Source organism: Poecilia reticulata, linkage group LG22, assembly GCF_000633615.1.
Source record: "Poecilia reticulata strain Guanapo linkage group LG22, Guppy_female_1.0+MT, whole genome shotgun sequence".
NCBI lineage: Eukaryota > Metazoa > Chordata > Actinopteri > Cyprinodontiformes > Poeciliidae > Poecilia > Poecilia reticulata.
In genome coordinates, this window is record NC_024352.1 from 19,926,096 (window position 1) to 19,998,184 (window position 72,089).

Sequence of the window (72,089 nt, forward strand, 5' to 3'; positions counted from 1 at the left end):
CAGTCCAAGATGGATGGATGACTTTAAATGTTTACGTTTCTAACTTTTGGTGCCTTTAGGCCTTGATCAGTGCTGACAAATCTCTGCAGATCATATTAACGTGATTATTCCTTTTTGAGCTCAAAATTCAGACAAGAGTATAAAGGTGAAGCCTTCAGCATAAAGTTTGCATCCACTGGTGAATCCGTCATTACTGGACTCAAAATTAGTGTGAGACCAAAAGAGCAATTCATTTAAAGTAGATACATATAGATTTATTTTAAAATAGGGTTTAATTAGTAAAACTTTGGGTGCTTCTAAAAGCTTGAACATGTTTTCTGTGAAGGCTTTCTTACTGGTTTTACATGACAATCAAATGCACAGTCAATTTTAAGAATAAAAAAAAGAACATTATTTAGTATTGTGTTCTTGAGCTTTCGAGTAAGACATCAAAGATATGTTTGCAATGTATTTTTTGGCTAGGGAAATTAAAAATTAAATAAGAAGTTAATCATTTACCTCAGATGCAGCAGTTTGATGCCTCTCCTCCCATTTGAATGCTAATTCTTGTAGCTGTGTCTCATAGCAGCCAAGGCTGTTCTCTGCAGTGAAGATGTGAATCAGATAAATCAAGTGAATGATTGTGATAATAACCATTATTTCATTTCTCCAGATCTAAAATTTTCCCAACTATTAACCACTTTTTTAGTTTGACCAGCAATTGTATTTGCTTATCCAAGATCAGGTTAAAGTAGTTCAAGAGGGAAACCAAACAGCCCTCCTCATCTCAAACTGGGAGGTCCCAATGTATTGCTAGGCCAGAATGCAAATATATTATCTCAAGCAGGTTCCGGGTCTTTCCTGGAGTCTCTTCACAGAAGGAAGTACCCAACAATCCTCCTAAAGGAGGTTCCCAGATTTTAAACCACCTCAACTGAGGACCAGCAACTCTACTCTGATCACCCTTCCAGTACATGAAAATCCCCTCGAAGGCTGACATCCACCATTCTCTGCAGAGTTTTAATTTTAGGTATTTGTGTCTGGGATCTTGTTCTTTCAATCTTCCTTAAAGTCCCATGGCTATAGAAGTGGGTCAGAATGTACACAGACTGATGCATCGGATCCCATAAGCTGCCTACCCACCTTGCACTCCCTCCTACAATCACTCAAACAATAGATCAAGCTACTTGAACTCCTTTGCCTTAGGCATAGCTCGACCCCAACAGGGAGGGGCCAGTCCATCAACCATTGTCTCAGACTTTGAGGAGCTGACTCTATAAACTGCAGACTACAAAAAAGCTGAAATAGTGGAAAGAAATTGCATGCGTGTTCCTCTGCAGAGCAGAATATCTATCGATCCATTATGTTGAGAAGCAGTGTCTCTACTCCGAGTCCTTTCTAAATGACCAAGCATCTCACCATATATCTAAGGGAGAGCCCAGACACCCTGTGAAGGAAACTAATATTGGCCACTTGTTCCTACTAATATTTCAGTGACTCCTTAAAGCTCTTGACCAGAGATAAGGGTAAGGATATAGACCAGTTGGTAAATCAAGAGCTTTCTCTTCACCATGAGCATCTCTGCCTGTTGATCTCTGCCTACTTTAGCTTTGTTTTAGAAGAGCATGAAAGTAAGCAAGCTTAACCACTATAAAGAACATTCATGAATAGCTAAACCTCATGGACAACATATTACCTTGGGAGACTTTGCTGAGGTCTGTAATACAGAGTTAGTCTCAAAAGTTACATTCTCAAAAGCCTTTTCAAACTTTATGGTGCAAAAATAAAACCTTTTATTACCAGTATGAGGAGTTGTTAACCAGTTCTCTGGGCTGGGAGGCATTTTATTCGGATCATCACACAGTAGAAATGGTTGGTCAGAACAGCATCTATTTTAGATGAAATGAAGCAAGTAAGAAACACATAATATAGCCTCTTCTCAGAAACGAGTTTCAAATCCAAAGTTTGTGGTAGCATGAGATACCAGTATGCTTGGCAGCGCTAAACATACTGCCTTAGGGACCAAATCTTTGTGTAGACGATTGTCTCATACTATTGGTTTCCACGAGACATGTTTGTGAGGAGAATGGGACAAAAAGCACATCTAGACTTCTCAATGCTGGAATGAGCTGAAATGATTATCTGGAATAAATCCAAACAGCTTTCCTGAGAGGTAGAAATAGTCATAATGATTAATTGTACTGTAAATCTGAAATCAAACTGAATCGCATCCATCACGTTGGAGGTGGAGAGCAGCAAAAGGCATATTGGATTTTTAATCAGAAGAAAATGTCAACCTCAGTCTAAATAAGAAGACATTACGACAGCAGGCCCGAGTGAGTGAACTCACTGTCAGGAGAATAAAAAGGCAGGACAGAAGGAGGGATGTATTGGAGAATTGAAACACTTACTGTTTACTTACCTCAACGGCCACTGTGTTGTGAACAGCGTGGGCCAATTCCCAGTGACACCTCATTTATTACGCTGAACACACTGGAACAGAGGTGCAATGACACTGCTGCCACCCACACTGAACAGAAGGGCAGCAGCATGTTTCTTCAACTCAAATGACAAAACCAGATTCACCTAACCTAACTCGGGGTCTAGGATTAGGGCTCAAACATTGTTTTGTACGGTAGCCTTTGGCTCAGTGGACTTCAGCTTATGACATCTTTGTTTCCAGAAAAAGCTGATGGAAAAAAAAAATGCTGAAAATGATGATGAATTTGACATCATCATCCACTTGATATTGGTTGGGTTTCATTCCAGAGATGATGTCCTCTAAAAAGATGTGGCTGATTGATGTAGACTGAGCCCTTTGTCTACTCTGAATGCAAGAAGTGAGCCACTATGAAATTGGATGGTTCAGATATATCTGAAGTTATAATTGTATATTTTGTATTTGACTGTTCTGTACGATTACTCTGTAAACCACAGGAATAATAATAATAAAAAATAGTGTGGGAATGGCTGTCGGACAGGTGGCAAGACTGTAGCTTCTTTGGACAAGTCTTTGTGAATAGTGAATTTGAGTAAACAATATTTTGGCGGTATTGGAACTCTTTGTACCTTTTGTTGTGAGGATCCAGCATTTTTTGCTTCTTTTTATTCAGCCCTATTCTCATAAAACTGTCTCAAAAGATGTTTGTTGGTATAAGCTCATGTTTGTGTAACTTGCACATTAAGTGAGCCAACCCTACATGCCAGTAGTGTTTTCGTGTACAATACGGTAGTTAAATAAAAAAAAAAAAAAAGAACATCCACAGAATTTGTCACCATCACAATTTTAAATGCGTATCTGATCATTTTGTGACCTTCTGTACCACTCCAGGTCTGTTCCATAGAGGGAGGAAAGAGAGAACTGCCCTTATTAACAGTGGCAGGCCTGGGTGGCTCTGGATGATAAAGATGGATGATCCAACTCTCAAATACACACACACACACACACACACAGAGCGATACATCTACTGCAGCTATAGCACTCCAGCAAACAGTGGAAGCTAATGAAGAGGAAAATGTGTGGTTTTTGTGTGCATATTACCTCCTTTATGAATTCAATAGCAGCAGAAAAGCTGTTTCTGATATGGAGGCCATAAGAACAGTCCCCAAGCTCATTTTAATTCCTGAAACTTCAAAAATAAGCACATCCAGCATGCTGTTATAGCAACATTTACACTGGATTAGATGTCCAAAGTGCTACAGAGAAATTATTTTCCCCTTTTGGACATTTTTTTGCAATTATGCATTTTTGCTGATGAACTGGAGAGAGAAGCAAATTATCAGCCGACTTGGTGAGTGTGTCTCCAAGATTGGCTGCTGGAGGGATTATGGAAATGGAAATGAGAAGTTGATATTCTGAGTCCAGGCTGAATCTCGGGACAAAATGAAAGCTGTTCATTTTTGTCCAGACGGTTGGTGTTTGCAGCATTGGGTTGTCCCCGAGGTTCTTTTGTTGTAGACACGCTACCCTCACTGTGAGCTGATAAACTCTGTTTATTCCTTTCATTTTTAAGCTTTTTATCATCATTTAGATTAAATAAATCCAGTTTGACTTCAGCCTTAAAAATAACATCCACTTGAGAAAACCTCTTACCTGCTGTACAGAAGAATGTTACAGCCATTCTGTGTATTGTGACATGCCTGCTGACATTAGCTTTCAACTCGAAACCCTGCTGTGCTTAAGTATTTTCCTCACAGCGTGGTTGTACTCTTAATCTGGATTTTCTGAGGTAATTACGGCTTTCCAGCGGTGGATAAATGTACAACCTTAGATATTCGTCAGGACAACAGTACAGTCGGTGTTCTGGAGCTGCTGTGACTTTTCCAATAACTTTCCACTGTGACTGATGTCAGCAATATGAAGAAAAAAACATTTTTTTTGTGCGTCTCAGATACTCAAAGATTATATGAGGAATGGTTTGAAAAATGCCATAAATTCCTGCATCTTTTATCAGACATTCAAGGTGTACTCTTTGCATTCTGTCAGAAACTTGAAGTCACTATTCTGAACTGGAACGATCTGCGTCAGTGGGTGAGGGCATTACTCTCATGTGTCAAAGGGAATAAGGAATTGAGCTGAAAGATACTATCAATATACTATCTCCCAAACCTCACCTATGGCCATGAATGGGGTAGGAAATTATATGATTTTGCTACTTTGAAAACCAAATTGTGATAATAAATAGTCACGGTGGTAGCAAACAAACTAACTGAAACTGAAAGTATAACTGGGATTATTACTTTAACTAAACTCTTTTTTCCCCCACTGTACCTTGAAACGAGTACAAGCTGCATTTGCATCTCAAAGTATGATTCAGTGTTTGCCGTTTTCTAGTTGCTCTACCGAATACAAGAGTTGTGGTAAAATATCCATTTGGACGATTAGCAAAGTTACTTTAAAGTTGTACTTCTCTTTGTGAGGCTCTGAATGCATGTAGTGAGAGACTAACATTAAATAAAAATAAAGGTGTTTAGTTTGTGAATACATTTTATAGTTCATCTATAGTCATGATGTATAGATTATGACTGGAAAAGCGAGATCTGGCATACAGTGAGATGGAATGAGTTTCCTATGCGAGGCGGCCAGACTCCACTTTAAATATAAGGTCAGGATGTCTGCTACCTGGGGAATGGTTGGGACAGAGTCATTGCTGAGGTGGTTCATCAGATCAGGACAATTCGCAGGTTTCCAAAACCCCTCCTACTGCATAGAAACTGTTACAGACTCAAAACTGTCTTTATATCCGATCCAGCCTGAGAACACCTTGACCCAACTCTGAATTGATGGATGAATAGATCTGAGATGGCACTGCATCAAGACTACTGAGTGAAAAAGAACCAAACCAGGTTTTTATCCTCGAGAAGAAAGAAAGCAGAAATAAGTGGTCACTGTTGATTTATGCTTCATTTTAATTAATCTTCTCCCTAAAGTTGCAGGGTCAACCAATAAGGCTCAAACAACTGAACTTAGATCTGTCATCAGATGACAGAGATAAAATAAAAGAGAATAAAAAAGTTGCAACTAAATGAAATGAAATAAACTATCACATTTTAAAAGTTCATATGGCAAATGAAATTAAGAAACACCACAAAATTCTTGACCTTCAACTGTAGAGATTACTTTTATTTTACCTCTTTGAGATTAACTAGTGGTTTTCTCCCTCAAATGTGACGTGGAACAACAGGTTAGTTACTTCTTCTGAAAGCACCATAAAATAACATTAAAGGATGTGTATTATGGTTCTGATGGCAAATACGGAGTGAATTCAAATGGAAAAAGGAACATTTTTCACATGTTTTGGTTGTAGTTATGGCACATAAGCACTTCCTCACAAAACATTTGGTTTCTTCTTTTTGCCTTTGTGATGAGGTGATTCCAGTAAGTTTAATACAATTAACACAAACTTTGATACTAATGTTTTCCATATGTTTGAAAAACATTGAATTGGAGCTTTAAATGTTTTTTTTTTGTTTGTTTGTTTTTTTTCCAGAAGTGAAAAGTAACCTTCACAAGGTCCAACAAAAAGTCAAAGAAACGTTCTGGAAATAAAAAGGCAACAATCTGTAGACGTTCACAGCTGTCCCAGTCATTCCCACGTTGACAGACTGAAAATCATCCGACGTGACGTTGATGTCGAGTCCGGGGAGAAATGTAAACTCTTGGTGCAAGGATGAACAAATAGGATGTGACCAAAAAACAGCAGTAAACATAATCTGTCGGTCTGTAGAAGTCAGGTGGAAAACTGAGATGTGACGGATTTTTTGAGGTATTCTGTTGAGTAGCAGGAATGGAGCACGCAAGCAGGGAACCACACAGATTCAAGATAAAACACCAAACATCAAGTCAGCAGCGGCTCATGTCCCACACCTCGGTGGAATTTGAAGATGGGATTGATGACTCTCTCTTTTTCCAACACTTTGATGGTGTTTCAGCTGCCTGTCCGCCATTCAGGTTAAGACAATTTTCTGTTTTCATTCGGTCAGTCGTAACCTGACGAGCAACGACTTACAACTACATTATTTTTGATAATGTGATACCTCATATGATAGTTTAAAATAATTAAAATTAAACTAGTTTTCACCTTATCACATGAGAATCGTACATTTTTTTTCCAATGTTGCGGTGTGATAAAAGTAAAAAGCACGGTTATGTTTCAGTACGAAAAGTTATGCATCAAACATGCTTCGTCGGACATATCGGCCAGAATGTTTCAGTGTCTCTACCCGAAGATGACAACGATGTCCCCATTTCAGATTTTCCTCAGTGCAGAAACACCAGCAAAGCAGAGAGCCAGCGGGTCATTATAGATCCTTTGACCCACAGCAGAAGTTCATACACTGAGAGTTTCCACAGACTCAAAGACTCAGCCAGCGTAATCTGCAGACGCAGTCTCCTGGACTGAGTCTTGCTCCTCTTGTGCCTGTTAGAGCAACAGAGGAAGAGGAGGTGAAGAGTCACATTTCAGGGTTTACTTACATCTAACTAAAGGAATCAGATGGGGAAGCAGCGAATGGAAAAAAAAAAAAAAGGCAATCCTTACTGCTTGCACAGACTTACACACTCAGGTTCATATTAACAACTCCAGGATGGATGGACATAATGAGTCTTTCTACAGTGAAATTCCCAATGTGTAAAACAACTAGGACATTTCTCGATCTTTACATGAATATTTACCACTTAGAAGTAGCACAAACAACTCTGACTGGTCTGATTATCTGGTCTTGGTTTGCAACCAGAAGAACTAAGTACCATGCATTTACCACAGGTCTACCACAAGCTTCTTTGTTTGATAACTTTGTATGTCAAAGTTATCAAATTTTTTTCTGGTTCAAAACAACAGAATCAAGGAACTCACCTGGCAACAGCACGTACGCAACAGCGGGACATGTTGATGAAGGAGGACGACGAGGCTCTTGTTTGTAACGTGGTCTCGATGCCCCTCAGCAGGTCGTTGGTCTTCAGCAGTAACAGCATCTGTCGGGGCACTCGGTTCAGCAGGTCGCTGATCTGAGGCAGGTAGAGAGCGGCGTTGGTCCGAATTTCTACGTCCTGCAGAAAGACGAAGAACACGGATCACCTCTAGGTGAGCCTATTGGTAAAAACCAACAGCTGTGCACCGAAACGTGGACTGACCCCATATCTCCAAAACTGGAGATATGGGCTATTTTTTTTCACACTTTAGTTCTAAAAGTAGCATTTGTTGGTCCATTTATTAACAGACAATAAATGGACTGAACACTCCTTCATCTGAGTGTTCAGTGAGATGAAGGAAACAAGGTTTTCACACGACTGCAACTACAGACTTCCACAAAAATCCAACCTGGAGGATAAGGGCGTGGAAACAAGAACAAAAGAGCAGAGGACGTATAAAAGATGCAGGAAGAAAGAAAGCAACGTTTACCTCTATGGAAACCATTTGTTCTCTTTGATGTTGCTGCTTGAGCACCACTGTCTTCCTCTACTCCACTTCAAAGGTTCTGCCTGCTGCACATCAGCCGGCCTAAATTACACTATTAGTCATGGAGGAGAGTGGACTGCAGGCTTACAATCCTTTAGACACTCAGCAGTCTTTAGGCAGAGAGGAAAACCAGGACATGAGCAATCTGCACGAGGACGTGACGTTTCAACAAGAAGCTCAACTGCTGTGAAATTAGGAGCTGATTGAACAGACAATTCTAATTCTAAGCACAAAGAACTGAGTTTATTTGATGTGTTTTATTAACCTGTGTCTGCACACACTTAAACTGCAATGAGGAGACGCAGCTCAGTTATTTTCTACAGCTAATCGCTGAAGATGAAGAAAACATTTACACCAGTAAGTTTCTGTGTGAACATCCTGTTATTTAGGTGTAACTTGGCATAAAAGAAGCATAAAACAAAAATACGTTTTTCAGCCGTGTTCAATGTGTTTGAAAGAAACAAAACAAAAACTGATAGTTCTGACCTTTAGGTGTGCTTCAACACTTATTTTTTTCCTCTTTGTGAAGTATTTCCTGAATGTCTGACATGGTAATAAATAATGTCTTTTAGAGACGGAGTTGGTCTGTGAATTATAGTCACCAACTCTCAAATCTTCTCACTACAGTTTACAAATTTCAATACTGTAATTAATTTTTTTTTTTTTTTAAATGATTCAATTTGTTTTTCAAGTAGACTGAAAAACAACCATTTGGAATGAATGAATGAATGAATGAATGAATGAATGAATGAATGAATGAATGAGTTAGCAGAACAGAAGAAGAGCATTTGAACAGAATAACATTAGCAGTGAAGCTCTGGGTTTGCTGTGATCTGAAACACCAATGGTTTCTTGAATGGCGGAAACATCCACCCATGGCGTTTTCATGGTGTTGGAAGACATGGTTCCCATCTTCAGCAGCCATTGGGTGCAAGGCGGGGAACACCTCGGGCAGATCGCCAGTCCAACAGACACTAAAGACAAACTGTTTCCACTGAATCTTCCATGTTTTCTTTATTTTCTTTATTTTTTTAAAGATTTACAGATTATAAATTTTAAATATTTCTAGATTTCTAAACTAAACAAAATCAGGCAACTACATTTAGAAAATCTTTGATTTTGTCTCGTCTTATGAGAAATTGTTCACATCATGTACGCCGACGGAACAATCACAACAAGCGGAGTTGAGTAAATTCTCCTATCGATACCAATCCAAACAATAATTCTTGAGTGCGCACTACATTATGAAATCACTGGAATTACCAGGACTTTTTTTAAAATGAAAAACAGACAAAAAATAGTGTTATTTTCAGAACAGTTCCACACAGAATTCTTAATCTAAACTTTTAAAAGAGACAAACTTCGTCAGATCAATTGCCACCTCCGCTTACTTTTATTCACTGTATTTTCCTTTCTTGCAGCAAATACACTTCAGGGTCCAGATCTGTGTAAGCATAAGTGTAACATCATGATTGTCAGAGCTGTCGGACTAGATAAAGAGAGATTTGAGACGCACAGAGGGAGACGGACAGCCAGTCAACAATATGACATGGATAAACCCTGCGTCTGTCTCTGATGCCCACAGGAAGTGCTGAGAAGTGACAACCTCCGTGCAGCAAACATGCACAGTTGTTCCATAATATCCTGCACACATATAACAGAGCATGAGCGGCTTGGCAGAGTAATGTTAAACAGGATGTGTTATCATCATGACATTAAGCATGTTTCCTCACAGAATTATGTCACTCGTTACCTTTAGAGTTAAAAAAAAAGGAAACTGCCTCTGTGAACACAGAACGCCTCGCTCATTTCCCCTAAAACTTGCCCAGTTTATTTGTCCAAACGACTTAAGTTAAATTCTACGCAACACAAGCGGTCAAACCAAAGTAAAAACCACATAACACGTTGCACCTGGCAGTGTCACTCTGCTTCACAGGAACAGGGCCATATTTAGATGGAAGGTTGGGTGTTTAAACAGGGTTTTAAAAAATATAAACCACCCAACAGAACAAGGTGAGTAAATACTGAAAAAAAATAAACTGTGATGTGTAACAATAACTAGAGACAACATCATGAGTGATTTATGCTCTGCGGTCGACTTGATCCAAATATCTGTGACACATAAATGAAAATAATCCGTTCTGTACAGAATCAGAGGCAAATCCGATAAGGTTTTAGGTTTCTTTTCGAGATGGTTTTCACATTTTAAGCTGGATTTGCTGCACAACATTTTTTATAGCTATAGAAAGGATGAACTGTTTCTAGAAAATACACTTGCATTCAGATCAGCTTGATTTATAATCAGGATTAGATAAAGAAATGGTAAGTGAATTATATATTAACTTCACACTGTTATAGTGTAGAAACAAATGGACAAATGTGTTCTCGTGTGGGTTTATCATTCCAACCTTTTGGTCTGGTTATCTAAACTCCCTTTTATTCTGGCTCAAAATATGCAAAATACATGCGTTGAGCTGAAGGACCATTATATACATACATACAAAAAAAAAGAAATCCTTAAATATTGTAAATAACTGGCATCTATATGAGATGCCAGTATTTCAGATGCCGTATCTTCACAGTCCTCTTGCTAGTGACTATTGATCTTTTTCAAACTATCTGGACTCTGTGGTTGCAGGTTTCTTTAAAGTATTCAGTTTTAACAATGAATCCCTCTCCGACTCGTTTTCCTTGAAGCACTGTGACCCATCCCCTTTACTGTCTCAACCGTCACCTCTTCATTTCCTCTACTTACATGACAATCTAAACCCAGAATTACCAAGCTGAAGACATCGACATTCAACACAAACCGGGGCCTCGCCCCCCCTCCAGCCGAAATAACAGGGTCTTCAGGAGTGCTCCGCTAAATCCTGCCTTGGGAATAACAATTAGTAGCAATTATCGGAGGCTGGGAGGCCGGCCTCACAGCTGCCAGCAGGACACAGAGAAGGTGACGGCGCTCTCATTTGCATCTGAATGCTTCAATAAGGACATATTGTATTGCGAGTGGCGCAATAATGGGCTGTGCAAAAGGCAAAGGAAATTCATTTGGGAAAGGGAGGGGATCAGGCTGGTGATTTTTCTTTTTCTACAGCATATTCAGAGTCAGAAGGCAGACAGTAGGATATAATACTCAAGACATGCGGGCAGAAATAGATGATCAGGACTGTGTTACTTGCTTTTATTAAAGCGTTCTTTTTTTAATAACTAGGAATGTAAAATGCAGCTAATGCAGTAAAAGGGGTGCTGTAAGACAAATGAATTCACATTCTGGTGTCTAGAATGATGTAATACACAACGATTCCATTTCTCATCGTCTCAGGTCACAATAAAGACTCACCAGATCCTCAACTAAAATAAAAAGTTCACAGCGCCTGCAAACAACTGGTTAATTTAAATAGAAGCTTTAGTTTATTTCCTTGATTAGGCCAAAAAAAAAAGCCTGTTATCATATCCAAGATGCATCACTAATCTCTTAAATCATTTCCAATAAATACACAAACAGAGGGCGCCTGTCCAACCCATCTTCCTGTTTTGTTGACTGGAAGAATGCTTATGAATATGTACTTTACTATGCTTTGTGAAGACACCTTGAATGTTGGAAGTTTGACTGAGTGCGACTAGACAGAGAGAGCAGAATGTATGTATATATGGAAGTCATGCAGATATTTGCTATGTCTTGATAACTTGAATGAAAACAAATCCAAAAGTCAGTTATTTACGTGAAGGAGTAAACCTGCTCATGCAAAATGTATTAGGATTTTTTATTTTTGTATTTTTTGATAAACTCAGAGGGGAAAAAAAATCTACATAAAAAAACAATTTGTAACTCGGAGAAAAAGCCTTTTTTTCTGTCACAAATTGCAAAGCGGTTTATGGTGACTCAGCCTCGTCACAAACATCATAATCCTATCAGCACAATAACAATAAACTCCAGTCAGACTAATATTCACACACAGTTCAGCCTCTGCGCCACAAAACTCCACCATTTCTCAAGATGAAAAATACTTTAAATTAAGAGCCATGTCGCTTTAAATGTAATTTAAAAAAGCATATGCATGAATTAGTGCATGAATTAGAAAATAGAAAAATGTGACCAAAGTATTGACACTGAACTGCTCCACACGCCCAGAAACAGCAGCACAATAAAAGACGCAGCAGAATATGCTTGGCTCGTTTCAACCGTTTTGTTTTGGCTGCGTTTGGTAGAGACACATTCATTAAGGAGGTAAAATATTCCTGCCTGTGAAAGAAAAGGCAGCAAAAAGCCACAGCTCTAAAAGCACTCAACACTCCCTGCGTGCACGTGATTGCATTAACACTAATGGAATGCATCATCGGCTGTTAGGAACAGAGCGTCAAAATGATCCATGAACAAGAGAGGTTTGGGAGAGAAAAAAAAAACAAAAAAAAACGGTATAAATGGAAGAGGAAAGGACAGTAAAAATTGAAGGGAACCAAAAACGAGACAATGCAAGTGAGTGGATGTGAACAGGGCAACGACTTCACATTTAAAATCTAGAATAAATATGGTGTCAGAGTAACACCACAGAGTAAAAAGCAGCAGGTGAGCCGCATGTTACAGACTGGCAAGAGACAAAAGGGATGGAGATGCAGGCACAACAGATAATATGTGGAAAAACAAATAAAAGTTCCTGCACATCAAAAACAGTAAATCAACTGGTACAATGTGGATATTACAGAACTAAAATGGTTCAGAAAAATAAAAACAGAATTTAAGGTAAAAATAAATACTATTAGAAATCATTCTTCTACACATACTTTCCATTTACTTTATGATTTTTTTTTTCTTATCCTCGAGAACGTTTATTATTGAAAGCATGAAGGCCGACACTTGACAATTATATTTGTATTTTAGGTGTGTAAAAAGAAGCATAAATAGGATTTTAAACAATGATGTCCAGACTAAGAATCTGGCAAATACTAGCAAGACATAAAAAAATGACTTTTTTTAGATTTTGCTTTTGTGTTACAGATGCCTAAAAGTGGGATGGTGTGAGGTTCAAATCCCATCCCCTCCCAGTGACCATCTTGAAGTTTACATACTTTACAGGTATACAAAAAAATAACTGAGCATTACTTCAAAAAGGTAAAATCCCTTGTTTGCTCATGCAAAATTGTGATTCCTGTCCTAATGAACAAGTCTATGAAAAGTTTAAATAATTATTTTTGCTTTTATGCCTCACCCATGCTACATATCTGGTTAATAAGCACAAAGATTTCCTTTTTCCCCTCAGAGTTATTTATGTTATGGCCCCACCATGTGTGAGGGGGTGGCACACTGTAGCAGACCGTTGTGCCGCACTTCTGCCAGCTTCAACGCATTGCATAAGAGAGGTATAAATAACCTCTCTTGAGGACAGATGGTGTTGTAGAACACCTGAGGGTTTGATGAGACCTGGTCCAGAATGGAGTCTGAAACTCATCGTAAGAAAAAAAAAAACAAAAAAAAAAAACTTTGTGACAATTAAATCACTCTGAATCCACAAGGTTTCAGCACCAAATCCCCCTGTTAGATGGTTAAACCACCCCTAAATGACTGTGTGTGGAAATAAGCTGCCAACAGGGAGGAGCTGTGATTATGGAAGCTCAAACTGTACAACTGCAGGTAGCGGAGGATCAGAACAATGAGTGAAATGTATCCCAACCTTCCTGCTGGAGCTTTACGGGCTAAAATATTCATTTTTACACTCCTCTCTTCATCCATGTTGATGTTAAACTAGCTCAGTGTGCATATTCCTGTTGTTCTGGGCGATTTTCTTCTGCTCAGTCTTTTGAACAAATGTAATTTGGATCTCCAACTGTTTAAACCACTGTTTGTAATATATAGAAGATAATCCACCAGCTGTAGTCCATTATTATCCAGAAGTTAATAGACTGTGACCATTTCTAGTAAAAAAAAAACAACAAAAAAAAAAAACAACAACAAAAAAAAAACTATAGGACCTTCAGAAGCACTTCAAAAATATTGAGGTGAATGTGGGTATGTATTTGAGACCAAGTATAATTTCAGCCCCATGTGGGTCAGAAAAATATAAATAAAATCCAATTAAAATAAGTGTAAGCTAATAAAAAAAAAAGTCACTTCAGATGTATAGCTTGTGCATTTTTCACCATGGAAAAACAATGTTCAAACAAATCACAAAACCTGCCAAACTAATATGACATTTATTCCTATGAATTTGAAATATATTACTTGTTATGTCAACCAGATTTGGCCACAATCTTCCTAATGATGCAGAAACCAAAGACGGCTTTTCCACGCCTCGCTTTTTACAGAAATTCCTGCCAGCTTTCTCAACTCACATTGGTGCTGTCTCGGTACTGTCTACTTTTTTGTTGGCTTCTGTGTGTGTGTGTGCACAACCATAAAAACAGCAAAATAATCCTATTAACAATAATCACTTTACTACTATTAAAACACATGCAAGCAAAGCTGCACCGTTTAAAAACAAGAACTTTGCAGGTGGAAAAAAGGAACATTTAAATATAAATATTCTATCTAAACCTCAAAATTGGTTTGGTTGATTTTTCTCCATTATCATTGAAAATGCTATGCCAATTTTTGTATCATACAAGGTATATTTGTATGATATTTAAACTTCCTTGGTGACCTGAAATTAATAAAAAACTAAGGGGGCAAATATTTTACTTGACACTACATGTATCTGTATGAGTGAACAGCAGGATGCCATACCTCTGCTTGTGTCACAGGAACAGAACTGATTCCAGCAGTGACGGCATTCCAGGAGCGAGCAGTAAGCACACAAGCAAAGAGGGGGTAGAGATCTCCAGCTCCCAGTCTGCGGCTGTAACGCTCCACTCCGGACAAATCGCCTTTAATGAGAGACATCCACAGTCGACAGTAGTCCATCCTGAAATCTGGCTGCAAAACCTGAAACAGGACGTTAGTACAAAGCTGTGTTAATGTTTTTGTTATTTATTTCTGTTTAACAAATCAAGGTCAACCTGAAATAAGAGATGCTTTCAGTCTTTAAGATGCAAGCACATGGCAGGTTATCCTTCTCATATGAAATCACAACAAGCTGTGGAGTCATGTCGCATTTCTTGACTCTCTGCCACAAGCATTCCTTCATCTGCAGCGTTGGTCTGGTCTGGTCTGTCCTGGTGCAGATCAGAAAGGTCAAACTCTGGATTTACTGGTACATCCATAGTCCTGCCTAACCAGTGGTCATGAAAAATGGATCAGGATTACACATATAGCACCTGTACACAAGTGTCTAAAATGAGTTAGCTTGGTTTGGTGGTTGGGATCTGCCTTAGGTATAAAGTGTAAAAGTCCATCACCCATTAGGAAAACAATGCAGGGAGACTTCTTCTTATTAGGAGTGTTTCTGAGATGGCTAATGCTACCCATGAAACTTCATCACTTCCCTTTGGATGTTTTTGAGTGAAATCCCACCAGAAGGAGATCATAGAAAAATGGGAGAACACAGTGGGACTTTTTGGAGTTATTGACAAAATGTGTTTTATGACACGTGTATGTCTACTGATCCACCAGAAGGAGCTAAAGAGGGATGTCTGGGTTTCCTTCCTGGACCTAGTAAGGCCCTCATTTAAAAATGAATTGTGGAAATTGATTTCCACAATTCATTTTGAATCTGTGACAGTACGATTCTTGAAAAGGAATTGATTGCTGACCAATCACATGGACAGTCAGACAAATGGATGTGTAAAGGTGTCACATAATTCAGGTAAATATTTTGTCGGGATCTTTACTTATAGACAATTATTGATACTGTCTGCTGATTGGGAAAAGCTTGAGGTTGATGTCTCACACTGAAAACCAGGTGAGATTTTTCTTATCTTTAATCTGTCTGGTGAAATCCAAGTAATTCCCAACCAGAAAAACCCTAACCCCTAACTGAAGAAAACAGGCCCTGTGTACAATTCTGGGCTGTTTCCTGTAATTTTCTGATTATTTATGCAACATGATAAAATAAATAATGTTTGTTTATGCAGAAAGATCCGGCTAAATTTTTAACAAATTCAAGTCTCTCAATCTATACCAGCAAAAAGACATACATCAAGCTTTATCCTACTGATTATGACAGTGAAAATGCCATGTTTCTTTTTTCTTCTGCGTGCGTGCATGTTTGCTTGTGTGTTTGTGTGAGAACACTGGATTAATATTCTATTCCAAAATGACATCTAAAATCACAAGTCATTAGGAATAAATTGGACCCATTATGGTCCAAGGCAAGCAAGTGCGTTCATGTGTGTGCGTGTCTGGTTTGTATAAGAGTGTGTGTGTGTGGCACATTTTGTTCCAGATGATGTAGTTGCATATGTATGATTAAAGTCTCCCATGAATATGGCAACAAGCAGCAAACAAAGTCATGTCAGAGCTCTGTACATCAGCCTGTGGGTGTTTGTAGGCGCAACTGTGTGTATGTGTGTGAGGGTGTGTGTGTGTGTGTGTGTGTGTGTGTCGACACGAGCGTGCGTGCGCCCCTGTGTGATTAGGCTGCAGTGCATTCAAACCCAGCACACGGCACTCTGCTAAGAACAACATCAAATGAGTTGTTTATCAAAAAGCTTTTATCCTGCTGTACTCTAATAAAAGTGTGTCTGTCTCTGAGAGTGTGCGTCATCCCTGTGTTTGCGTGTTTGCTGCTCCACCAATTTAGCCAAAGCCTCGGTCGGCAGCATGAAAAATGGGTTGCAATATTACAGCAAACGGCGTTTTGTTTGTGTGCAGGCAGCCTGCAGATTTCCTACCTGATACAGGCCGTGATCGAGCAGAACGATCTCCGTCTTTTGGCTCCGGGGACACTTGCGAACCAAAACATTCCCTGGGTGGGGATCGCAGTGGACGAAGCCGTGGACGAAGATCATTTCGCTGTACATTTTACCCAGGTTTTCTGAGATCTGATGGAAACATGAACGAGGAATGTGAAAAATTAAGAAGAAAAAAAACAACAACAAAAGATTGCCTCTATTTGATCAAATCGAACAGGAAACTTCAGTAGAAATTCCATTTGGTTCTTCATAAATCATATGACCTAATAATGCAATCCATCCAAGAAGCGTCAGTGAAGTATTCTCTTTATTACCCATTACGTATATGTTCTTTATAACCTCTGTTTAATGGATGGTACATGTTTTCTTTGGATTTTGGATTTTCCTACACAAAATGCTCCTGTCCTTCAACCATTAAGGTATTCATCAACAAGTTGTCAAACAGCATATTCAGTCATTCATTTATTTATCATATCAAATATCCATCCACTAGGAATTGATTCATCTATCCAGACATCCATTATGCATTCATCAGTCCAACAGTTCATATCAATGCATTGGTGGATGCATCCAAGTAATCAGGTATTTTTCCACTGAGGCATCTGCCAGTGTTAATTATTTATCATCCATCCATTCATTTATTTATCCACCCATCCTTCTTTCCATGTACACATTCTGTACACTTGCAGAAACCAGGTTCTCTCTGTAGTTGCACAGGGGTAAATGAACCTCAGATAAGGGTCTAAAGTACCCACATAAGATCAAGACAGAAAAAGTCACGAGTCTTCTCCAAATAAAAAAAAAAATAAAACAAATGAAAACTGCTTCAGCAAACACCATTGTTTCCTTCAAAATACTTTATAGGAAATAGTTGTGCCATTGTTACACAACTAGGAGAAAACTTTTAAAATCAAGCAGACTTGTAAACTTGACAAGTTAAATTTTTAATCGGTTAAGTCTATAAACCCTTTATTACCTATGAAGCCAAATTAGTCAGTAAGACTGCAACCGTAGTTTTTCTGGCCCAAAGCTGCTGCTTTTTTATTTTAAAAAAGAAAAAGAAAAAAATGACCAGTTCTGGGTTTTGCTTCAAGCACGTGTTTGATGGTGTCTAAAGTTACAAAATTCTGACTTTTAACCATTATCCACAGAATCAGGACCTCATTGACGTTGATGCAATGTTTCTTCATGTATTCTCTGTCGTTGACTTGTCCTCCTTCTAAAAACTCCATTGTCAGGATTCTCTTTGTGGACAAATCCCAATAAATCATGGGAACCTAAAAAAAAAAAAGCAAAACATGGGAAATGAGATGTGATGATACACTTCTTTGACACCAGAAAAGTCAGACATAGCTTTCAATAATGCATCGTTTCCAGCGATGTCCATGAAAAACTTTCCAGACGGTGGAAAACCATATTCTACATAAATGGAAATTGTTTGACTGATTATGGGTGTAATCACACCAGGAATGTCCTGTAATATTGAATTCACACCATGGTTTGCTCGAGTGTGTTCACACCTGCACAAAACGTCTGGACCAAAGGAGGAAACAAACTCCGGTATGTTTAAAGCAAACCAACAGTGATGTGTGTGAATACATCCTAAGAAGACAGTATAGGATTGACTTGCCTACAATTTAGAAAAATGTAGAAACTTTTCTAGATCATAAATGGGATGATGACAGCCTTGTTATTTTAGAAACCTTAAGACATGTTTGCAGGAGGAATCCTCCAAGAAACTCTTCATAGCTTAATATGATCCATATCAGAGCCCCTCAGTGCGAGCAGAAGGTCTGGGAACATTACAATGTATAAAACCTCTCTCACTGAACAAACTGTTCTGGAATTTGATGCAACTTGAAAAAAAACTTGCTCAATAATTACAGATTCCTTTCAACAGTTATTCCAGTCTTATTTATAGACAGACGCACACAATTACGTTTCATTCTTCAAGGGTAATGTCTTTATCAAAGGCCAAGTCATACAATTGAAACCTGCAGAATAAGAATCACTAACTGGCCAAAAATAGACGTTTTAATATTTTGAATAATAACAACAAAAAATAAAAACACAAAAACCCAGCAGAGCATGAAGAACTTAATTCACATTCAGAAAGCTAATAAAAATTCTCAAACAAACATATTAAAAGAAAAAGGACACCAGGAAATTAAACGATAATGACATGAAGTCCAACTCTATCTAGTAATGAAAATATGATTCTTCAAATGCAGCTTTGCTTGAAGGTAGAGGAGCTGACGGGCAACACAAAGAAAGATCTCTGACACAAAGGAAGACTCTGACCTCTATTAACGACAGAAAGGAGCAACTTTAATTAGAGACAGACAGCAGTGGAATAAAAGAAGTGTGCTCCAGGTTTACTCAATTTCAGACTGTGAAACAAGCTATGGAGGTAAATAATATTAAAATGTGTGTACCTTGAGAAAAGGGAAGTGCGACAGCATTTTGGCCACCTTCTCAGCATTGTGACCCTCGTTTAGGAAGTCCAGCTCCAGTGGCATGTTCTTCTTGGCTTCCTCCACCAACCACATGAAGGTAAAGTCTGGAAAGAGCCAGTTCACTGCCTTTACCAGCACCTTCAAAGTAAAACAAAGACACAGAAACCTTTTACAGCAAAAATTTGGTTTTAGAAATGTTGACCATCTATGTAGACGACACAAAGTTTTACTTTAGTATACAGCCAAATCTTCGATTGCACTCTGAAAGTAAAGTCAAATCTATTCTAAGAGGAAGCTTGTCATAATCCCTGGGTTTTTATTAGTTGTATCCTGGAAAGCATCAGCACCACACAAAGCAAAGGGAGCATATCTGCTTCTTTCAAGCTGCATTGTTTAACAAAACACCAGCTTTGGTAGTTGTAGTTGTGTTTTTTTGTATCTTAGAATATAAACACTGAACTATTCTAATTTTCCTAAAAGGAGCTTTGAAAACATTACATTTTCAGTTAAATATTTTCACACAGGTTAGTTGATTTTACTATTATTTTTCAGAATAATACTGTGACATGGTTCCCGAGTGGCTGGGTTAGAATGTCGTGTCTTCAAGCGAAATTAAAATTACCCTTGTTGTATAACTTAAGGGTAAAAACTGAAGTATTTCAAACTGGGACATCACAAAAAAAGTCTGAGGATAATCAACCAGCAGGAAGAAACACACCTGGTATTGCTCTGTACATTTGCTCCAGTCTGAAGTTGGTGTGCTCACACAATACATAGTTTGGTCTTGTCCAGGTTCCCCATCTTCTTCCAACAGTCCATAAACTTGCATGCAACTCTAAATTGCATATGGGTGTGTTTCTCTCTCTGTGTGTGTGTGTGTGTGTGTGTGTGTGTGTGTGTGTGTGTGTGTGTGTGTGCGTGTGATGGATGACTATTTCACCCTTTGTGGTCCTGCATTGATATGGACTTGAGCCTCCATCGATTCCAGCCCTTTATAACATGAACCCAAACATGATGGAGCTGATACAGATAGAGGATGTATGGCTCTACGGTTCAAATAGTGACAAAACAGAAAACCCCACCAACTCAGACTCACCTCAATCACCATTATATCCTTGGAGCTTTGTCGTTGGACTTTGGGGTGCTGGACCTTGACAGCTACCGTCCTCCCATCGTGCAGGACAGCTTTGTGGACCTGTGCTAAGGAGGCGGCGCCCTGAGGATTCTTCTCGAATGAAACAAATAACTCAGACAGCTGCGGGAGAACAGACAGAGAGAGGGAGAAAATTGCAACTCATCGTCTGGTCATATGTCAGATGCAAAAAGCTACAAATGCAGGTAAAAATCAAATTTACATTGCTAATTTATGCACCTTAAATTTTTCTCCTTGGTGTATTTACAACTGGGTGACGGGCATAAAACAAGATTAACTACACGTGTCTTGTATATACCACGATAACAATGTGTCCCCATCCATCCCTTTGTTTTCTACTGATATAGTTAATGGTTACAAACAGGTGTATTTCATGTTGCAACACTTCTTTTGATAAAAAAAAACCATCAACCATATGAATATCCAGAGAGGGAACCATGAGTACACAGATCCAAGCCTGCAGCCTGATCTCCTCAGCCCACCAGCACGTCTCTATCACAGCATTCAGCCCCCAGTTTGTCCTCAGAGCATAGGTGGTCCCTCATTAGCTGCCACTGCTCTCCGTGGACTCCCAGAACACACACAGTAATTAGTGTGTGGGTTTGAAGGTTAAACAGACTTCCCGAGGGACCTTCAGTTATTAGAAACGACTTATTGTGTACTTGGGAATCTAAGAATCGCCCTGAGGCTGCCCTGCTTCACGGAGACAAATCTGTTCAGTTAACAAAGGAAAAAAGCAACATACAGCCTCGAGAAAATACTTTTCCCTCAGCGCTGCAGCAGCTCCTTACTGACAATGTTGTTATACACAACGACGTTAAGAGTGAAATGCATCCTGAAGACATATTTAGACAAACACTTGAACTTTGAAACAACATTTCAAATTCTAAGCAGATTATCTTCTCCTAGGTTTGAACTGGAGGAACTGTGAATCCTCATGTTTTTTTGTTTTTTCAGAATTGGCTTGCAGGACTATCATTAGCTTCAACCGTTGACAGAATCAGTGAAGTCACAAAAAAAACGTATAAAATGCATTGTTAGTTATTTTAAGAAGAGTCAAAGCTGAACATGTCAAAGCAAATGTTATGTCAAAGCAAATCACTAATGCATTGTTTTCTCAAACTCAAACAATTTCTTACATAATTGTGATATCTATGTTAACAAAAATAACTGACTATTTCCCTCATACCTGAGTATGTAGGAAAAAAGAAAATAATTAGTACCTTTTTTTTTTTTTTTTAAACACCAGGAATAGTTATAACTCCAGAAGCCATCAAACGGACCGTCATGCGGCAAAGAAGGTTATTCATTCAGGTCTCATTCCTCTCCATCTCCTCCAGGAACCTGTGTTGTATTCTTAGAACAACCATCTATTTTATTGTCCCCATCTCAAACCGGTCCGTAAGTGTGGAAACACTCCCCTGCTGTTTGCGCAACGTGAAAAGAGGCTAATTTGAACATGATGTTGGCCCATCAGGTGCAGAGAGAACATGAGCCCTGCAGAAGATGCCACCAGATATTAAATTATACATCCAGCATGAGCTGCTGTGCGGCCTCAGCTGAGCTATTCATTATGCAAATATGCTAAATGGAATGAAATTGTCTGCACCCACCAGTGTCTACACAGGACGACAACAACAATCCAGTGGGATCTGACATGCCAAAAGTACTTTCATGGGTTAAGGACACGTGTAATTTCTCAGATGAGCCCATCAATTTAAGCAGCAGCCTGAGCTCAGAAATCCCAACAAGATCCAAAAAGGAACTCGGATCAACGTGACCTAAGAGAGGAGGGAATAATATGAATGTTTGGAGCTCTCTGCCATGCGGTCACTGCTCATGTTCAATTCGGCTGTGGAGTTAATAAACATGGTAATGCATGCGATTGGGCCCTGCTCCCACAGGGCAGACCCTCAGTGACATACGTTCCCTGAAATGAGTTATGGCACAAAATAAAATGGCCCCCGAGGCACCGCAGTTGGATGGAAACACATTGGTGTCTGTGTCACAGAGGAAAGGTGGCCAGTTTGGCTGCTGGCAGTGAGCCACAGCCCCAGCTGGCTGAAAATACATAAATCATTACAGAGCGGAGAGAAGAAAAAGAAAGAAGCAGGAAAAAGAGATTGCTTTGCAGAAGTTGGAAAACTAACGGTCCTTTCAAGGGGTCTTAATGTAAACCTCAAAGCCATATGAAAAAATATATACACACATCCCTTTCTTGGCCTGCACTGGATATATATATAAAACACAGCCAAATTATCTAATAAATGTAAAATTTTTCATATTAAACATTAAAGAAAGCTTCTAAAATGCAATGTTCAACATTTTTTTAAAAACATCTCTATTTCAGGCATTAGACAGCATGTTAAATGTTTAAGTCATGACAGGACAATAAAAAAGGGACAAATCAGGTTGTTTTGAAAAGTTATAGCAGAATACCTTTTATGTCTACAAAATGTTTAACCACACTTATTTCCCCATCACAACAAATAGTTATTATTGTTTCCACTTCCAAAGTGATCGACATCCATCCGTACTGAACCAGAGTTTATCCCCCTGGAGTCAGAAGCCTGGATGCTTTACTTTCCACCACATTTCATCAGTCACTGAACTCATCACGATGTTGGCGTCTTCCATCTGCAGCCTCCATCTTCTTGCTCCCACAGGGGGAAGAAAACCTGGCAATCCTCTTCAAAAGAGGACCCTTTGCTGTCTATTGCAGGTGCTTGTCATTAAAAAAAGCTTCTGGTGTCCCGATTAATAAAGATCACTTTTGTCCAAATATCATTTAATCTATCAGCTGTATGTGCTTAGTGCAGAACTTTTCTACTTAAACAATACTGTATTTCTCCTCTCCGTGCTTACTCTGCAAGGATTCATTGAGATTACCATACCTTTCTATAATTAGAAGTATCTGTTGGTAATATGTTTAGACTAAACATTTTCTCTCTCTATCCGCCCATACTAAAGCATGTAAAATAATCTGAGATCAATTCTGGGATTAGCTTTGCTTCTGTCTTGGATAGAATCACAGATAGAAGTTTAGTGGCCGGTTACACTTTCTTGAACAAAGTGACTGACATATCTACTAGCGCTGTAGTGATACAATAATCTCACGATATGATAAGATACACAATATTCTGCTCACAATATGATATATATTGCAATATTCAGCAAACGATACAATTCAATACACTTTTGCGATTTTCTGAAAGATTTTAGAGGGACAGAGTGATTTTGGTGACATTTTGTGACTGTTATAGAGTTGGACTGAATTAATTTAACTGAAAACTGATTAAAAGCACCAACTACACAATACCTGGCTCTGGTTGGACATGGACACAAACTTAAAGTCAACAGCTGGACAAAATGAATCAAAGTAGTGGTGAGAAAACATGTTTCTTTTAATTGAAACAGTACAAACTGTAGCTTACATGCATTTATAAAGTAAATAAAGAGCACCAAGTACCCTGCTCTGAATAGTTTGATACCTTTTTAAGCTTGACACTTAACATTTGAAGGAATCACTCTAAGACTGATGACTCTCCCGGCGAAGCAAGCAGTGAGTGAGCAAGGCGACAGTTGGATGCTACGATACTAGCGGATGAATATCAATTTATTTCTAGGAAAGAAAATATCGATATATATATCGCAAATATCGCAAAATTGATATTACACAGCCCTAATATCTACTGCTGTAATAAGTTGATTTTATTCTCGGTAATCCTTTTCACACATACCTGGCCCAGGGCTTCTGTGTATAGCTGTGTCTTTTTCCTGGACTATTATCCACTGCAATTAGCTTGTCTCCGTCCTCTTTTATTTACATCTGCACCTGGACTACAGATTCTCTATTTAGCTAGGCCAAATAGTCAACACAATTATTGCTATTATCAACTCTGTATATGCATTTTTTTAATTCCCAAAAAAGTATGACAGGTTCTGTAATCTTGATTTTTTTTTCCTGGATTTTATTACTTTCTAAATCCATAGTTCTTGTTCAGTGAGATTTCTTCTCCCCACTGTCACCCTGTGCTTATTCAAGGTAACAGTGGCAAAGATGGATTGTTGGGAAGTAACAGAGAGAACTGCTTGAACTTGCTTAGAATGGGCAATTAATCAGTTCAATCAGACTGCTCTGTATCGTTCTGAATTGAATTGGGCAGCATGTTACTAAATCTACATTTGAGTTTACATTTAGGCTGAATTGGAATGAACTGGATAGATCTGAATTACTGGGTGGTAGATGTGAACTGGATTGTTTTTCTATGAAATACTTTTAGATTTCATTTGTCCTGAATTGGCACCAACTCAACGCATTGAGTTTTACAACACAGCTCTGTGATACATCATGCTTTTTTGTTTAATGCTTTGATTTGTCGATCTCATTCAAATAACACCACATAAACAATTATAAACACTGATAGCAAAACAGGGTTTTCCAGCACGACCAGTGTGCCTCCACAATAATCCGCCCCCTCATGTTTTTTGTTTTTGTTTAAATTTTTTGGCTCATTTGGGATTTTATCAGCTTGGGAACGACATTCCACTTCCTGAAAGAGCCACGTCCACAGATGTCCCCACACCCACACTGCCCAACCTGAACAGCCATGTTGCCATCATGTTCTCCCGAGTCACGCCTTTAGTACCAGCTAAGTGTGACATTCGTCCTGGCCTCAGTTTGGTAAAACGACATATTGTGCAGAGCGGGCTTTTCAGCAGATTCGCTGCAGCCAGATCTGCACACAGTAGGAATGCATATGTCACCACAAATGGTGCTGGAAACAGCACGGCAGCTCTACGCTCCACTCGATCCTTCTACATGACAAAAAGGCCATGTTGTAGAAAAGAAGCATGCGCGGTGAAACGGAAATGATGCTGGAGCGGCGGCCGCTTCAGCTCCGGAGCCGCCTGGTACAGCTCATCAGCGTCGCTTCTTTCCCAGCCACTTCAGGAGGGAGGAGGGCTGATTCATACCATTCCCCCTGCTTTCCACATACAAGAGTTGTATCATTGCCTTTTCAGGGATAATGACGCCCCACGCAGAAAGCAGGAGAAATCAAACCCAATGAGCACCTTTTGTAAAACGCCTGAGAAAAATATGATGTATTGGTTGTACATTAGAGGACGACTCTGAATAACTGTACAGATATAAAATATAAGATGAAACTTATAATTTGTGCTCTCCCCCTCCCCCCTAAGGGCTTTACAAAAGTTCCTCTGAATGTTGGAGATGCAGCAGGTGCACTGCTGTAAACACGGTTTGAAAATCAAGTGGTACTAATAATTAGCCTGCAAGTTGGAGCTGCTTCCTACCCTGTAAAAAAATAAAAACCTCAAATAGTCTGTTTCTTAATTAACTGGATGCGAGTGCAGTCGCCATAGAAAACAACCGCATAAAAGTGAAACTATATAAAACTTACATGTATAAACCAGGCCATCAAGTTTAACAAAAATATGTTTTAAAATTTAATTTTTCACATTTAATCCTGTTCACTCAAAGTATTCGTTTTATGAAATTGCACTGCCCTGAAAAATCAAGCATGACGTTGTTTTGAGACTGGAAAAAAAAAGTTTCTTCGGGATATATTTTTCCAAATGACACAGATGATTTTGTAATCTAAAAAAAATAACTATATATGTTCTTACATATGTCAATGTAAAAATTCAAACCAGCTATGTGAAGCTGAAGTGACAGACTGCTGTATTGTAGGTGCACAACGGTATAAATCATAGATCCTTCCTCCCAGCAGCTGTCAGAGTCTGTAACTGCATCACTGCCTCCAACTTACTCAGTAAGTGTTTGCATACATGCTGGTATTTGTAGTTATTTTGCAGTTATATTCTCATTTTATATAACATTTCTTCTGGTATCTGCACATCTTGGCTGTTGCACAGTTTTTATCGTCACTTATTGCAATATTCTGTTGTTTTATGCTCAAATACATATTTTGCTTGGATGAAAGAATGCTATTTTTAATTACTGCACAGTATTTATGTTGTAACTTTGCCCTCATGTAATTCTGAATTCTGAACAATAAGGGGCATTTCTAATCTACTCTAACACCCTTCGATGGAAACAGTAGCCACTTTCAGCAGTGAAATGTGTTTTGCTTCATCTATTCCAAAACCCACTTGAATAGTTGTCCTCCTGAAACGCCCAGCAGTGTGAAAGTTCATACCATAAGTGATCCAACAACAACAAAAATATAAAGAATGAAGATATGATTAACATGTGCAGGCCGAGCTGTGTTGTTCTGACCTTTTTCCTGCAGAACCTATTCCTTCCAATCCAATGGAAAAGATTGAAATAACTGAGCGAAATATACATTTTACTAGATATATTTAGCAACAGAATAAATTTCAGTCCAAACTTGATGGTTTTATGCAACTTGACTGAGGCTGCTGATTTAATGCATCTAAACAATGGGAACAATAAGTCCACTTCTTTACCACACAGCAGAGGGGAGTGTGTGTTAGGAGAGGACCTGTGTATCTGAGTATAACAGAATAATTGCCTGGCCTCCTGCAGGCCCTAAAAGGCTGTCATAACAACCAGTTTGAGAGCAAACATCACACTCTGTGCCAACAGCTGTAACAGCTTTTTCAGCTTATAAAACCAAACAAGGACACAATGTCAGCCTGGTCCAGTTCTGGTTTATTTGCCCTCTCTTTTCCCACAATCCACAAAGTGCACACGTGCAGACAAGTGCACATTTAACATCAAATCAGAGCTCGTCACAAAGGAGCCTCACGTGCCAAAAAGTGCAGATGTAAGTGCATTAAGGGAAAATTGGGAGCTCAAAGACATACTTTCCTTTTACAGAGAATAAAGTGCTCTTTGTACTCTTTTGTTAAGGCAAATCTCACTTTGCTTCAACTGCTGTTATTTGTACTTGAACCTGTAGTTTCTACAATAAACTGTCAATCCAAGCTGCTTTCACAATGAGAAACTTCCCGTATTTTACAATAATATAACAAACTGGATGGGTATACAGCAATGCATACAGGCTCCTGAACGCCGCATAAAAATCCAAGATTTCCGTAAAATGTTCAACGTCTTCTCCACTTCAATTTACACCACTAGTATAGATGCAATGTTCATGAAAACACCTTTCTTTCTCTAACCTTTCAAATACAATGCTATTGAAAAAAAAAAAAAAAAAAAAAAAAAAAACACTGGGATGGCTGTAAAGTTTAACAAATATGTTGCATTTGCTCTGAAAAACTGTGACAAATTATTTTGCCAACGTTAAACATGTCTGACAACTCTGATCAAATGCTGCAGTAGTTGTGTCTCCCACAGAGCAGAGACTTTAGGTGACAGATAGGAGTTGAATCATTAAGGATTCAAATCTGTTTAATTAGTATAGCTTTCATCAAAAGGTCTGTATTTCAACCGGCTGCAGGACTTCACATCACGCCAGACTTTGCGCTGCATCCAAACTGAACCGACTGTGGTGCAGAGGTGGGAACAATCAATGTCAAACCACATGTACCTCCTTTCCAAGATCTTCTCTGATGACCTGCTGAATCTCCTCCATGGTGCTCTGAGGAGCTCTGCTGTGGAGCACCTTCAGGGTGGAGGTGTACTCTTCGGGCAGCAGATAGTCCAAAGCACCAAGGTGTTGGCCTACTTTGATGAAGGTGCCCCGGTTGGCGCAACACAAGTCTCGAAGGCGCTCTGCTGATCGTCGATGCACCTACAGGAGATGGAGTATCAGGATAAAATCTGATTATTGTGCAAAACACATGATAATATTTTCTAATCGGTCTGAAGAAGAAGCAAGCAGTTATGAAAGGCTCACGAATCAAGATCAAATGAAATCTGATAATCTGCAGCACGAAGGTTGAAAATGGTGTCTAAAACCTTTCTATTTCATTTTCCTCCACAAATAGGAAAATGATAATAGTTTCTTAATGTATCCAGCTTTGTGCTGGAGGGCATCATCACACTGAGACAGAAGAGGGACAAACACAGAGACTGTGTGCTGGTCTCGTTTCGTCTGTCCCATTTGAACCAGCTGGAAGTGATAATGCTTATAGAGAGTTTGTCTCCGGAGACCCGTGCAAATAAAAAGGCGTGAAATTAGCTCCCCTTAACCCTGGTAACCCCCACCCCACACACTCGCACACACAGCTGACTCCCACAGGAGCGTTTGACACCAGTGTCATCTGGCCGATGATGACAGCGCAATGACAGAAACAAGTCACCAGAGATTACCAGATGAGCCTTTTCCGCTCAGAAATGCATTTTGCTACAGCAGCGCCACCTTCTCACACTGGGGTGTATGGACCACTCCTTCAATACCGAAAATAGCGGCTGGAATAAATAATGTTTCTAAAAAGACACAAATGAGGTATTCAAAACTTCAACCAGTTAAAAAAACCACATAAAAAAAAAAAAAGAAAAATAAAGATTCCACAAATACATCTGAGGTGCATCTTTTGAAAGTAATTTTTATTTCAGGAGAAAAAAATATTCTGAATTTATGGTTGAAAAAGATTGCATGCTTGATTTGTTTTATATTTTATATTCTGAATAAAATCTCATTGTAAACTTTGGCAGTAAATGATTTAGTTTTGTTACTAAACAAACTTGAACGACTACCATATAATGTGATAATTAGAACAGAAAACTTCCTACAATGACTCTGAAGGATGGAACAATTTTCTCGTATATCTTCATTTCATGAAAAGTACATAATGCGTTTCAAACCCCGCTTAATCACTTAATCATCTTTCCATTACAACAATCTGGTAAGGCCCTCCATTGTTTACTGATCACTAACTAACTTGTATCTGTGCTCCTGCTTTTGCTTTGTAGATTATTATTATTGCCCATTACAATAATACACTACTGATTTCACATTCCATGTTAGAAACTTTCATTTTACTCCAGGTTTGTGTTAAATCAATATTTCATAAACTCTTATGTGATGTGTCTCCCATTTTGTTATGTCCTTCGAGTCAGGTCTCAAAAACTGTAAAAAATGCAAAATTGATCAAGGGAAAACAATAAACTGATTTTTTTAAGTGTTCAGAAGATTAAAAATAAACTGTCCCGCTATTGCCATCAACAAAAATGAATTAAACATGTATTTATACTTCATATTTTTAACAGGAAAAATGGCAAAACAACTAAACAAATAAAAATAATATTTATAATATTAAGTAAAGTAAAAAGTGCACTTAGTGGATTTGAGATTAAAAAAAAGAAAAAAATCCTATAGGCTTTGTTCTTCCTTTTAATCTGCATAAGGGCCTCTATCAGAAGGCCTTTCGACTCTGGAACCATATTGTGAGCAGAGATTTCAGTTAAATATTTACGCAACTCTGGAAAATGTTGCATTCAGATGAGATTAAATTAAACTGTATGAACCTTGCAGCTTGTTATCATGATTACTTGTTCACAGAAGATTATGTCATCATCGTGTCAGTCTGATCAACAGCCTTCAAGGAGCGAACTTTAAAAGCTTGTGACTGGAAACGCGTCCTGGAAGCTGATCAGACCCAAAGTGACGTCGACTCGTGGTTCGATCATCAGATTGATCGCTGCTCTTCCTCTTCTCTCCTCTCCTCCAGTAATCAGTCAGCTTTGTTGGATGAAGGCGGGCGCTCGGCTTGAGGATGACATCACCATGGCGATGCAGCTCCCTGAAAGCCAGAGGGGGAACGCTGCTCGGGGATAGGCTGGCACCCGCCGCCGCCCACCACCTCAACACATGCGCAATCGAATAAAACGGACTATTAGCGATTGAGACACAAGGGTTAATTTGAGAGAGACACGGGTTGGTGCAGAATGCCTCACAGTGTTTCCACACTCATTCTCCGCACTCAGATGGTGATTTGAAGGAAAGAAGCAGCTGCAGGAGTCTGATGCTGGGATGGATACGAGGCCGAGGGAAGAGAGAGAATGAAAAACAAAGAAAACTGTACCTTTAACAGCGTCAGATACTTTAATCAAAGCATCATTTTGATTATTAGCAATAAACAAAAAATCTCTAAAGCAGGACGTCTGCAACTGCTTGATTAATTGGTATCCAGGGGATTTAGCTCTACAGCTGCCAAGGAAAAATAGTTTTAACTCTTCTCCTGATTCATCTGCAGATTTATAAAAAGTGATAGTTTAAAGAAGACTGGATCTTGTTTTTTTTTGTCTGTCTGTTTATTCTGTTTCTGTTCAAACATGGGGACCTCGAGGCCAGCTCCCTGTGGAGCCTGACGGTGGATGGTCTTCAGCTGCCATTAAGCACAGATGGCAAATTGTTTTCTAGGAGTGCACCCTCCCTCCTCCTTGTTTTGTGCACTTTGATAGTGTTGAAGGGTAAAGTCAAGAGACGGAACACACTGGGCAAATCAGTTCAAAACAGATCCTCACTACAGGGATGTGTTCGATGATCTAAACTCATCTTAACGATAAAATAAACCTCAAATTAGTCTAAATATTAAAGGTTAGATAGAAAAATTGGTACCTGATATTATCAGAAGTAAGGGGCAAAAAAACAACAGCATGAAGTTACTATATAACAAATAAATATGGAAACACGTTAAGAATGCAACTCTTTGTCTCAAGAGTCAGAGGGGTGGACATGTGTGCAGCTGGAAAGCAGAGAGCAAGCTCCAGCTGCAGTAATTGATTTCTGCAGCCTCACCACGACTAAATGACTGGGATTAGTGGACTATGAACAAGACCTATTTATTACTGGGATGCTCATGATTAGCTCGTTACTCAGTTCACTGGGGCTCATCTCTCCGCCTGTCACTGGGGAGGGGAGAGGCTGTGCAGTGTTTGTGCTGAGATTTAAGCCTGTACGGTCAATAAGGCCTTGGCTACAAGTATTATCCAGGCAAAGCAACTCTCAAAGAGTCCTCCTGCGGTTAATGCACATGCTCTGCTGCCCCAGATGATATTAAAAATGCATTTATTCCAACAAAGCCCACCAGAAACATGGCAAATTGAGAAAAATTTTAAAGCCGCTTGTTACGTCTTTGAGCCGTCGCAGTGTTGCTATGATGCAGCTTTCTCGTTGTAATATCCTGAGAACAGCCAGAATGTGGGATCCAGGGGAAACTGTCTGGGAAGCAAAGAAGCGAGAGGGCACAGAAAGATGGAGGGTGCTGATTTTTCCAACAGCAGGCACAGTTAATTTCATGCTCTGCATTTTATTGTCATGCCCGAGTGGTGGTGCCTGGTGCTGGAAGAACGGCAGAAAGACTCTCTGCCACGAGGCGGTGGACGCTACGGATCAGTAAAAACCAACCAAGCTTCCAACAAATACAGAATACACTCCAGAAAGCCACCGTTAATGGTTAGTACAAATGTTTCCTCACCACGAGAAATATTTGAAATTGGTGGAACTAAATTATACTCTCAACCCTCATTATTAGGTCCACCAAATACTGAGGCAGTTTCTTTTTCACTTCACCAGGCTTGCTCACATCTTAGCAGGGATTTTGGTCCATATCTTTGTACAAAAATAAGCTTTGCTTTAAAGGTTTAAAGTCTCCTTCTTGGCAAGTTAAAGATCAAGTTCTCTCAAAGGATAGAGCTTCATCACACAGAGGTAAAGGCTTTACGCTTGTATTTTTTTTTACAGTTTTAATGATTATGGCTACAGGTAAGGGAAAGCCAAAAATTTGAAAATTTAAATATCACATTAGACCAACAAAAATTGATGTTTTAAGCACAAATATCAGGCTTCTGAAAAGTGTTTACATTTCTATGCACTCAATACTTGGTTGGGCCTCCTCTCGTATAAATTACTGCATCAATGTACCATGGCATAACGGCGATCGACCTGTGTCAGTATATAGGTGCAATGAAAGCCTAAACTGCTTTGATAGCTTCAGGTTATCTGCCTTGTTGGGTCTGGTGTCTCTCATCTCATAGATTCTCCATGGGGTTCAAGTTCAGTTTGCTGAACAATCAAGAACAATGAACACCATGGTTATTGAACCAGCACCTTTAGCAGTGTGACCAAGGTTCAAGTCCATCTACTCAAGAATTTTCTAGTAGATGGCTGCATTGACTGTGGACTTCATAAAACACAGTCGACCAACACCAGCAGTTGACATGGCACCCCAAAGCATCACTCACTGGAAACCTCACACTGAACTTCAGGTAATGTAGATTTCATGCCTATCCACTAGTCCTCCAGAGCCTGGAAACTTGATTTCCAAATGAAGTGCAGAATTTGCTTTCATCTGAAAGCAGGGCTCCAGACCATTGCACAACAGCCTACTTCCTTTTCTCCTCATCACAGGTAAGACACCTCTGACACCGACTCTGGTGCAGGAGAAGTTGATAAGGAGAATGCCACATTTGTAGCAGATGTCAAGATTTTGTCAGTGTGCGGTGTCTGGCCTGGAATGGATTTCAAGGCTGTAGTTGTCCCTGTTGTTGGTGCACCTTTTCCTACCGCACTTCTGCCTTCCACTCAATTTTCTATTAATTTGCTTGGAACTCTGTGAAGAACCGTCTTCTTCAGCAATTACATTTTGGTGCATACCCTCCTTGAGAGTGGTGTGGATGGCTGTCTTCTCAAGTTAGAAGTCTTCCCCATGATTGTGTGATCTAACACACATGAAAATATGTCTCTCCATTTAACACAATGGTAGGGATTTATTAGAAGTTTAGAGAGCCACTTAAACTGTTTAAACATATTAGTAGCTGACCTGAAAAAGAAAATATTGTCTTATTAAATGTAGGACAGAATTTTGTGTGTTCAGAAATGGTGCAAATATCCATGGATGTAATTTATTTAGTGAGATATGCCTTGCAGTCTTTCTTGGGCAGAATTACATCTTCTATAATTGATTTATTATAGAAGATTTTATGAGAATAATATGAGAGTTTTATCAGACGTTTGCAATGTATCTGTCCAGTGACCTTTTGTTTCCAGCGGTGTTTGATGTCTGTAAAATGAGCGCTATGATTAGTTGAATGTGTTGTGAGCAGGAACTGCGTGTGCTTCTACAAATCTCTCCAGAGAACAGTTTGTTAAGGTTGCAACTGTCATAGACAATACATGTCTGTGAAGTCAGAAACAAATAAAAGAGACAAAGGCAATTATTTTGTTTCCCCTTGCTAAGTTGCACTGAAATGTTTTCAATTTATTTGCCTCCACAAACCAAATAATTTCCTTATCGGCTGTTCTATGATTAGAAAATTGCTGTTGTCTTAATTTACTCCATCACAACAACATTCTAACAACACTGCTGAACTAAGGTTAAGCAATCTTCCCCTGTGATCATTGATCATTTACTGTTGAGTTAAATCACTGTGATGACCAGAACCTTTAAATCATGAGGGTCAGAGTAAGAATCCTCTTTTTTGTTACAGTTAGAGTAAGAATTATATTTTTTTGTTGCAGGCAACATCCTGAATTCCTTTATAAATGCTATTTTGAATACAAATCATATAAATAAGAATTCCAGTAACTTTTGAAATCCGAAAACTCAGCCAGCAGCCTGTTTTGTTACCCATTTAAAACAATTTTCTGTAAACCCCAATCATCAGGCTGAGATTTAACTCCTCCTTCAGTTTCTCCTCATTTTTATTCACAGCAGTAAACGGGGATCATCACTGCTGTGGCTGTCTGGCTTTAAACACATTCATGAAGCAAACACAAAAAAGAAACGATTGCTTAGAAACAAAAAACAGGATTAAATTGGTTTAGGCTTCACCTAAAAACAGCAATGACAGAAACAAATTGTAAACACAACATCTCTAAAGAAAAGCCAACTTTAGTGACTTTTTAGGTCACCATGGAAACAAGCATGTCCAAACCATGTCTCTCACCTCAATGTACTTGATCAAACCATTTTTTTAATGATCTTAAACATTTCAGCTTCATCAACACATTTCTTGATATGTAATCGAACAGTGAGGTGTGTTCAGGTTTAAGGGAGTGGGGAATTTGCCTAATTAAATTATCCTGCACATCATGTTGCAGTGCAGTGGCCACTCCTTTAAAAACACAACATGGTGTGATTTCTGCGGCACCCTGCCAGATGCCGCGGGACTCGTCTTCTCTGGTTGGCACACAGCAAAACAAAAAAAAGAAAAAAAAAAAGGAAAAACGAAAAAAAAAACAGCGACAGTGAAATGGAGTATTTACGCCGCTGTTACTGCTGGAGAGCAGCTTGTCAGCCATGATGTAACCACAGCAGGCAGTCGGGAAGCAAATGTTAAACGTTCCCTCCTCTCAATCATCCCTCAAGGATTTTCCTGCCTCGGACTTGTTTGGCTGATAAGCTGCTGCCATGAGCACGTCAAGGTCAGCAGTTATCTGGCCCCACCCCGTATTTACATAGCTTGTCCCTCACTAGAGCGAGAGCTCCAGGAGTGGTGGTGGACCCTTATCAGGGCTGAGCACACCCCTTTTCCCCCGTCATGATGTCCTGACTGATGCAGTCACTGCTGACATCTGCTGGTGGAAACATCTGAGTGCAATACCACCAGAGATTTGCACTGTTACGTCACTCTCTTTAAACTAAATGATCGAAACTCTAAAGCAAAGTCTTAAAAAAAAAAAAAAACAGTCTGACGAAGAGTTGCACCACATCAGTATAGCAATTTACAACTGGCATTATTTAATAAAAAATAACATTTTCATGACTTTTTTTTTTTATCCTTCATCCCAATGTCCCACCTGTGTCTCCTAGTGAGTACTGGGACCTCAGCTACTAAAAAAATATACAAGTCGTGGGCATCAAGAGAATTCATTCACATTGACAAATATGGATGGCTATAATACAAAAAAAAATAAAGTAAAACATCTTGATGTGTCAACTTTCAACATTAGAACTTTCACAATAGAACATTTTTTAAAAACACCTTATTTCTGTCCAAATATTTTCATATTTCATATTTTTTTCATGTATTTCTAACGCAATTCCTGATCTCGTTTCAAACCTTAGTTGATATTTCATTGCCGATAACTGTTTGCATCAGCCTACAGGTCGCTCCAAAGCAGAAAGGCAGTCAGTTCTGGCCCAGACCATTGGGAGACTGGGTGATTTTGATTCTTTACACTGAGACGACATCGGAACATGGTGTATCGGAAAGAGTAAGAGCTTCTTAAAGAGACAGCCAATTTCAAGGTATTATAGATGGTTATGTTGTGAAATCAAGTTTCTTTTAAGTTACTTTTTATATATACACAGCATTTTAATAATAACTAAAGATAAATACTTAATTGTGTTATAAAAATGGCAATATGTGCATGGAAAATATGTGACTCCCCTACCAACCAATCAGAAATGGCATTGGGGTCACATTCAGCAAACCAGAGCAAATCTAATCACAAGCCGTTTTCACTTTACTAGTTTTCTAAAACTTTTAATCGTCCCACTGAATGAAAGAGATTGAAGGTTTGACACCATCAATTGATAATGAAAATGAATTGTAGGTTGCAAAGCTTTCTGAGTTTTAAAATTACAGAGATTAATAATGATGATTTTGACATACACTGACATTTAAAAAATGCTTAAGCATAACACACTAAAAGAGTCCGGCAACGACAGGCGCTTAAATTCCGTAACAAAAGCAACAGAAAAACCCTGTAAATTCTAGACTCTAACAGGTAAAAATAGTGCACAAAAATCCGTGTAGGACGACGAAGTCCTAGTGCAAAAATGTGCGTGATAGGTGGACGGAGCCTGGTGCTGCAAGGTTGGAGACCTTGTCCAGTTAGGCGACGGGGCCTGGATAATACCCGTGTTAAACGGACGGCGGAGTCCGGCGATGACAGGCGATGACAGGCGCTTAAATTCCATAACAAAAACATGTTTTTATCTTTTTTTTTATCTTTTTCTTTTCATTTTCCAATACTGTTTATTCAATGTCACATGCTGACATGTTGCGATGTCTCAGTGTAAAGAATCAGAATCACCCAGTCTTCCAATGTAAAGCACCTTGAAATGCCTTGCTGCTGAAATGTGCTATACAAATAAAATTTGATTGATTGATTGATTGAATGATTGATAAAAAGGTCACAAGCTTCTCATATTTTGGAGATCCCAATGTTGGACTTACATTTTACCAACAGAGAGAACCTCACCCCCCAGCACGGGTGAGACAAAAGCTATACAAGACGGGAACCCTCCTCACATCACTGGCCAATTCCTGGGGATAAAGACTGTAATAGGGGCACAACACAGTGTGGACAAATTTTCTTATAACCTAAAACAAACTAAAGGAACAAGCAAAATTACTTACAGCATTGACATTTTAACAAATAAAACATACAGTTAAGGCGCTCACTATTGAAACATCTGTTAAACATGTTTATCGGCACAGTGTCCAATGCTCAGACTTGACACACAAATGAAAAACACTACAACAAGTTCTTGAAAACGAACAGCATGTTAAAGCAAACGAAAACTACATGAAAGAGAAAGGCCAGAGGTTTAAACATTTCAATTCGAAGACCTCCCAAGGACCAAGTCTGTGTCTTTCTTTCATTGTTATTGATTTCTCTGCAAGTGCTTCCAATTAATTTCCATTCATTCAGTATTCAAATGCATTTACATTAAAAAATAAACATTACCTTAAATCTGAAACTCTGTCTTTTCACACTGCAATTTTGCATATAATAATGTTAAACAAAAAACAAACAAACAGTCCTGATCTGGACTGACTGGTTATATAAACGACCACTGATTAGATGATCTTGTGCGGATGATTGCAGAGCCCTGCAGCAATTTGTGATCGTGTCTGTATTTGGTGGATAAGAGAGTAAATCACATATGCAAAATATATTAAAAAAAAAAAAAAAAAAACACAGTAGAGCTCAGTATCAGAAAAGCTGCGGATACAGAGCGTGATTTGTTGTTCTCTGGTGAAAAGTCACTAATCAGCATCAGCCGAGGCTCTGATTTCCTTCCCCTCGGTGGTTCTTTCATATCACAGTGAAAACCTCAGACATATTCAATGTAACGGGGGCAAAAAGCAGCGCTTTATCTTTAACCTTTGGGTGATGCTGAGACAGAGGCTGCATAATGCTGTGCAGATGTGTCGAGTGAATCGGCGTTTTTGTTCTTTTCATCTCAGCCATGAAAAGCCACCTTCAAAATGGCTGCTTGCCTGAAGCTACTCTGCCTCCTGCAGCTGAGGAGGCAAAGAGATCATTAGACGTCACCATCACCGGTTTATCACATCTCGCTCCGTGCTTTGCTTTTCTCTCCATCAGATAAATGAATTTAAACACCTGCAGTGTATCTTCATCTCCTTACGCCTTTAGTTTGTTTCAATAATCTAATCTAAAGTCTCTCTCTTTGTATGCCATCACAGCGTTTAGAGTCCATACTGGTTCATCATGGAAACAAGAAAACAATACTTTCTCCAACATGTGACGTACCAGTATTCTTCAATTAAATTTTGACCAAGAATCACTATTATTACAGATGTAAGTTTAAGCAAGTGGGATATTCCTTTCACCTGGAAAAAACTTCAACAAAAAATATCGTATCCACATTTTTAGTCAATGCCAGTAATTGAATTTAAAGAATTTATTTTCCCATCCAATGTTATCTGAAGAAATTTAGACATCACAAAGTAAAAGTAAAACACTTGGAGGACATTGGGTAAACTTAGATCTTATAGAAAAATGAATCAGCAATCTGATTCATACAAACCCTAAATGTGATGGAGAAGCTAAAGGTTTCAAGAGTAAATCATTTAAAGGGCAATAAGAAAGAAAAAAACATTAATTTGTATGGTACAGTCAAACTTGACTGCAAGGTGTGGTGCAAAAGATTTCAAGGTCAAATTGTGATGATTATGTAATAAGAAGTGTACGATCCCACCTTTGCTGCTTTTGTTTTTTATTTTACCCGTTAAAATCAATCAAAGATTTTATAAAGAAATAAAGCAGACAATCATAAATGTGATGTTTAGAAGCTCCAACCAGACTGCACTCAGTTTTTCCAACTAATTGAAATACCATCTCTGACAATTTCTCAAATAAGTAGCCTAGTCACAAAAACTTATTAATATATTAACAAAAAAGCATACTTTCATATTTGCTTCAGATAAAGGTTTAGACATTGCTAGTGGGACATTGTTAGGCTGAAGCCATCAGATCCTGTTTTGCAGTTGCAGAGCAGCTGCAACGTAGAGAAGGACCATTTATCTGAGGCTCCTCCTGTTAAACATGAAATAGGAACCACCGAGGGCACATTACACCATCTGAAATAATCTGCTGCTGACTAACAAGGAAAAATGATCAGTATGAAAGTCAGGCCCCCTTTTAGTCAAAAATTGGCAAATTGGTCATTTTTTAGTGTGCTACAGGGGAAAGCTTGTGGCTTTGCTGGATGTGCAAATTCAACAATGAGTAAGATTTTGCTTAATGACTCATATGCACTCACTTGCCAGAAAAAGAAAAGTATCCAGAAGGAATGGTCTGATTGGGATGTAGTTTGGTTGCCCTGCAGACACGCAGTAAGTATATAATTTCTAGGAGAGTAAAACCAAGTAGACAGATTAGACAGAATCAGAAACACCTACTGCAGTATGATAGAAATTGTAATCTCTGCTGTGGTGTTTATGGTGAACCCATCCTCTACCAAGCGTGGCTGTTGCTGGTCGGAAATAAAAAGCTTTATGAGCTGAAGGTTAAACACATGAAGATCCCGCTTTTAGCAAAACACATTCTGCTAATAGGACCAGCGGTAAAGAAGCAACATCAGGGTTTTGATTTGCAATTAGATCGCTTCTGTTGAAAATGGACAGTAGACAGAACTAACAAGCAGCTTTATCTTTAAAACAAGGCGACGTTCAATTACTGTATTTTCAAATCTCTATATTCAAGGCGAACGACCCCTCCCAACCTCGCCCGCAGGCCTCAGTCGTCAGTCATGCATTATTCATTTGTATTAAGTAAGCTACATTTAATTTCCCAATCATGTGTTGGCATGACTTGTAATGAGATGCTAATAGAAGCCTGTACAGCTGGAGAGCGAGAGAGTAGGAGAGAGACAACAGTGAAAGAGGACCAGGAGAGGGTTGCATAATCAGTGCAGAGATAAAGACCTATCTCCATCGCACAGCACTCTGTGACATTAATGGTGCTTCTGATGTGCATTTTAATCTGTCTGATTGTTTTGTCTTTGATTTGACTCACTGGCATGAAGAGCTGAAGAGCAGGTGGAATGACCACAAAGGAATAAAGGAAGGAGTGCAATCCTAGGATACCGCTGTCAACAACATAAGACATAATAAAACAGAAATAAAACAGGAAAACAAAATTAAGCTCACCTTTGTTGTTCTAGACCAGTTGGGATGTTTTACTTTGGAAGGCATTTAAAAAAAAAAAACCCACACACTTTTACCCACCAAAATTCTTTGCACATTGAGAAGTTCAAAAAAGAAAATATCCAGTTTGCAAAAATAGAAGCGGCACTAATTGAAATTATTTCAGTTGTTAGAGTAGACTATTAATACTGGCTAAAAAAACAATCAGAAAAAAAAACATTACCAATTTGAAATCTTTTACAGTTTTGTCTTTTCGCTCTTTTACATTCACACTAGTGTTTCTAAAAAAGCTGGTTGACTTTTTATGCGAGTCCCTTATTCATCAAGCCCCTATAAATTAAATTTGTCTTAAAATTGCTAAAATTCAAACCAAATATAACATTCTGGCCCATATCCATTCAGGGACAGATTATGTAGTTAGGATATGAACACAAATGGGTTTTTTCACAGGACAACGATACCAAAGACTTATTCAAATTGGCTTTAGATTGAACACAGCAGGATAACTTTAACCCTCTGGAATTGCATTTCCAAACCCCTGACTTTTTAACAATTTAAAATCTATTGAGTACACTGAAAGAGCACATCACCCCAGTCCTAAAGTCCTTAATGGCTCCCAGTAGCCATACTTTAGCTAGTTTATAAATCACTGAACAGCTTAGCACCAGAAAACATTAAAATCTGCTGTTGTTGAATCAACCTTCCAGACAACTCGTGTCTTCTGGGCAAAATCTATTCTGCATCCTCAGAATCAGAACCAAACATGGAGATGCAGCATTCAGCTTTCATGCTCCAATAACCTGGAACAAACTTTCAGTAACTGTAAAACAGCCGTAACGCCGAGTTCTTTTAACTGAACACTAAAAACCCATTTGTTTACAGCTCCCTTTGACTGTTCCATTTATTATATTAATTGAAACATTTTAGTCCGTAGTCCAACTTTTCTTTATGTCGCTGCAGTGTATGTTATCATCATGTAAAACACTTTGAAATTTGCTATGCAATAAAACTTGGCTTGTCTTACGCAATTTTTAGGACCTTTTTTCAATAACTAACCAAAGGGTGTTTGAATCCAACTTTTGTCATCTCAGAAGAAGTTTTAATACGGTTAGGAATGATTTTAAACTATATTTGACTAAGTCATTTAGTCAGCATACTCTGATGAGATTCTATAGGCATGTTCCAGCTCTCATTTGGCAGACTTCAGAGTGTTCGCATGCTTGTTCTGTGATGCTCTCTAATTGGCTGTGAATGGCCCCTCGGGTTGCGCAGGGAAGCCTTTGATGAGGCTCTGAGACTGGCTGCTCAAGTGGCTTTTGAATCAAGCTCTTCAGGAGAGGCTGAAAGCAGCTGGCTGCACCACTGAGCGATGAACATGCAGCCAGGATGACGAGGAAGAAGTGGAGGAGCACTTACAGCAGCTCATTAACCATGCAGTCAAACAAGTCGGAAAGAGGAAAATAATTTTAGAAGTCAGTGGGTGCTGACATAATGACTTCATCTGACACGCAGGATTTACATGGTTTTAACCTGCTTTTTGATATTGACTGCCTGGATTATAGTAGATGATTTCATGAAGGATTAGGGATTCTGCAGGTCGTGTTTTTTTGTTTGTTTTTTTACAAAAATACAAGACTTTCAGATGCGGTGCACCTACTGGAGACCTAACTTTATGCCTAGTGATCTTTTTTTACTTGGTTGACTTTGATCACATTTCTAAGTAAATAAAGTCCAGTGTGTGTAACTGTGGAGAAATGCACAAACACTTAGATCTGCAAGACGACTCTGCCGGAGGGCCGAACAAAAATGGCGTAAAACTCAACTTCACGTTTATTATGATACCTATAAAGACAGACTATGTAACCATCACTCAACACTAAACATGCAAAGGAAGTTTTTTTGCAGACGTCATAAACAAAAATATTAACAAAGCTCGAGCTTTGTTTACGACATGTGACAGGCTCATAAACCCTCCTATGACGTTACCACCTTAATTCCAATCTAATGCAGCCTGCAACAAGTTTTCCAGTTTCTTTTCAGAGAAAATTAAAAAAAAACAGAGGATTAATTTGAACATTCACTCTAAAGCCAGTACCAATGCTGTGTCCAAACAAAACAAATGCAGGAAAAATTACCTAATTTCAACTACTTAATTATAAAATCCTAGAAGAAATTATAAGTCAATTAAGCTCAAGTTCCTGCTGTCTGGATGTCCTATCCTCACATTTCTTTAAGAAAGTCCTGCCTGTTGTTGCTAATAATCTGATCCAAATAGTAAACTCATCGCTCTATTCAGGTGTTTTTCCCCAGGCTTTGAAAACAGCAGTTATCAAACCACAGATAAAAAAGAACAATCTGGACAAATCACTACTGCAGAATTACAGGCCGACCTCTGACCTCCCATTCATCAGTAAAGTTATTGAAAAAGCTGTTTAAACAATTAAATAACTTCCTAACGATAACCATCCTCTTTGACTCCTTCCAGTCTGATTTCCGGTCTCGCCACAGCGCAGAGACTGGCCTAGTCAAAGTGTTTAATGACATCCATATAAATATGGACTGTGGGAGAACCACAGTGCTGGTTCTGTTGGACCTCAGTGCAGCTTTCGACACTGTTGACCATGACATTTTACTGTATCGACTGGAGAATCTGGTCGGACTCTCCGGTCCAGTGCTCAACTGGTTTGAATCTTACATATAGAACAGGGATTTCTTTGTTTCAATTGGAAACTTCTCATCAAAGAGGTCAAAGGTCACATGTGGGGTACCCCAAGGTTCAATCCTAGGACCCCTTCTTTTCAATATTTATATGCTCCCACTAGGTCAGGTTATAACAGGAAATAAGATCAGTTACCATAACTACGCGGATGATACACAGCTCTACATCACGATGTCACCAGGTGACTCTAAACCCATCCATTCACTGAATAGATGCTTAGAACAGATACAAGTGTGGATGTGCCAAAACTTTCTCTAGCTGAACAGAAACAAAACTGAAGTTATTATCTTTGTACCTAAATGAGGGCGAACTAGAATGAATACACGGCTTCAGTTATTACAACTAAAAACCAGCGATCAGGTCCGAAACCTGGGAGTAGTGATGGACACTGACCTGAACCTTCAGAGCCACATTAAGACAGTCACAAAGTTGGTCTTCTATCACCTGAAGAACATCTTTAGGATTAGAGGACTTGTGTCTCAGCACGATCTAGAGAAACTCATCCATGCGTTTATCTTTAGTCGCATTGATTACTGCAACAGCATCTTCACAGGTCTGACTAACAAATCAAACAGCTGCAGCTGATCCAGAATGCTGCTGCTCGCGTTCTCACTAAAACCAGGAAGATAGAGCACATAACACCATTTTTAAAGTCCCTACACTGGTTCCCTGTAGCTCAGAGAATAGACTTTAAAATACTGCTAGTTTATAAATAATTGAATGGCTTAACACCACAATACATTAAAGATCTGCTGTTGTTGCCCCAAACTTCCAGACCCCTCAGGTCTTCTGGCTCTGGTCTGCTCTGCATCCCCAGAACCAGAACCAAATGACGAGAAGCAGCATTCAGCTTCTATGCACCACAAATCTGGAACAAACTTCCAGAAAACTGCAAAACAGCTGAAACACTGACTTCCTTTAAATCTCAACTAAAAACCCACCTGTTTAGAGCTGCATTTGAATCGTAATCAATTACGAATTTAACAATGGCACTTGACTTAATGTAATGTTTTGATTCTATGTTGCATGACTTTGTGTTTTTGTATTTGTTATGATGTAAAGCACTTTGAAATGCCTTGTCGCTGAAATGTGCTATACAAATAAAATTTGATTGAAATAATTGATTTGTAAAGGTTTTTTTTCCCCCCCAAAAAATAAGACAAGCTTGTGTTTTCTTTTTTACAGGATGAAGCAGACTTTATTAAGTCATTGACCTATTATCTCTACCTGTGGTCCTTTGAGTCAGCAGCAGAAAAACTTAAGAATGAGCTGCAGCTCTGAAGCCTCACCTCTTTGACTTCAGGATAATTAGGAGCTGAGCCTCCTCCCTGGAATAAATCAGCAACATGCATTAATTCTAATCAGCGTGTTCAGTCGGGCTTGACCGGCGCAGCCCGAGGGGCAGGAGCACTTGTCTGAGTGTTTGAGTCCCATCCATGTGGCCAGCCATGCTGAACCATGCTCTTCAAGGTTCACTGCAGAGTTCCTGCACCATCACCAGCAGTAGCAGAGCAGGTTATTTCTGCAGAGCTCACCTGAATAACCCTAGCTGACCTTTTTGACAAACACTTGCAGGAATGATGCATCTCATCAGGAGACGGCTAAACTCACCATGCAAACTGCTGATGAACAAGTAAATGTTTTTTTTGTTTTTTTGTGAGAAACGCTGACGTAGGAGCAAGTTCAGCTCTAGATTGTTATAAAAGATGTAACATTGATTTGGGTTATTAATGGTAGATGCTGCAATATCACAATACATAAATACATTCATTCCAAATGTCTCTGTGGCCTTTAGCTTCTTGGATACAGTAAGAGTCATCACAGACGTCATAGTCCAGAGCATAAAATCATAAAAATACACCCATCAGGGATGATTGGCAATCTTGTCCAGAAGATGGCGCTACATGTTTTTATTCCTTTTTTCTTGAGCGCTATGGCAGAAAATAAGCAGGCAAAGATACCATCTAAATGACTCCACACCAAAGTAGATTATTTCACTTATTGTATAAACTAATCAATTTCTATAAAAACTAGTTCTTACCTTGGACTTGAGAGTCCAGTACTCCTCTGTGCCGTACTCCACATGTCTGAACGCTGTCAGATAGTCGAAGCTGATCACTGCTGTCTGCAAACACAGGAAAAAATAGGTGAGCTAATTCTATGCAGTTTTTTTGCAACATTAAACCAGACGGTCTTCTAGATTAGGTATGTTTAAGACTTTAAAAATATCTGTGTTGAGTTAAAGTAGTTTTGCATCGCTAAAAGCAGGTTTATGTCCCAAACAAACAGTCCAATCTCAAAGCTACATCTCATCAGAGCTGTTTAATCATTTTACAAATATTTAGTCCCAATGAGAACATCTTAAAGACAATATAATGCAATGCCTTATCTACACACAAGTGGCTTATACCATCACATACACTATATATTTTGCTGATAAAAATCATATCACATGTTGGAGTTGTGAATGCATGTTGTAGTCCAGATCTGAGCTTAAAGACTGCTTTTTATTCTCAGTATGTCCCAACTAAAAGTGCAAACATTCACCTTGACCTTTATAACCCCAGAAAAGGCCTGAAATCATCCAACTCTATGTTCTAAGTGCAATCAAAGGAATCAACCCAGAGGGAATAAGGCTTTTGCAGAGGCAAGCCTTAGACTCTGGAATAACCTGCCTCCTGATATCCATGCTTCAGCATCTATGTAATCAACTAAATCATTCATAAAAAACTAAGAAAAAACAAAAAAAACAACAAAAAAAAACATTTGTTTTTCAAATTTGGTTTCAGGCCAATGGGGTCTTTTATTTTGACGTTTCTCCTTGTTTTAGCATGTTGATACACACATTTAAAAAAGTGATTTATGCTCTTTTCTGTTTGTTTTAAATAGTTACATATATAAAAAGAAACAATGTTATGGCTGGTGTTTCATAAAGCTGGTTCACAGAGCTCATCCAACCTACAAAAAAAATAAATAAACATATGAACAATAACCTTTTCTGCCTACAGTCACCGTGTCTCAGAAGATGCGATCAAACTCAAATCAGACATAAATGTGAGAATATTTATGATGTGAACTCACGGCAGATGCTGCTCGTCCGAAGCGGATCACACTCAGGTCATTGAGGTCGAGCTGCCTGTTGTAGAGGTAGAACCCCGAGGAGGCGAACACTACTGTGGCCAGAGATGAGACTTTTAGGAGCCGGCCCGCCATTGGAGACCTGTAGAAGAAGAAGAGGTCCAATTAGTTCACATTTAAAGAAAGAAAAAAAGAAAATTGTATCTTTTTTGTAAAGATAATGGAGAAAGAATTAATGAAATTTGAAGATACCAATAAAAGGCAGACATCAGTTTCAGAAAACACCACCACTCTGATTGTAAAGCACTTACACCAGAAGCTAAATCTAGCCACATGAAAATGTCCCTCCTAAAAACAAATATTTTACGGACTTCTGCAAGACTTGGATTTTATAAGTAACTGAAATTTGTGGTATAGCTGCTGGTCATTTAATTTCATAATTTCATGAATATAAACAAGTAAAATATGTCCTCTGTGTATTGTGTAGTTGATCTAAATGTGAGTTTAAGTTTGTGAACTAAAACTATTGGAAAATTAATAATAATAATGGGGAAAAAAACTGAGATGCTTCCCGAATGCAATGTATCATGAATACATCCTCCTTATTAAGGAACTAATTCCAGACTGTTTTAATACATTCACTGCCTTCCATTCAAAGAGTTACTCATTTTAAGGGCTTTTGTTTTTACGCATGCTGTCAGCTGAGCTTAATTGATAAATGACGGGTTGTACTCATGAGTGAAACCTACTCTTCTCTTCCGCACTCACCCCAAGAAGGAAGAGACAGGCTCCGGTGTAAAATCCCACTCCTGATAAAAGCTCCTCCACAGCCGTCTAGCAACGGGTCTCAAACACCATCTTTAAGTTGTGTCTTCACGAAAGTACCATATTTTAAATGACACAAATAAGTTTCAGTCCGCTGGCAGTGTTGACCTGAACGCCTCTTGAACATCTGAGTTATGCAACCACTGTTTGGTAAGTGCTGTGAGGGTCGGAGCGAGCTAACAAAAATAGAAATCTGTCACACAAACAGACACGCACAAACACTTAGCTATCTGAAGATAGAATAACAACTTCGCTAAAAAATCAACCACAGCCTGCGCATCGCTCTCCTTCACTTACCGGTTTGATTTGCGACCCCTTAGCCGGGTTTTCGAACGAAAAGGAACTCTGGGTAATGTAGTTTCAAAGAAAAAGGTAAGAAATTGATTCAGATTTATCATTAAGTCATAATATCACCCTGAGGCATTAAGACTATGCTCAAACTACAAAAATATTTTCTAAAGGTATTTAGGTTAGTACAGTAGATTTTTACGTTTTCTTTTACGATGATTACGGCAGTTTTAAACTACATTTCTGGTGACCTTAGTGACGTATTAATGTGCGTCTCGGTCAACAAAACGTATTCGCTACACCAGTGATAGATTCACATGAAGCTCGGAAATCCAACGTGTCATTAAAAATAAAGCAAAACTGCTTTAGATAATATTAAAAATATCAACATATACGTAAAATGTATGCGTTACTTGGAAATACAAAAGAATTTCGAATAATAAATAAAACATAAGATGTTCAATTTTGTTAATAAGTGTTAGAAATATTCCTTGAAATGTTCTTATCAAATATTTTTTTTTTAGATTAGGAGGGCAATTTATTACTTCCACACAAAAATTTAAAATAATAGGCGAGGAAACATGTGCTTACTTAATTCAAATTAGACAGGTGTTTGTTTTCATTTTTGTTCAGAAATGTAACAAATATTTATCGTAAAAGAAAAACTAAATGCTTGATTTTCTTTCAAAATAAAAAAAATTCTTTAAAACTGAAACTAATGGACAGATATTAATATTTGCACATTTCTCTGAAATTTAAAAAAAATAAATAAAACATGGCATTTTGACAGCGTGGATGTTTATTGTTGGGCTCACAAATATATTATCAAATGCAAAAAAGAAATGAAAATTAAGTTCAAAATTCACTTAAAATATTAAAATGTTTGTGAAAAGTGTTGGAGATATAGTGATTTAACGTTAAAAAAATTTAATGCTGCATTCACTTAATGCAACATCCAAATTTTCACTTACTTGAGAATTTTGCAATAAAGGTCGAGTTTAGTATTTTTATTTTATTTTTTAGATGTAATAACATTTCCCCAATATTAAGGTCAATTTATATAGTTTTCATGATATTTACATTTCTTACATGTACTTAGAAGGAAATAAAATTTTCCATATGCATAGCAATTTCTTTTCCCTGGATTTTTCAAAAAATATAAAAAATATATGATAAAAACATATGCACATGGGTTGCAGTGTCCAAGTGTACCTCATTGACCATTGAAGATTGACACCAGCACCTCTCACGCCCCCAGAAGGAATAAAATATTTTTTTTTTGTCAAATGATCGTGATTAAATGTAGATTTAATGTGAACTCTTCTGCTCCAGGAAAAAGTATGCATCCACTGCATGGAGAAACACCGACGATGAAAGAAAATCCAAGTAAAATAGCAATAAACATTTTTATTGATTATAAACAACTGACAGTATGTGATGGAGAGCAATCTTTCTCACAATAAATACAGAATTTATTAGTGAATAAACTGACAGTAACATTTAGGCTCAGTTCAAGTGAGTCTGAATAATGAAATCTTTCCTCTTTCCTGTCGTTGGATTTCATGCAGACACATTGACCGTGCTTCTGTCTGAATGGTTTATTCAGATGTAAAGCAGGAGGAATGAAGCATTCCAATAAAGAAAACAACATTTTTGGTCTCATCTGCTCAGCAGAACCACCAAGCTTCAGACAAAGTCTCCATCTTTGTTGAACTTCTGTCCTTCAAAGGGACGTCTGTTCCTCTGAACAAAAAGCTGGAACCAAAGAATAGCATTGGTTAAATAAAGTGGGCTGGACTTTTTCTTTTCCATACCGAGGCTGAAACCGTTCATATCGGCTGTAAATCCTGTCTAATAGTTTACCTTTGCTCCTTCCAGAATATGGGGGTCCTTCTGCAGCGCGTTGTTTAGTCCCTCCTCTGTGGAGAATAAAACCCAGCAGAACCCTTTATGGAAGCCGGTGTCTTTGTCCTGATCAAAGACAAAGATCACAGTCAAATAATACCACAAAAACAGGTCTCATTTTTACAAAAAACAGAATGTTTCTATCTTTGTCGTCTCAAAACGCACAAAGTTTAACATCCTGTTTTTAACTGTACTGCAAAGGAGTAAAAACTTACAAATGGAAGGGTGCACCTCTTCACTGCACCAAACTGTCCAAAATACTCCTTCATCTCCTCTGAAATATAAACGAATGGGTTGAGAATTCAGGACTCATCCTTTAATATCCTGAAGTTTACCAGAATTCAAGTTCATCTTAAACAGTAATACTGTCTGAAGTCTTTCAAGCCTGACTTGGGTAGGATCTTAAAATCAGCCCAAATCTAAATGGGTTTTTAAAATTCATGGACTGGTCAAATCTAAACTAATTTTTTCAAACTATTATTATTTTTTTATTATTTTAATTATTACGTAGTGTTCAGTTTGAAGACAGACGTTTCCTCTCGTGATTTTACAAAAGAAAAATAAATGTTAAAAGATAATGTGTTTAAAGGACGAGGGGCCACTTATTGGGATTTCTATTATATAGCCAATGCCATTAAAGTTGGCAGCTCTTATTTATAAAGCATGGGGCTGGAGTTGCGAGTAAACTACCTGCAGTCAGACCGAGTTATAGAGTTTGAGTGATGTGACACAATGTCTTGACCGCTAATCAAAGATAAACGGTGTGTAGAAATGTGAGACTTAACCAGAGAGTGGAGAGCTCTGGCGTGTTTAAATCAGACAACATTTCTCCTGACTTCCTCCTCCTCATTGGATTAATCGTCAATCTTCGTTTTAGGATCAATCTTCGAGCGATAGACTGACGTTTCCCTCTTTTCCTCTTGGTTGGCTGCTGTGTTAGGGTTGGATGTCAAGTTCTGCACTTGGCTTTCTTTCTAGATTGACAAGTGCTCACTTTGTTTTATATATGTGTATAATTTGTTTTCGGACGTGGAAATTGATACAAGTAGCCTGAAGTACTAGTATGAACATAGTAGCTAAAGAGGAACATAAATAAAAACATGTTATTGCAAAGTCCGGCACATTAAAGCCAGTCAACCACAGGCTGAGTTGGCCGATCTGTCCTCACGTGTTACATCACGGGCAATTAAAAGCAACCAGAAAGACTTTTTTTTTTCTTCTTCATTTACAATTTTCATAAAAATGCTATAAGTCGGCAAAAAATTGAGAACATGAAGAAGACTCACTGCCAGCTACAGTCCAGGGGATTTTAGTCACAAACACCTCCAGCACTTTCTTAGCCGAGGCTGCCATCTTGTCTCCTTCTCCTGCTACTATGACCCCTGACGTAGACAGGCACGTAATCCAACCTGCGTCAGTTACGTCATGGCCAAGATGGCAGCCTCCATGGTGGCAGAAAGCGGAGAGGATGTTTTCAGGAAAATGTTTAAGTTTTATAAAAGAAGGGATCCGCCTCCAGACTTAAGGGAAGTGACGGACTTCAGCAGCGGAGCAGCATCAGGAGGAAAGGTCTCTTGCAGGATCTATCTGCAAATATGTTTGCGTGCACTGACAAAACCTGAATTCTGATGGTATTACAGGTTAAAAAAAAAACTGTTCCAAAGTGATGCTGCTAAGTTGGAATACCTTAAAACAGAAAAATCGAGTTCGAAGGATTGAGTGCCGAGAGAACAGTGGCAGTAATTTTGATATTTCTTGATGTGTTTGTGTTAAAACGGGCAGATTGTTCCAGTAAAACTGGATCCAGCTGCTGTGAGTGATGAAGAGGCTGCTTGTGTCGGTTTGCAGCCCATCAGAGACTGGAGAGCTTTCGGACTGCAGGGATACCCAGGTACATGAAAACACTGTGGCTCTGAAGGAGGAGTTTCTTCTGGACTCCTGCCTTACAGTGGACCAGAAGCTCTGCATCAAGCCAATGCACAAGGTCAACTAACTTTAATAGTCCTCTGTGTCTGTTGTAGGCTTTATTTTCATCTCCAATCCTTTCCTGCGGGGCTCCCAGTATTTCTGGGTTAGGCAATGTTTGAAGACATACCCTCAGAAACCGAACGTGTGCAACCTGGACATGCACATGTCACCCTCTGACACGCAGGACATCTGGGCCAGGAGTGTGCAAGCTCTGAGGTGGGAAAAGCTCAGACAGTAGTGTCATTATTTCACTAAATATTGTTAAGTATTGGGTGCTAGAATTTTGCTGCTGATTGTGTGAGCTTGTTATGTTAGTTCTGATTTTTATTTGTGTTTTTTTGTAGACTTTTATTCATAAGTGATTTTGCTTGAGATGTTGCATGTTTGGACATTCATCCCTTACTTTCAGACAGATGATGTGTAACTGTGGTTACAAGGTATTGTTTGTACAACTGGGAGCAGCTGATTAGCGTTTCAAAATCTCAGATAACACCTGAGCATCGACTCCAAATCCCACAGGAGTTGAAATGGAGGTTTCATGGATGCAGAACAGGACCCAAGCAGGAGAGGGATCAGAATGGGCTCGGATCCCATTCCTGACTCCAACGTGTCTCTGTCAGTTTTCTGACAATGCGACCAGACAGATTTAAAGAGGCGCAGCAAAAGCAAATCAGGTGGATTAGCAGTGCTTGACAACAACTGATGGTGTCGTTCAGGACATGTTACAGTGAAATATCGCTTCTGCTGCCTGGAAATTGAGCTGTTACTGTTGTATGACAGCTATGGGTCTATCATTTTCAGTCAGAGGTCTCTAGATTTGCTGAAACACCTACTAGTACTAAAGATCATTCAACAACTCTTTGAAGATACTTAGATGAGTCACAACAATTATCCCCACTGGGATAAGTAAAATATTTTTGAATTGATTTTTCCCACCAGCAGATGGTGCTATAGTGAAAGAGAAGGCCCATGTTTGAAGAATCCCATTTTGGATGGATGGAAAGTCTGATAAAGTAATTTCCAGATTTTTTTAGAGTTCACTCTAAAAAGTTGCTCTAAAGTAACTCATCCCTAAGCAGGCAGCATGCACTGACCTGAGTATATAAATCCTCTCCACAGGACTCCCGCTTCTGTAAAGAGACAACCAAAAGCTCTACTAGAGAGGCTGCGCTGGGTAACCCTGGGATACCATTACAATTGGGACACTAAGGTGAGCTTGCAATCTAGCTGCACATGACAAAGACACATTTTTATCAGTAAAATTGTACATAAATAAAATACTGTCAGTGTTTGATCAACTTTTTTTTTCTGATTGCTTAAGCTTTAATAGTGTAATATTATCTATTTGCATTTCCATATTTAAGGTTGTCCAAATTGCCTCCACTTCCAGGTACTTCAGAAGATTCGGCAGGAAATCTCAGAAATCATACATTAAAATAAAATTCCCTTAAATTTCCAGGAGCTTAACGTATTCCCACTGTTTATGTGTTCCTAGACTTACTCTGCCAAAAGTTACACGCCATTCCCGGCTGATCTGCACATGCTCTCCGAACGGATAACAGCTGCCTGTGGCTTCCCGGGATTCAACTCGGAGGCAGCCATCCTGAACTACTACCGATCAGATTCCTCTCTGGGAATCCATGTGGACGAGTCAGAGCTGGATCACTCTCGTCCTTTGCTGTCGCTCAGGTGAGAGGAAGAAACCTAAACTGCTTCAAAGGTTCTGCAGGATTGTGGGAATGTCCTCAGTAATGTGGTTTTGTTCCCCGCAGTTTCGGACAGTCGTCCATCTTCCTGCTGGGCGGCCCCCACAGACGAGACCCCCCCACTGCTATGTTCATGCACAGCGGAGACGTGATGTTGATGTCAGGACCGAGCCGGCTGCTGTATCATGCCGTCCCGCGGATTCTTCCGGCTCCGCCGCAGCGTGCGGCGCTTTTAGAAGAGCTCAGCTGTGCCTCGGGCCTGCAGACGGGCAGCGTCCTGGAGCCGGTGTCTCAGGAGGATTGGGATGTGTGTTCCAGGTACATTCAAAGCTCCAGAGTGAACATGACTGTCAGACAGGTGTTGGGACCTGGACAGAGCTTCCCAGAGGAGCCAATGTCCGCACTCCAAACGGGCGACGAGGGCCGGATGGTCGGGTGTCATGACGATGAAAACGGTGGGAAAAGGAAGAGGACATGCAGTGACCCTGTGGGGACAGTAGAGACGTGAAACACCCACAGAGCTTTTTATATATAAGGAAACCACTTCTGAAATGTACATTTTCAGACAATAAAATTAAAAGGTGTTTTGGAGTTCTCAAAAGGGTTCAGAAATTTAATTCCCAAACTATGAAAACTGTCTGCATCCTGCACAAAGCAGCTTAAAGGGATACTTTTTTTTTTTTTAATTTGTCTTAAAATATTTTAAAGTTACAGAACTTTAAAACTTTATCTGTAGCGATAAAGCCAAGTTTATTGCTACAGAATCAATCGATCAATGACTGAAACGCTTCTCTGGTGCTGTTCAGCTCACCTCCATGGTGGACAAGTTTACACTGCTAACTTGTGAAAGAGAAGTCTTGAAGGAAGAACTTTGAGAAATCAGTAGGTTTATTTGTGTAATCAAATGTTTAATGTAGACTGTAGTAAAACTGAGTGACTATGATTTGTGTGTGTGGGTGCTGCAATAAATGAGAAGCTTTGAGATGCTTTAAAGCACGGCGTTGGCGTATGTTCAGATTTAAAATTCTTCCCTTCCCTTTTGCAACTGCAGTAACTTATTATCCACTAGGTGGCAGCAAATCACAAAAAAACCAGTAGTGTGTCAGCGCTTTGATATGCAGTAAACCATGCAAAACCAAATATGAACTTATTTAATGTCTTGCTTATATAAATAAGTCTTCCATATGTCTAAACTGTGCTTGTTTTTCATCTGTATTTACTTCTTTCTTGATTAGAATCAACTGAACAATGAATGTATGTGGTTTCATCCAGTTTTACCAACAAAATGTGTAGAAAAAAGCATTCTCTAAGACAATCATCCTCAGACGATATTGCCATGTAGCTTTCCTTCTTGAATAACTGTATATTGGTTATATAAATATTTCTGACATGCTAAAGACTAAAAATGTTTACAAAAGTTTCTCTTTAATCAATACCAGAACATCTGCATCAGTCCTTTAAATCTTAGCTCCCGTGCAAGATATTTTTTTCCAAAGATTGTTCTGTTCATGTAATGAAAAGGGCTTTACTGTCAATGTCTGTTTTGCAGCCTGGACCTACACAAAGATGTGCTATGTAAACTTCAACAATTTAGGTTACATTTTTGTTGTTGTATTTCGGGCAAAACGAACATAAAACCCATGCAGGCATGCAAGGACATGTTCAGACCCCAAAGAGAGAGACCCCAGCAAAGGTTTAAGTGGGGGAATGTGCTAGTTGCAAACTACCACTTTGAAATAAAGCCTGCACTGCTAAAGTGTGAATCAGAGAGGATTAGCACCTTAGAATTACAAACAAAGGTCCATCTATTCACTGTATATGCAACATTTATACAATCGAATTATCAAGCAAACCAAGGTACCATGAGGAAGTCATGGTAAGGAAATTTATCCTTTCTTTATAGTTTCTCTACAGCTGTTCCCATGAACTCCAAGTCTTCCTTTAAATCTCTGCTCTTTGTTTTTATTAATATAAATCTCAGCTTCTTATACATATCAGCAAAGATAAGGATAAAGACCATCGTTAACAATGACTTTTGGTGACCCCATTTTTATTTTAATCAAACATGCATCTAAGACAATATCAGTGCTGTATCTATTCATCATCAGTGAAATCTGGTAACATTTGTCTCAAGTGCGCCCACAAACTTTTGGAACAGGCTATAATCACATCAAAGGTTAACAACTATAGATTTCCTGTTCTCCGATGACTCACTTCTGGAAACACCTCTTAAGATCTTAAGACTGAACTTTTAGCTGTAAATCTGAAAACTGTAACCAAATATTCAATAGGTGGCATAGAACTACCGACTGTCTCTTGATAAGGATCAGCCTCAGATCTCTATGGGTGACGTTTAGATTTGAGCTCCGTTGTGCTTGTTTGTATGTTAGTCTTGAGTCAGACTCATTAAAACAGGACCAGCAGTGTTTAGTTTGAACAAAGCAGGTGAAATAGGGTTAATCAGTGTCTTTAAGTTGCAGCTGTGAGCATGTAGTTTCCACCATCAGTATTATTAAACTTCCATCTGACATTCTTCTCCTCCACCTTCAAATCCACTGCCTACTAATGAACAACATTCATGCACATCATTATAAATCCCATAAAACACGTCTGTGGTGGGATGACTGTGGATGCTGTGATCATGCAGTTACTGTGATCATGTTTTCTTATTAAAACCTGAAGGCTTCAAGAAGAATCTTCTATCTAGCTGTTAGAGCAGAGGATAAAATCCCAAAGCCCTCTTTCTGTCCACTGGTTTTGAACAGAAAGTCTTCAAAAGAACTATCACAGAGAGACAAAAAAAGGTTTTATTGGCGACGGTGGCTAAAGAGATACCCGTTTGTCCTGTAACCAGATCAAACTCTGGCCCTGTCCGTTTCAGTAATTGTACCCATGGGTAAGACACTTCACCCACCTGGCCTGCAGGGGCTCTATCGGTGGTGGAACCGATTTTATTGCAACCTCGTTTGTGTCAGTCTGCCCCAAGGCAGCTGTGGTTACAGGATAGCTTATCACCGTCAGTGTATGAATGGGTGAATGACTGAATGTAGTGTAAGGAACTTTGGAGTACACTGGACTAGACAAGGCGTTGTGCGAGTATAGGCAATTTGCAATTGAGTGAACCCTGAAGACTGCCAAACACTCCCCAGTTCTATGGAGTTCAGAAAAAAAAATTCAGAAAGTCAACTTGACGTTTGTAAATCATGACAATTGTAACATGAACTCAAAAAAGAGAAGAAGGTACACAGTAAAATGTAGAAGAAGCAGTGTGCATGCACAAAATAATGTCACCACAGTCAGAACGTTCAAAAATGTAGCCTAAACAAACTTTTTCCTGGCTGATAATTTAAGACATTAACTCTTTGAATAAATCAAATCCCAATTTAGATATCTGATTTTTTATTACTAAATGCTCAATATGCATCTTTAAAGAAATGTCATCATCGAATCAGATAATCAGATTGCAGGATGATACTAACTCAACAAGTTTTTTTTTTTGTTTTTTGTCCTAAGAGTATAAACATTTACTTTATTTGAGATTTAAGATTTGGTTCTGGAAAACATAAACTCAGATCTTTAAGTCGCACAATTAACCCTGTGAAAGCTAAAAAGTATTTTGAAGCTCTATTTACCTGCATCAGAAAAAACACCAAGTGAGTAAACCATGGAGTCATCTGCATAAGGATACAATTTAAGTGTAGAATTGTTCTTCCCAGTCTCTTTAATTCCAATGGAAAGCCAAATGGAGCGCTAAAGGTGAACCTTGGTTGAGTAATTTTAAAGCTGAACATAACTCTTGTTTGTGAAAATAGTGGAGAATGGTGTTTGTTTCCAATTGATTTGTTTCTAATGGGAGGGAAATCAAAAGGTGATATCACACCTTCATCCACTGGGAAAATACTACATAATTAAGCACTAACCACCTTACTGGTTTGCCACTTTTTTGCCACAGGTTTCAAAGCACCACTTGATCCCAAAGAGAAATGTCTGGTTGTGAATTGAACAGTCTGGCTGAGGTCTTGACTTTGATTGGACCATTGCAACACCTTCATTTTGTTGTAGATTTGCTGCTATGTTTAAGATTGTTGTTCTTTTGATAATTCAGTTTGAGCCAAGTTTCTGTGAGATACATGGTTTTACAGTTTGGATATTTTCAACTCAATATTAGTGCAAGGTGCCTCGGTCCTGCAGCTGCAAGGCAAACCCATATCACTAGACCTATGTGCTTGACAGCATGGGCTGTGTCTGCACCGCACTAGGATTTCCTTTATTGCTTTTAATAATGGCTTAAAATGTCTTGAAAGACAGTAAGTGTATATAGAGAACTCATTGGCATTTTCTTCATATGAATGATTAATAGCATGATAAAATTTGCATCATATCTACTCTAACTCCACTCCAGTAAAACACTCATCGGTTAAAGCCTATAAAATACTTCATGTTGTCATTACAGACCCGTTGAGCCCATTTTCCTTTTTTTCTCACACACTTACAGTTTAAGTTGTTTATGCATTGGGTATGGTTTTGAGTTTATAATTTGCCATCTGCTCATTTTTACTCAGGTTTGTTCTTGCATTTCATTGTAGCTGTCATTAATTTAGCCAAGCTGAAGGCGTTTCATAGATTATGACAAAGAACAAGTGTTTTATTCTGACTGTAAAACAACCCTTTTGGTGACATCATGCTCACTGGTGTTGTTTAGATAGCTGACTGTTGAGTTAATGGGAGTTAACGATGGGCACATGTGCATAGTCCTCTGAAACCTTTTGTTTATGTTTACAACTGCAGGTTTGCAGTAAGTGATTCAGTATGTGACACTTTTCTTTGTCTGAGCTCATCGTTTGATACACCGAAGGCCTTGGCTTGTGGTCCTGCTGCTGTTTGTCTCAGTGGGGGGATTTTATGGCATCACACCTGTCTGTTTGTATAAGCTATGACTCATTTACCTCTGTGTTGTATTGTTATAGGTTGCCGTTAGTCATCTTGTTTTAATTTGTTGAAGCTCATAATGACACTCTGAGGAGTAATGATCTATACGCTTGTTCTTTTTATTGTTTTATTCCCAACAGAACACCTTCATTGTCAGAAATTCAGATTTTAGACTCTGTTACAGTAACACTGGTTAGAGGCACAATAAGTCACTCAACAACAGCTTTGTCCTGTTGAGGATTGAATGGGAGTTGAGTCTTTTCCAATTGCACTCAGTTTTGGTTAGGCGTAAAGTGACCCCTACCTTTACTTTTTCACCTGAAGGTAAGCTCTAGTAAGTAGGTAAGGATCAGAGTGGGAAGCTTCTTTTCAGTAACTCCAACCTCCTGCCAGGTGATGCTGAGCTCCAGGCCTGAAATTTTGAGCGTTTCAAAGATGTTGAAGTAGGGAGATCACAATGAATGGTGTACTTCCCCTGGAACATGGAGAGCAGGATGCCCACCCAGTCATCCCCCAGGATGCTCTGAGAGATGATCAGTGGTGCGAAATAGATGGTTGAGTGTTTTATTGTAATGGAGTTAGAGTAGAATCATTATTCTTGAGGTTTGACCTGAGAATGTCAAACCTGACTTCAAACTTCCGATGGGAGGGAGGCAAGAATATGAGGCCTGCATGCCTGTTTCCAAACATCACAACTCATTTAAAGTAATGTAAATTCTGCTTGAAAATAAATTGAAAGCAAATTTTACAAAAAAAATCCCAGATTGTTGAAATTATTTTAGAATTCAATTGCTATCAAATGTATAGTACATCTGTATTTTTTCTCCATCCATCCATCTGTCTGCCCACCCATTTGCCCATAAAGAATCACAATATACTAAATTATTTTGTAGATGCTGGTCTCAACAAAGACTGCTGTTGCTGAGCCTTCCGGTCTTTCTTGCATTGTCTTTTGAACTTTACATTTTTAAGGAAACATACTTGATCCAGTTATTTCAGCTTCCTCACTGCTCCGATGGGAGGAGGTTCCATGAAATGCCCCAAAGTCTGTTGCTCCTTCACAAAATGCTGCGGATACCCGCTGACCGCATCAGAGATCAGGCTGTGGTCCGTCTGCAGGCATCTGTTTCCAGGAAACATTTAGAAAACTCACAACTGAGTTGTGTCGTTTTGATGTTCATAGTTGTTCCGGAATTTCATTGAAGGAGGTTGAATACCGGAGTAATTATGTAACAGCAGTCACTTCCTCAACATGTTGATAAGCAGATGACAGTCCTAAGCCCCAAATAAAAATGTCCACCTGCCCTGATGGAGAGTTGTCACGTCTGCTTGTTGACATCATGGTTGTAAAATTAGGAACCAGGTTTCATCAGTCTCCCAGATGTGGAAGCTTGAAAATTGCATTCCGGGGTCTGTGCCACATTTCATCAGTGAATTTTCCCCCTCGTCGGTGTCCAAAAAGGGGGCTTGGCTGCACACAGTTCTGGTAACACCCACCCTCGTTATTCTCGGCGTGCAGAGGGACGTTTCACCTCCGCAGAGTTTGGATGGAGGCACAGCTGCTCTAGAAGCAGATAAAAAAGTCAAGCTGTTCATAATCTGGGCTGTGTACTGGCTGCATTAAATGGAACACAGACATGTGGAAGAAATTGCAGAAACTGTCAAAGATCCTTCTTCGTTTCTAAAATATCTGATTAACCCTTAAGAATTCCGTCAAGGGGTGGAGGAAACCATCAGCGTATAAGCCCAATTTTGCAGATGTGCACTATAAGGGAAAAGTAATGCACATGTATCCTCTAACATTTATGTGCAAATGAATCCTTGGATAAAACAGTCCACATGAAAATGTTCTAAAACTCAAACAAAGGAGTGATTGAAAAACAAAAACCTTGGAAGTGTCTCTGATCACCATTGTCAATCGTTGCATGTCTGAAAGACATGCAATGTGTAATATCATAAGACACGTTTGTAAGGTCAATGAGAATATATATATATTTAGGAATTTTTAGGCAAAACATTTCAGTATTCGGTTTGTGTTTTTGCCACAGTCCATGTGGAAAAAGGTGCTTTGATGTGTTCAGATAAGAAGAAAATTGGATTTGGTTTTCATTCAAAACACAATGTGTATCATTTTGAACACAACATCCCCACACTTTAGCGTGATGTGTGGAGACACTGTCAGATCAATCTGATGAAAAGATGAAAATGGGGATAGGATAATGTATGACTTTACTGTCTTTTATGAATTGTGAACTAATTTATGTTGGTCTATCACTTAAAATCCCAACAAAACAACTAAAGAACTGTGGTTGAGCCAGGATTATATGTGAAATAGTTCATGTGGTAATAGATTTTAAGGGCAATGGATCTGTGAAGTAATTTGTTTGTTTTGGTGAAGAACTGAAAAATGTGAAAATGGCTAATAATGAATACACTCTACCTCAGTACAGGCACAAAAAAGACCATAACCTGTTCAGAATCAGTGTGACAATGAGTTTTCATCACCTAAACTCCACCAAACATTGAAGATCACTGATCGGGAAACTCTTCTCCCCCTCTATGAGTGTTTTTGGCAAAAGTCTGCTGCTGCTCTCCAGTTTCCAGTGCGGAGCTGTCGGATCCCCAGGCAGAGCCCACACCTGTGGTTGATAGGCTTGTTCTGGAGTACAAAGGCTCTGATTTACAGCCCCAATGGGCTGCAAGCCCGGCAACAGCTGCAGAACGGCAGGAAAAGGAAGCTGTTCATCACACAGCAATAGACGATGGACTGCCTGTGCAGAACCAGAGCTTGGTCTTCACCTCAGCAACAGGTAGCTCAACTGTGTGTCATTATTTTTTAACGTTTGAGATGACATCAGAGGAATTCAAAGGTTAATGACATTTGTTTTCTTTTCAACTGTCAGCAGCCCATTTGAAGGGTGAATAAGACAAAGAGGAGGTGATTCAGCTGCTAATTTGCCTGAGTCACACAGACAAATTAAAGTTTATATCCTCCTACTAAATGACTGACCCAAACACTAAACTGGATACTTTCCTGCAGACCGTCTCATGGATCCCAGAAACAAAACTGAACACATCCCGGAAATGAAGAATGACTTTGACTGTCAAGTGTTTTGAGTCTCTTTGGAAAAATATTTTCACTGAGAGGAATGTGATGAAATGTTGAGTTCTTATGCACATGTGAGTACAGTGTGTTAATATGATGCATGCAGAGTGGAACTAATGTATTTGGTTAAGCTCTTTAAAATGATTTCCAAACAGTATGCTGTCACGATAAAATAATAAATCTCTTATGTGCATTGGGAAGAGAAAAATGAACTCAAAAAAAAAAGTTTGATCATTGTGAGAGCAATAGTTTTCAGTTTGGTTCTTCATGTCTAAGGTCTAGCAGAAGCAAAAAAAAAAAAAAAAGCACTTATAAAGAACGACACGTAAGAGAATCAAACAACTAAAGAACAACTGCATTTTTCCCAGCAAATTCTGATTTGATACAAAAGAGGAAAAGTTTGGTGCTCGAATCCACAGCGGCCGTCTGCAGATCCAGAATCAGTGACTTGAGGCAGAAGGAGGCCATGCTGTTAGCTCAGGCTGTGAACCTTGGCACAGCGATCCCAGACACAGCTGTCTTGGACCCCGCTCACTTGTTTGTGTACCCGTTCACACATGCACGCTTTGGAGTTTTATTTGCAGATCCCTGAGCATCGCAGCTATGTTCCCCGAGCCAGGCCACCTGCAACAATTAAAAATGCCTCTGCAGCTTGCTGGCTCAGCAGGGCTCAGATCAACACTGCATTACATTATAAAGAGGGGTTGTTTTGCAAGTGGCTGTAAAAGAGGATCTGGTTTCAGCCCCCTGAGAGCATGTTTGCTCCGTCATTTTCTCCACTTTGTTCCCACTCTGAACAAGGGGAGTAAACTATGGAACAATGTGCACATCCCGCAGCCACAAACTAATGTTTTACCTCTTTGGGCTTAAAGCTGGAGGTAACCTGTGTCTGTTGCTAATTAATGTGGTACATAGTCAAAGAGGAATGGAAGCCCAAGGAAAAAGCCTAGAAATTTAATGAAAAGCTGGTTTCTAATAAACATTTATGGAAGTGCATAGATTCTGGGCCATGATGCACAAGTGGGAAATTTTCATTACTGCACCAACACAAGATAGAAACTAATAATGGTGAAGTTCAAGTGTCGAGGATTAAAGCGGACTTTGGGCAGCAAAGGGTTAACACGATGACATATCATCCACACCATTATACCAAGCTACATTCATTCATTCATTGGAAATGATTTCAGGCTTGCAAGACCACAGAGACATGTGTCTGCGCTATTCTACGGGGGGCTACAGGTGAGTACTGTTCCACTCATGCTTTTGTGAATGTACCACCTATTTGCAGTATTGTATTCATGGATTCACCCATTTACAGATTTTTCCGTATGTAACTCAAAATTATTCACAGAAAATCAATCTATTCTCAGAGAAAGTACTGTTTGGCAAGATGAAATACCTATGCGCTTTGTCGTTCGCTGTTGCTTGCAATAGCAGCCAATCCAGAAGGAACATTCAATTTGTTTGGTGGTGATTGGCTGTACAAGTAAGAGTGGAGAAATGTGACAGTACCAAGATGGTTTTCACTGTGTGCATTAAGTCATCTTAAATGTATTTGGTGCCTAAACTATTAAAATAGGGAATTATACACTTTTTTTAGAGGGGATTCCAAGTATTTGCAGATTTCAACTACTCATGGGTGCTTGTGGTCATTGAACCATCGCTAATATGTAAAATTGGGGGTCCACTGTACTCTGGAACTTGTTAATAAGAATCCGCCACTGTCTGTAGAGAAACTAACATCCTTGCATGCTTAGAATATGTCAGCTATCAGCAGGTAAAGACAGAAACATGAAATCCCTTCAGGATTTCAAGTACCTGTGCAAATCCCTAAAATCAGGAACATAGCTGAGCTGCATATGACACCAGAACCTCCTTATAGGACTAATGCAAGCAAGCTAATGCAAGTTTGCTTGCATATTTAGAGATTTGCACTCTAAATATACTTAAAGTGCATATCTACTCTAAGCATATTTATTTGGTTTATTTGTTTTTGAGTACTTGATTAGTGAAAAACCATCTTAAGGAAATTTGAAGGAATAATCAAACATCAACTTTGATTTTATTTGTTAATCTTCCAACACATGGACACATTTTATATTTTCTGTGAGAACTGAATCTGATCCATGAGTTTGGACATGGTGAGGGGAGAATAAACTCACTCCAGGATGAGCTGATCTGTCCAGAGAACAGTAGTAAGGCTGTGACAGACATTCCTGTAAAAATGAGCCGGACAGGGAGCAATATTTCCCTTTTTTCCCTCCAACAGAAGCCAAAGCTTAACGCTTTTTTTTCTCCAAAGTCTAACAGAGGACAGAAGAAAGTATAAATCAAATCATGTAATGCTTCTTTTCCCATGTCAAGAAAAGAACAACATTCACAAAACTAGGCCTTGGAGAGGCGTTACAGTCTGTAAAACATTTAAACACTTCATGGAAAAATAAAAAGAAATGATGAAGGTCAGATATTTGACTTGCCTGTCGGAGGGACCTTTACACTGACCAGGCCTGGACTTCTGAACATTTTCAACGCTGTTTGAAATTTTTTCTTGAAACGATCAGCCGTATCGCATCAGAAATGCTCTTGATAAGTCCTCCATAATTTTCTCAAGATGTTATATTTTAGCTTTTAGGTGCTTTTTCTGACTGTTTACTAAACAAATCATCTGCAGAGAACTGTATACATATATTTAGCACATCTGGAGAAGGCTAACAGCTGTACCCTCTAACTCGGTTTGTGGGGAATATGAGGGCGCTGTGGTCGATTTTACAGGATAGTCATTTCTTCACATACCCAAACCAAGATCTGTGTCTGCATTCTCAAAACCAAACTTGTTCCCAATGCAAGTTCAACTCTTCCAGGGTTTGCATCTGCGGCGCTGCACATTCAATCAGCAGTAGATATTAAAAGGCTTCTGTGTATATTATCTGCGGATACTGCACTATCCTTTGAGGAACATGAAAATGATAACCATTTCAAAAGTGCAGTATTTATTACGTGTTAAGTGCATTGAGTTTGTAGTGCCAGCACATTAAGCAGCAGCTAAAATAAACACTGTGATACCACAAAGGTTCTCAAGTAATGACAGATGACTTTAAGTATGCACAGAGACGTTCTTGGTTTGCACAGCTGCCCAAGAGGACCATATTAAGGCTGAACACATTCCAGAGCAGCGATGCATCCATGTATAAAACGAATGTGCCCAGAGGAAATTTCACCTACGCACCAGTTTTCAGAAAGGATATGACTTGAAATTGTCTGTAACTGTTAATACTAGTTGTTTTTTTTATCCAAATGTTTTTGGTTGGTCATAAAACCACAGAGGAGACTGAACCCATAGCAGCCATCTGTCAGTAGTTTAGATGATCATAGTGTTTTTGAATAATTCATCCATCCAGAGATGAAAAATTAGTCCATTAAAGGCTATATTTATTAGTAACATCATCTGTGAATGCTGGGGAAATGTTTTGACTAATGAACACAGTTTATCATGAGTTGTTTTTTTTTTCATAATTTCATTCAGCCACTTTTTGGTACTCGCTATGAGGACAGGAATTCATTATGAGCTGAGACGTCTAGAATTTCTCTGGCTCTCCCAGATAAGTCTTGAGACATGATCTCTCCACTGATTGTTGAACCTACATCTTGCAGACATCTGAGGTCAACGTTTATGGTTCTCTGACCAAACTCAACAGGTCACTTTTCAGACACAGGAGCAATGAATCTACACTGATCCTAGCATGAATGACCCAATTTCCTCGTCCCATTCCAAAATATAACACCAGCATGTTTTCTGAAGAGACTCTTATTTTTTCAGTCTTATTCTTTTGATGACTTCCTATGGTTTTTAATCGCGAAGATTTGAATCAACAGGTTCGCTCACAATCCTAAACATGCCAGAGCTCAAGTTTCACATCCTAAATGTTGGAAAGGTCACATTTTTGCAGGCACAGCTCTAATTAACTCCCCAGTCTTCATATCATCATGTAAGAGGATAATTAGACTTGCTTTATTCCCAACGACCAACCTAAGGTAATTTTCTATGTTTTCTGACTTTGAAATGTTGAGTTGTCATTCTGGTTTCTTTACATGAAAGCGCCTTCTTTGCAGCAGGTGTGGCTTTAACAGCAACTGAATGACTTCTTGCAAAGATGGGCATAATTCCAAACATCCACCAGTGTCACTGTGAGGCTGAAGCACTGGTCAACATCAGCAAGATTGGGGCATGTATTGCATTATTTCTTCTACCCAACTCTTGTATCCAGCTTAGACAGGCACTATAGCACAAAAACTAGTCTTACTTTGATGAGGGCCATCATAATCATAAGCCTCTGCAGGATATTCCAACTAGCTCCAGAAATGGTAAAGCTCATCCACCATATTTTTGCCACACAAAACCCAGCCTACCTCAGTGCTTTCAATTCAGTAATTGTTTAAGCCATGTTTCTTCAAATCTGGCAGGGCCTTAGGTCCTGAAGGATTCATTCTAGACTAACAGCAACATGGGACCAACCCTGCCACCTTAGGTTTGTTCTTTCTCAGGTAACGGCAGCTTGTTTTGACTGTTCTCACCTAGATCCCGTTGGCAGAACTCCAACCACCATGCTACTGCCAACAAACGTCTCTGGTAGGACCTGGTTGGGCTAACATGTTTTTCTTCACTCTGTCAAAGTTAATTTGATGTTTGCATTTTGTCATCTTGAATGGTTACGGCAAATATGTTTTTTGCTTGTAATTTAATCTTGAATATGTTTAATGTTTCTGATCCATTGGGAAAGAAGGCATTGTTTCAGTCGTGTTCTTTTCAGGAGATTTTCTATACTTCAAAGGTGCAAAAATCACAGATTTTGTCAAAATCACATCATACTATATTGCAAATCTACTCTAAAAGTTTGAATAAAATGGTTGACAACTCTTTTTGTCAACTGAAATATTATAGCTGTGTAATTTTGCTTAGAATGTCATAATTGTGAGAAGCATCAAGTTCATATTTAATGCTTTACAAGCTACTGACAATAATTTATGAGAAAGTCTAATCAGGTATTTCCTAGTTACCCAATCCTTTGAACTGGGACTAATCCCCAAAATGGAGCTAATTCCTTCTATTTAGGACCATGTTTGATCTGTTGGCATGAGAACCACATCTCCTACAGGTCGGTCTGATTGTTCTCAATCTGCATCATGATTCAATCTGAATTTCTGAACACACTGAGGGAAAGAGATGTTTTGGATTTACTGTGTGCATCCAAGGGAACATCAGTGTTCCGAGAATCTGTTTCATGCAGTGATTAAAAGGAAGCAAGGAGGGAGAAGAAATGTTCACTGTGTTATTCAAGTATCTACAGCTGCTTCTTGCAGTCGGCAGTAGCTTCTCCATGTGGAATCCATTACTGTGCTGGAAGTATGACTATGATCCGCAGGTAGGACATATCCTCCATCAAAGCCAAGTCTTCTCTTTGGAATATTATCCTCAGAGCATCCATGTCTGGCACAGAAAGGCATCAGTAACTTCCTGCATCAGATCAAGGACAATAGCTGAAGATGGAAGAGCAGCTTCTGGCCGCCATGATCCTTGCTTTCATCTTTTGGTAACAAGACACGGTAGTTCATGGATTTTTGATTTATACTCCCTGCACCAGCCAGCACTGATCATTTATTATTTTTCCTGTATACAACAAATTCAAACCGCCTGGCTTACATTGTTTCAGTCGTTATTCGGCTGCCAAAATATCTCTGGGGGTGTCGGGTGCTGGAGTCTTTGTCTACTTTTCAGACATACCTAATACTTGACTGGTAGGTTGCTTTTAGTGTAGCAGTGTTATTAATTTAATGAAATGATCATTAAACTAATGGAGCTTCTGCACAAAAGTTTATGTGCTTTTCTTAAAGTTTGTGTTAAGCTTGGTCTGCACACTCAGTGTGGCAGTCATCCAGAAAACGTGATCTATTGGTCCACATTGTTGCAATATTGAGCTAAATTAATGTTTTCAAATACATAAGCCATAACCTATCAAAGTCAAGCTCTTTATGAATAACAGAGAAAAGAACAACATTAGGTCCAGAATCTGCCTTTTTACTAATTATAGAAACAAATGGAAATTGGTATGCGAGTCATTTCAAACCTGTTGTTCATATCAGCCAGAAACAGACGGAATGTCATCAGTTTTAGTACAGGTTGTTCAAATCCTGGATGCTTTAGATTTGGAAATAGAGAAGAAACACGCATGAAGAAAGTATGCTACACTGTACAATCACAAGCATGTAGACATGTTGAAGAAAGAAACAAAGCAAAATTATGTGTTGCAAAAGAAGAAGAAAAGGAAGAGCACCTTACAATTCAAACAAACAAAGAATAAAATTTAATGCAACCGAACCTCAAAAGTTTGCACAATCCATTCTGAGTAAGTTGTGCAAGACCTCCTTGTAAGGAGACGTCACAAAGGATTGATCAACAAATCAGAAATGAACATTACCGATGTTGGGGGGGGACAATAAAAAACTGATTCTATGTTTATTTGCAAAGCATTTTGAATGAGATAGATTTGAATTTTCAACAGCCGTGAAAATCTCATAGCTGAGTTTTTCACGACTCTTTTTTTGAAAACATGTAATGCTTTGTTTGTATACAAACTACTTCTCAGTGTTACACTGGAAAAAAGGCTGCTAAGGGAACAGACGTTGTGATTACTGTGTCAAAAAGAACAAGCATTTCTTAAAGAGACAGTGGCCCAATTTGAAGGCTTGAAATTAGGAAGTCACGTTTGGTAAATACGGCATTTTTTAAAATCTGGAAGTGACATAGTTACCTGATTGTGCTATCAGATGACACTGTGTGGTTGGAAAACCTTTAAGTTCAGAACTGAAGAAGTCTTTGGGGTGTCTTCAGTTAAATTGATTTCTACTTAATCATTTAGGATTGTCAGATCGACGATGATTGAGAATCTAGATCTGCGTAACATCTAGAACTGCCACCAGATGGCATAGTTGTGGTTAGAGACAATGGCTGGATGGTCAGTCAGTAAGAACAGAGTGAAGGTCATCAGACACATACTCTGTGCTCATTAAACATCATTACCAACACTTGATGGAGCTTCATATGAGTCAAACTCTGTGTTTGCATGAGGCCTGGTTGGTTGGACTGTGCAATCTTTTCAGCATGGGCTTAAAATTGGAACCAGTGGTTTTGAGGGCTTCCCACACACATCGTAAAGGTCGCAGTTGCCATAGTCACCAATAGATAATTGTGATGTGGTGGAACGGGAGATTCACATAACAGATGTCCAGCCAAGAAAGTTGTTGCAGCAATTAGGTCAAAATCTCAGAGGATTGTTTCTCACACCTTGTCAGAGCGTAGGTAATTTCTCACCATTTATAAATGCGAGATGCCACCTTTACTGTCACAAATCAACACTTTGGTCAACTTCAGGTAACAATGTACATTTGACTTGAAATTGCTTTTGTTCTGTTTATCTTACCATTTACTTTTCCATACTTTTCTCTCGGGTGTCTTAGGATGCTGTAAGCCAGCTCACCTCTTGCCATCACTTTCATAATGCTGCCCCCCATCAAAAAACACCCACAGCAAACACATGATGGTCTTGGCAGCTACTTGCACATTATATTGCAGCGCTCCAGCGCACATATAGAACTCTTCAAATTAAACCTCCACATTGTGATCCTGAGAACAGTGTAAAATAGTTCTAAAGCAATAAAAACCTGCTCTCCAGCAGCAGCGGTTACTGAAGGAATGCTGAAATCATAGAGGAATAAACCCTGAGCCCGCGGTAGTGTGCTGTCTTTAAGTACGTGTTGAACACACACACTTGCATGCACAAAAGAGCACCTGCACGCAGGCCTAATTTTGTCTAAATCAAAAGCAGCTCCAATCCCAAATAGTTGCAGCGTGAGTCAACGGTGTTTTGGTTTCTATGAACAACCACCCTCTGTGGTTTCATGTGATCATAAAATTACACGTTCTCATAGTGCACTGGCCTGGACTCAAACACAAAAACCGAAGCAAGTCAGGTAAGCTGTGGCACCGAGAGGAGCAGAGCACTCATCAGAGGAAGACCGTCTCCGGTAGTTTGTTCAGCTGTCACTCTGTCTTTCAGTTTGAGTTCAGATAGGATAAAGGTGATGGGCAACAAACTTCATCTAACACTGAGCAACTGCTTCTTAAGAGGCTGACTGTTGAGCAACAATGTGAAGTTACACCAGCTGTTTTATCTCATTGTTGTGAAACGATCAGAAGCTTCAGATTCATCAGAATGCTTCCACTCAGCCGTCATGAACACTGTGTTTATTGGACTAATTTTTTATTTGTATTTTTTTAAATCTCTCAGAAAAAAAGTAAGTTCAACAGAAATGAGTATGATATAAACCTGCAGCTCTAAACAGACTCAGTAACATGGACAAGTGAGGATAAGAGAAACTAGATTATGCACTTTGAAAACTAAAAACCAATGAGTCTGCTGAGGGACAATTATCAGACGGTAATGTGTGTAGACGGGACATAACCGAGGGAGAAATAGTGAATGCATTAAAGGAGTTTGGAGGTAAATATGGACAGGCTGGATGACTTTATTCAGAGTTGATTTCATAATGTAGCACAAAGCAGCAGACTGGACAGAATCAATAAAAGTTTTAACGGGTAAAACAGAATTTTACTTAATGAAAATCACATTTCAGTTCAACCAGGTCAACAGCAGACTAAAGCTGGTGTAGTAAAACTCCTCCACCAGGTGGCATGATCTTCACTCAATTATCTCACCTGCCTTTGTTAAACGTTCCAATATTGTGACTGCCATAATATTTTAAAGCTTTATTTTCCAGCTTGGGCATTCCAATACACCTGATCATCTTATCCAAGATTCCAAGAAGGTTCTTGTGTTTCATTTTGCAGCAACATTTAAAACAGTTTATCTCTCTGCATCGTTGCAGCGCCACTTTGTGCAAACATTTCAGAACTTTCATCTGTTCTAAATAAAATATATAGGTGCCTCGTGTTTCTTTCCAAGAATTTGCTGCCTGGGTTACATGGTTTCTACATCGTAACTAAGTGAAACCATCGGAGTGAAAAAGAGTTTTTCTTAGCGTCACATCAGCGCTGTGCTGGAGGTTTTCCAAACAGAACCTTAAAAAGTGGATCAAAGTTGGATAACAAACAGGAGAGTCATTTTACCATTGGGTAAAGCCATTATCCCAAAAGCTCTCTGTCAAATGCATTGTAAAATTACAAAATATTATATAATGCAGAAGTTTTAAAAGTGTGATTTTTCCTCTGAAATTGGCCTGGATTTTGTCTTTTTAGTAGAAATTACTTTGAATTACATTAAAAACTACTTACTACCTACTTAAAGCTGTAAAATGAATCAGAAGATGCTTTCATTTATTGAATTTTTAATCTGAAGTTTATTTTGAGCTCAATATAAGTTTCCAAAACTGTCATATAAATGTCTAGCTGCATGGCAATTTATGATAGTCATAGTAGTAGTAATAATAGTTTATTTTTGGAATTCAGTTCCCTAAGAAAAAATGCAATAAAGATTTGTTGCACGCAGAAGGATGTGTTTCAGATGGCAACTTCTGATAATTTTATTGATTTGGCTCCCACCTAATGAAAGACAGAAATTAAGTTTTAAATTTTATGCAGAAATATTACGCTGTGGTATGCAAAATCATGGGGAAGAGTCATGTCTTAACTGTTGTCCAGCAGCCATCGACATCCACTGCAAACAATAAAAATAAAAATAAGTCCCTAAATGTCATTGCTGATGTTTGGCATTCAAAAAGTGCTGTATTTATACTCTTGGTAGAAAGTTGAGTGAAAGGAAAAACTGTGGTAGAAATATGACAACTGTGACCTTGAGACACTGAGGGAAGTTTCTATAGTAAGTGATGATTATTTGAGCTATGCCATCTACTGGTGTGACTGCGCTATATTGTATTAATTAAGTGAAGTCGTCTACTTCACTTAATTAAGTGAAGTACTTAATTAAGTGAAGTACTTAATTAAGTGAAGTAGACTTCACTTAATTACCTTTGTAAACTGTATGTTACAGTTTACAGAGGTAAACTGTATGTTACGGAGTTAACATACAGTTTGTTACCTCTGTTGACAAACTGTATGGAAATGTTTATCATTTTCCATTGGGAGTGTAGGCTAACCCACACTCCCAAAAACACCAATAACTATTTTAATGAATGTGATATCACTGCGCCTGATTGAGGAGCAAACTGGTCTGACTGGAACTCCACAGTGAATCTATTGAGTATTGTCAAGAGGAAGCTGAGAGACACAGAGTCAATAATGGAGGTAAGTTATAATATTCACATATTAAAACTGAATTCTTGCTTTAAGTTGATTGTAGGCTAAACATATCCACATTTAAAGGAACAGACTGCCGTAAAACTTTTAGATGTGCCTCCGCTGCACCACACCTGAATAGAATAATTATGTTATTAGCAAGGCGCTAGAGAACTTTTCTACACAAGAAGGAGGTAATTAAGCCATTTCATTCCAGTGTTTTGTAACTGTGGCACATCTAAAAACTGCAGGACAGCGGCCCTTGAGGACTGGAGTTTGGCACCCCTGGATTAGACACTTGAAATATATAACTCTGTGTCTGGCACATCTATATCAGTTTGCCTTTTTCATTTAAATTATTGAAATAAATCAAATTTTCAGTTATATTCTAATTTGTTCCGATGAGCCTGCAGAACTGTTTCAGATTGAGAGCCTTGCTTCATTACAATACATTTGAAAGGTGATGAATTATTTTTACTTGATTCTGTTTTGAATTTCTTTGTTGTTTGCAGATGGAATGTTGATTGACTGTAACAACTATTATTATTAAGTGTGTGTCTCAGTGTTTCAGATCAAATACTGATCAAATTTTGAACCGACTACATCAAGAGTGCTGCACTAATGAGCAGTTAAAGATATTGCCTTGCTAAAGTTAGCTTAAGGTTTGATTCTTTAAATTATAATATAGAGAGTCAAATTCATCAATTTGGCCATCCTTCCTAATGAAGTTTCTTTGAAAGAATCAAAATTATTATTTTTTTTATCTGCAGAGTCCTGTTGTAGTAACATGTCAGGCCTACAGGGGTCGTTATTCTCAAACATTTTTGCTTGTGGAGAACTGGACGACCGCTACGCTGATGTAAGTAAAAGTGATTAAAATGACCAGAACATTATACGTGCATATGAACACACGTGGTGTGAGCTGCAGTGGGACAAACAGAGATATAAAAACATATTTAAAAAAAAAAAMAAAAAAAAAAAAAACAAACAAATTAAGACACTAAGTATTTATCAGTTACCCCAAGTTTCCACCAGTAAATGTCACTTTGGATGAGTCCAGAAGCGTGTGCGCACCCTGATGGCCGAATAAAGAACCACCCCATCACGCAGGGCCACATCTTCTCATTGTCCAGCTGTGCATGCTCTCCAGAGCGGTGCTGCGGTTATGGGCTGGCTGTGTGACGTGCCAGGAGGTGTCGGACTGTGGGCTGAGATAAAGAGGCGGCTGAGAAGAGAAGAGCGCGCAGAACAGTGCGGCAGAGCGCAGAGACGTGAACACCACAGTGCCTGAACATCGGAGCCCAGATCAGACCAGAGCAGAACAGTTTAAGGCAGCCGGAACATGCTGCTGCCCCAGCCGACACATTAACGCCTCCGTCCCGGTTCAGACTGCTACGCGGCGGGCTTTCACGTTCTGAGCGTCCGGCGGGAGAAAACCTATAAAACTCAAAATTCATTGGTAAGTTTTTATATATATATATATATTTTTTTTAATTTTAATAATGTTAAGTAACAGTTTTTGGTCGCAAGTTTTATTAGAAACATTTTTTTTTAACAGTTATTTCCTTATTGACTTGAAGCGCAACAGGTGTTTCGCCTTCTTGTGACTGCATGGCTTTTACTGATGCTCAAAATAGTTTCTTTTTCATTTTTAAAGCGTTTGAA

General features: G+C 38.9%; 4 protein-coding genes across 6 annotated transcripts in view; 2 read left to right on the forward strand and 2 right to left on the reverse strand.

Annotated features, from left to right (window-relative positions):
- Window positions 1-5,364: 5,364 nt before the first annotated feature.
- adck1 (aarF domain containing kinase 1) lies at window positions 5,365-46,559 on the reverse strand. 3 transcript variants are annotated; one of them, XM_008400150.1, is made up of 12 exons: window positions 46,514-46,556; window positions 46,160-46,392; window positions 45,395-45,533; window positions 44,355-44,438; window positions 27,830-28,033; window positions 20,274-20,432; window positions 19,157-19,315; window positions 17,882-17,998; window positions 16,701-16,850; window positions 14,656-14,853; window positions 7,335-7,528; window positions 5,365-6,899 (listed from the first exon to the last, which is right to left on the reverse strand). In XM_008400150.1, the coding sequence occupies exons 3-12, from the start codon at window positions 45,524-45,526 to the stop codon at window positions 6,740-6,742; spliced, it is 1,557 nt and encodes a 518-aa protein (XP_008398372.1). In that variant the 5' UTR covers window positions 45,527-45,533; window positions 46,160-46,392; window positions 46,514-46,556; the 3' UTR covers window positions 5,365-6,739. The 3 variants fall into 3 exon arrangements, with proteins under 3 accessions (XP_008398372.1, XP_008398373.1, XP_008398371.1); XM_008400151.1 differs by lacking the exon at window positions 46,160-46,392 and having other exon boundaries at window positions 46,514-46,559; XM_008400149.1 differs by lacking the exon at window positions 46,514-46,556 and having other exon boundaries at window positions 46,160-46,503.
- Window positions 46,560-47,891: 1,332 nt separating this feature from the next.
- On the reverse strand, window positions 47,892-49,803 carry slirp (SRA stem-loop interacting RNA binding protein). Its single transcript, XM_008400147.1, has 4 exons — window positions 49,696-49,803; window positions 48,625-48,683; window positions 48,368-48,475; window positions 47,892-48,259 (listed from the first exon to the last, which is right to left on the reverse strand). The coding sequence occupies exons 1-4, from the start codon at window positions 49,760-49,762 to the stop codon at window positions 48,191-48,193; spliced, it is 303 nt and encodes a 100-aa protein (XP_008398369.1). The 5' UTR covers window positions 49,763-49,803; the 3' UTR covers window positions 47,892-48,190.
- On the forward strand, window positions 49,793-52,684 carry alkbh1 (alkB homolog 1, histone H2A dioxygenase). Its single transcript, XM_008400148.2, has 6 exons — window positions 49,793-49,978; window positions 50,192-50,300; window positions 50,431-50,593; window positions 51,497-51,587; window positions 51,873-52,066; window positions 52,150-52,684. The coding sequence occupies exons 1-6, from the start codon at window positions 49,835-49,837 to the stop codon at window positions 52,589-52,591; spliced, it is 1,143 nt and encodes a 380-aa protein (XP_008398370.1). The 5' UTR covers window positions 49,793-49,834; the 3' UTR covers window positions 52,592-52,684.
- An 18,907-nt stretch (window positions 52,685-71,591) lies between these two features.
- Window positions 71,592-72,089, forward strand: part of osr1 (odd-skipped related transcription factor 1) — a 7,737-nt gene continuing 7,239 nt past the window's right edge. Inside the window, exon 1 of the mRNA XM_008400146.2 lies at window positions 71,592-71,883. The gene's annotated coding sequence lies outside the window, so the exon portion shown is untranslated. The remainder of the gene's footprint in view (window positions 71,884-72,089) is intronic.

Coding starts and splice junctions, on each gene's coding strand:
- adck1 (XM_008400151.1), bottom strand. CDS start 45,526: ATGGCGGGCCGGCTCCTAAAAGTCTCATCTCTGGCCACAGTAGTGTTC. Junction 17,999..19,156: donor CGCACTTCCCTTTTCTCAAG/GTACACACATTT, acceptor TTTTTTTTTTAG/GTTCCCATGATTTATTGGGA. Junction 14,854..16,700: donor TCGATCACGGCCTGTATCAG/GTAGGAAATCTG, acceptor GTCCTGTTTCAG/GTTTTGCAGCCAGATTTCAG.
- slirp (XM_008400147.1), bottom strand. CDS start 49,762: ATGGCAGCCTCGGCTAAGAAAGTGCTGGAGGTGTTTGTGACTAAAATC. Junction 48,476..48,624: donor AGAGGTGCACCCTTCCATTT/GTAAGTTTTTAC, acceptor GTCTTTGATCAG/GACAAAGACACCGGCTTCCA. Junction 48,260..48,367: donor ATATTCTGGAAGGAGCAAAG/GTAAACTATTAG, acceptor CTTTGGTTCCAG/CTTTTTGTTCAGAGGAACAG.
- alkbh1 (XM_008400148.2), top strand. CDS start 49,835: ATGGCCAAGATGGCAGCCTCCATGGTGGCAGAAAGCGGAGAGGATGTT. Junction 50,301..50,430: donor CGGACTGCAGGGATACCCAG/GTACATGAAAAC, acceptor TGTCTGTTGTAG/GCTTTATTTTCATCTCCAAT. Junction 52,067..52,149: donor CGTCCTTTGCTGTCGCTCAG/GTGAGAGGAAGA, acceptor TGTTCCCCGCAG/TTTCGGACAGTCGTCCATCT.